The 60948-nt window shown below is 40.0% G+C and overlaps 2 protein-coding genes across 3 annotated transcripts; one reads left to right on the plus strand and one right to left on the minus strand.

The window, feature by feature from the left end:
* The first annotated feature begins 7864 nt into the window (after positions 1-7864).
* ANKRD1 (ankyrin repeat domain 1) lies at positions 7865-16715 on the plus strand. The gene is made up of 9 exons (XM_059900175.1): positions 7865-7970; positions 8630-8809; positions 9723-9860; positions 9988-10095; positions 11140-11238; positions 12771-12869; positions 13012-13110; positions 13248-13346; positions 15876-16715. Exons 1-9 carry the CDS (start codon positions 7944-7946, stop codon positions 15984-15986), a joined length of 960 nt encoding a protein of 319 aa, XP_059756158.1. The 5' UTR covers positions 7865-7943; the 3' UTR covers positions 15987-16715.
* Positions 16716-29517: 12802 nt separating this feature from the next.
* Positions 29518-59122, minus strand: RPP30 (ribonuclease P/MRP subunit p30). 2 transcript variants are annotated; one of them, XM_059899312.1, is made up of 11 exons: positions 59033-59122; positions 57482-57537; positions 56877-56933; positions 55592-55666; positions 52850-52921; positions 45880-45969; positions 37218-37334; positions 36636-36665; positions 36223-36260; positions 35757-35836; positions 29518-32252 (listed from the first exon to the last, which is right to left on the minus strand). In XM_059899312.1, exons 1-11 carry the CDS (start codon positions 59112-59114, stop codon positions 32143-32145), a joined length of 807 nt encoding a protein of 268 aa, XP_059755295.1. In that variant the 5' UTR covers positions 59115-59122; the 3' UTR covers positions 29518-32142. The 2 variants fall into 2 exon arrangements, with proteins under 2 accessions (XP_059755295.1, XP_059755296.1); XM_059899313.1 differs by lacking the exon at positions 55592-55666.
* Between the last annotated feature and the right edge of the window lie 1826 nt (positions 59123-60948).

Genomic DNA, 60948 nt, shown 5'->3' on the forward strand with positions numbered 1-60948 from the left:
GGGGTTGTAAAATTGTGAACTTTCTAATTGTATCCTTCTCTCCACAACAATTAGCTGGCATTCTTCTGTAAAGAAGAGCTTTCCCCTTTCCTTTCCTTTCCTTTCTCTATTTATTTACTTGTTTATATATTTATATTATTAATTTATTATCACTATGGACTCAATAGATTATTTGTTTTATTCAGAAGTTACCATCATCATACTTTTTGACATGATATATCCCAAATTTGGAGAGCAGGAGCCCTTACAGCCATTACAGCCGCATCTTTGGGCAAGTTCCCCATAGTCCATGAGTACCTCCTTGCTTTCCAGCACAGTGTAGTCTAAGCTCATCTTGTACCTTCCCCATTCCAGACCTGGAATCAGCTATTTCTCCAAGGAATGGGAGCCTATATATATTAAAGTGACCAAGGTATAAACCTCTGTATAGGAGGAGACAAAACATGAAATGATACAGTGTGGGCATTTAAGTACTTTGAAGGGAATAGACCACTAAATATCAGCTAGCGTGAAGAAAAATAACCAAGATACTTTTAAGCTGGGGATGGAGTACTGGCCTGGAAGTAGGGAGACCTTGATTTGGATCCCGACTCTGTGTGTGATTTGGGATGAAGTACTTAATCTCTTCTGGTGTCACTTGCTCCACTGTGTTTAATTTGGGGACTGGGCTAGACAGTACTGAAACCCTTTCTATGCTCCAAAATTTGATGTCCTGAAGAGTTTAACAATACATAGTTATAAGAAGGGTTTTGAGCCCATAGAGGGGATTGTTCCTGTAAGAGTTCAAGGGCAGAAACTTCACCTTTTAGCTTTTTCTCCTCTTGATCTAACAAAACTCATTGTAAATGTGCTCAATCAACGTTTTTGGTGGTGATGATCTTTCCTGAAGCTAGAATGAAACAAACAGACTGAACTGCCAAGATTTAGGTAAACCATAAAAAAAAAAAAAAAAAAACTATGTTAAAGTTCAAGCATTGGGATGTTTACAAAGGGAGGTTTTAATCTTTAAAGTAAGAGGGTCCTACTTGCCTTAACCTGGCCCTTCCTGATGATCAGCAAATGGACTCAATGACTGCTCAGTGCTTTTCCTGGCCCTCGAGTTCTCTTCTTCCCAAAGAACCCAAACTTAAGATGTTTTGCAGCATTTTCTCTTTTATTAGGAAACTCCAAACTACACTAAGAAAAATTTTTTTCCAACACTCCTTGAAGTCAGAAACTGTATTTTAAAAATAATTCTCCTCTGCTTTAATAAATTGGCCAAAAAGCTTAAATGGACTTTCTTTCTATGTTTGCAGTGACAGAAGCACTTATCTCTCACCCCAAGTGGATGTCCTACGTAATTGAATGTGAAGTAATTCCAAAGTTGCATCAAAATCTTTTCAGAGTGTTACTATGACAATCAGACTTCTTTTTAAAAAACCACTTCAGTGCAAACTCTCCATCATCCCACTGTCCATTCAGTACAATTTCATCGCATGAAGTAAGTTTAGCTTTTCAGAAAGCTTAGGGGCAGCAGGGGGAATCATTATGCACTCACATTAGCTGCTTCTTCCACACACCCCTTCTTCTCCGAGTGGTAAAAGGCAGTCCACTCGGGACTTCCCTGGTGGCACAGTTCTTAAGAATCCGCCTGCCAATGCAGGGGACACGGGTTCAAACCCTGGTCCGGGAAGATCCCACATGCCACGGAGTAACTAAGCCCGTGCGCCACAACTACTGAACCTGTGCTCTACAGCCCACGAGCCACAACTACTGAGCCCACGTGATGCAACTACTGAAGCCCGCACACTCTAGAGCCCGCGCTCTGCAACAAGAGAAGCCACCGCAATGAGAAGCCCGTGAACCACAATGAAGAGTAGCTCCCACTCGCCGCAACCAGAGAAAGCCCATGCACAGCAATGAAGACCCAAAGCAGCCAAAAAATAAATTAATAAAAAAAAAAAAAAAGGCAGTCCACTCATCCTTATCACCATCTCAGAATGCTGGTTGTTAAAGGCTCTGCCTTACTAAGACTGGGAATTAGTACAGAAGCCTGAAAGAGAACACACTGAGGAAACAAAGTCACTGACAGCTCTTCCTGCTTATTGATACCTTTCCTGCACGGACTCTGGCAAAAGCAAGAACCTGGGCAGAGATTCTCAGAGGGGAAGGAGGAGGGAAGGAGCCTTATCAATATCTCTAAGGCCTGGGAAACTTTGGAAAAGCATATTACCATTTCTTTCATTGGTTTGGGCCCCAGGCTGATCTTGGCATTTCTATTCATGTTAACAGAGGGTGTGAGATCTTTATGTTTATCAAGTGGGGCATGTCTTAAAAATGGTTGAAATACACTGGGCAAGTGAAGGCTTTACCGGCCATTTCCTGTTTTAGAGGTTTTGGAGAATCAACTTTGTGGTCTGCATGTGATGCTTCACATGTGAGTGTTGTTTATTTCTATCTTTTGATTCAGTGATTTGGAGACCTCAATAAAACTTTAGGGGCCCAGAAATCATTTTGTTCAAAGCTCTCCTTTGGTAACTTGAGGAGTTGAAGGGACTTGCTCAACTAGTCCCAGGGCAGAGGCAGGATTAAAAGCCAGGTTCCCTAATTCCTCATCCTACACCCTTCATCCTTTACAACTTCATATATATACAACTGCTGCCTTCCCTGACCCTCCTTGGCTTTGTGCCAGAAGAAGCATATTATATTGCCTGCAGTTTTCCTTAAATAGCTCAGTAAAACTGAAAACTCCACAAGGGCAGGAGAGTTTGTCTCTTGTGTGCACTGGTATATCTCAGCTCTAAAAAATGCCTGACACATAGTAGGGCCAAGTAAATATTGATGAGTAAATTTTATGTGTGTGTGTGTGTGTGTTTGTTTCCCATAGTCGTAGTAAAGGCAAAGCCTTTCACAATCAGAATTCTGAGACTGGGATAAGGATGGCTTGACTGCCTTCTACATCTTCAAGGATATACGTATGTGTATTTATGTACATATTCATTTAAATCTATACCCTGGAGTGGTGTTCTCAATGCTGGGTGGAAATTAGAATCAACTGGAGAGTTTTGCTTTTTTTTTTTCCAAGACAATACCTGGATATTAAAGCAAAAATTCAGATTTCATTCACCTGGGTTGAGGTCAGGGCATCAGCACCTTTTAAAAGCTTCACAGGCGATTCTAAGATACACCCAGCCTTGGAATCACACCCTAGGAAAGGGCACTTCTGAGGTGCCCTAACTGGGAGGTTACACTTGTTGTGGTTAGTTAGCATTCGAAAGATGCTAATAAGTTGCTTCCACTCCAGAGTAGGTCACCCACCTTAACTATCTTTACCTCTAATTAGTATTAGCAGTTTATTTGTTATTTAAGAAAGGAGGATTTAAGATATGTGGTTTGGCTAGAAAAGAATGTAAGACTCCTGCCAGGTGTCAACTAAATATTTAGCCTCACTATGTGTCAGGCACTTTGCTATGCCCTTTAGAGTCCTAGGCCTATATTCAGTAATAGGAATTGGTCAGATCTTGCGTTGGGTCATACACGAAAGGTTCTGTCATCTGATTAGACTAGAAAGTTAGCTGAAATCTACTGCTAGAATGGTTTCATTTGCCTCAAGTGAACTTTTTATGCCGGGCACTCTTAGGATCTAAATGGCCAGGGGCTGCTTCATTGAGTTTACAGAACAGTCATGTGGCTGTGTGTACCTGTTGGCTGACATGAATCCATATGTGCGGCAGAATTTGGCTGGAGACATAATTTACATAATTTACAACAAGGCACCTGCTGCTGTAAGGTGTGGAGGAGAGACCTACAGCCTTCACCTACATCTACCAAAGGAGGCCGCCGATATCTGCCAAAAGGCAGCTTGTACTGGGTTGCTTACAGCAATGTGCATGCACTTTCTATACAGAGCCCTGGATACAGGAGGACTTTGGTCTTGACTCTGTCCTTTGAGAGGAGATGAAGGCAGATGTCACAACCCTGCTCAAAATGTCCCCAGTATGTGCGGCTTTTCAAATGCACGTGATTCCATCCCTGGTTGGCAGGGGAGGGGAAACAACCTTGAACCTTGTTTGCTTCAGCTTTATGACCTCCCTTTGGTATTTCTGAGTGTGTAACTGAGCCTTGGCTTCCTTGTAGGGACACTTGGGTTCCTAGTTGCGCAAAGTCAGCTATTTCACTGAGCCAAGAGTGGTGAGTAGCAGCTGGGACTGGGAAGGCAATTAGGAGGGATGGCAAAATGAGTAATTAGAGGTGCAGCAGCAGAACAATGTGGCTTCCAAGTCAGAATCTGGCTACAGTCCTCCAAGTCCTTCCTTTTAGTATCAAGGTGGGTGCTCTAAGGGCAAGGAGTATTAATAACAATAACATTTTATGTGCTATAAAATACCTTGGATTGTAGCAAATAAAAGGACCATTTTGAAAAACAGCCTGAATGTCCATAAATAGGAGTATGGTTAAATAAGCAAGGGTATGTCCACACAGAGAAATCCATAGAGTTGTTGAAGATAATGAGACAGACTTATCTGTGCTGGTAGAAGATGATCTCTAAGACAAGGATCAAGTGAAACAAATCAAGTACCGAATCAACACTCAGCAAGATTGCAACTAAGCAACCTTCTCTCTGTGTTGTTTTAATTTTCAACAACATATTTATACATTACTTACACAGTCAAGAAAATATAGTAAAAATAAAAAGTCTGAGTAGAAGTATAATATCCTAAAATTTGGAAAGACAAAATTGTCCTTGGAGCTGAGCTGTGGCCCACGAACCCTCGTGGTGTCTGGGCATGTCTCTCAAACCCTGGGGGACAGCAATAGGTGCTTTAGGCCCTGCTTCTCTGCCTCTCACTTTCCTCACCTGTAGACAGGGTTATAATTCTGGTCTCACTGAAATGCATAAATCCTGAGGGGAGGGGAAAGGCTCGTCAGGTAACTCTGGCCAAGCTCAGGACCATTCCCCTGCTCATTCCGGCCATAGAGAGTTGACACTGGGTTGCTAAATCATTCTAGAACCAACTTGCAGGTCTGTTGTCTTAATTCATCTTGGTAAGGAAAGGTTACGCCTAGTTTGAGGTTATGATCAAGCCAAATATACAAATTTCAGAACTTATCCCGCTAGGGGAACTTTTATGGGAGGGAAGCTCCTGAAAAACAAGTGACAGAGAACTCTCCTCTAGTTGCAAAGTTTGGTTCTCAGTTTTGATGAATAAGAATGATTTGAAAATACAATTTTGTCTGATGTGTTGTTAGGGAGCTAAATGTATCTAGAATTTCTTTCTGAAGAGCAAAATCCTCTCACGTTTTATAATGACAAATGGGATCAACATGGGAAAGGGGAGTGGAGAGGCTGGCAGTGATTTTCCTCATCTGAAGATACCCGAGGATCTGGCCGGCAGGCTCCTTCTCTAAGTTCTGCCCATTCCATCAACCCTTCCTCAAGCGTCATCCTCTGCAAAGTTTTAATACTTCTTGGACTCTCCTGCATACAACCAGTCAGGTTTGAGGGGATGATTGATTGACCAGAGGAAGGAATGGGCTTGGGGAGCCGTCCCACCCACTTTCACTTGCATTTTTTGAGGTGATCTGAACACAGAAGAGCCCTTTAATCAGTTTTGGTTGCGCCCTGAGTGGGTCTAGGTATGAACCACCATGGGAAATCTGCTCTGGCCTCAGTGAATCTCTGCTTCTGATGGATGGAATCCAAACTCGTCAACCTAGCATCCACCAACTAGCTGTGCGTCTGCAGCCAGTGACTTACCACATTTCTGTGCCTCAGCACCCTCTCTGCAGAATGAAAGCACTGGTCTTGTTTGAACTTTGAGGGCACTAACAGCTCTGGGATTCTATATCCAAGACGCTTAAACGACACACGACCCTCCCCTCAAAGATATCTCCTAAGGCTCCCCTCAGTTTGGGTCAGGCCTGGAACAAAGAGGCATAACACAAATGGTAGGAAAAGCTTAAATGGCCACTTCTTATTTAAAGAGACCAATGAAAATGGTTATAGCTGTCTCCACCTCAAAGAAAACACCAGGAAATTTCCTTTAAGTAAAACCTTTTAGGATAGAACATTAGGAGACCAGAATAGATAACAGGAGTTATTGGGAGGGTCCCTCTTTGCCAGCACTTTGGTTTTGGGGGTGTGTGTCAATGTCTCATTCTGAAAGTTCCAGAAAAACCATCAGTTCAAGGGGGAAGAAGAGATTGGCAGCCATGTTTGTTGTGTGGGCACGTTTAAGGGAGTGATAAACACAGGTCAACATAACATCCTAATGAACACACTTGTTTCATTCAGACTCTCACTCCCCCCCTCCTTTCTTTTACTGAGAAAAATTAGGTTTTAAATGGCTTTGGAGATAGTAACCTCAGTTTCTCCTTGAACTATAAAGAGACCTAAGTATTTTCACATAATTAAACACCTCAGAGATGAGAAACCAGAAACAGAGGTCTTTTCACCCCACCCCAAAGCAAAGCTCTTTGCTCCTCTGGCAACCTGTCTCAAGCCTTCATGCATCGGAATTACCTGAGTGCTTTGAAAAATACAGATTCCTAGGACTCACCATAAATCAACTCAGAATGACTGAGGTGGGGCCCAGGGATATGTATTTTTTAATTATTATTATTATTTTTTTTACTTACTAATTAACTTTATTTTTTTTTTTCAGGAATTTAAAATTTCTTTTTTTTTTTCCCACAACTCACACACACACACTGTATTTTATTTTTACAAGAGATAAAGAAACTGACAACCAGCATTGTAAATGGATGACCACAACAAAAGCAACAATGGTTGCAATTACCAAACACGAAACACACTCACACTATGTCATAATGTTGACATTCAGTCCAGTAATCCTCCACTGTAACAGCTCCTTTACTTTGCAGTGAAAATTGATTTGTATATTTTTTGCCTCTGAGTCCTTGTGGGATTTTTTTTTTTTATTCAAACAGAAAGTCACAAAAATTATAATCATCCTCATCAGTTCACTCAGTCCCATGTAATTAAATTTTTTTTTCATCTTGATCTTTTGTTAGCACTTTTATGAATTCATCAGTTTTCCATTGACCAGCTCCCACAGGTTAGTCTTTTATCTACAGCACCTGAGCACTTTGGCTCTATGACCTAATCAAGGTTGTACTGTTACTAATAACCGGTCTCATATAACCTGTCTTGGGACATTTTGGAAACTTTTTGAATAAAAATTGCTCCAGTAAGCATGCTGTTTTAGAAGACAGTGAGCATGTCATGTGCTAATTATGGCCTGTGACACCATAAAATAAAAGTGCATTACTGAATGCTTTCAATTTCTTATAATGATGGGAAGGTGGCATGTCATGGGGCCTTTTTAGCCCCAGACATCACCCCAGAGAATTCCAAACAGATATAGACAAGGGCAATTAGGACCCGGATCCTTTCCTCTCAGGCTGTTTACCCATGGGAATAGGATGTCCTGAAGCAACACTTCCCCCAAGTGACGTGTCGATAAGTCTGGTTATCAGAAAGATATTATTGGTGGTGTGATACACAGGGCATTTACATTTTCTTGATAGGGTTAGTCATATGAAAGCTGACAAAGAAGGAAAAGGAGCAGTGGTGTGGTGCAATGTCAACAGACAGCTGTCCCCTGGCTTCCCGATAAATAGGATGACTTGCATTGCTGAGCGGTGTGGTCACCGCCAAAGGAATGGCCCTCTCACATTTCTTCCTGATTCACATATTCAGTGGGGTTACTTGTCATCCCCTCCCTCTCCTGCTTCCCAGACACTGAGTCTGGAATGAAAATTCACCTGCCTCTGAGTTGGCCCCGGGTGGGGGGGGAGGGGTGTTACTTGGGTTCCCAGGTTGGAAGATTAGCTCACCCGGCCCTAGCTATATAAGCTGATCAGAGCAGGGGGGGCTCCCCAGGGCCGACTCAACGTTTCATCCCCCAGGAGGAAAACAGACAGACGAACTTCAGGTCAACATGATGGTTCTGAAAGTAGAAGAGCTGGTATGTAAAGCACATTATTTCTACGCAGTGAAAAATGGGGCAGCCTTGATTTTTATTTGAAAATTGAAATGCCCTTTTCTTTCTCGCATAATGTGCTGGTACTCTGAAAATATCATATATGGAAAATGGTTGGTTTATGTGATGAAATAAGTGAAACTGGAAAAAGGGAGCTGGCAGTAATGAATTCTCTACATATTTCCTATCTATTATCTTCTCCTTTGCTTTTATTACTAAAGTGTGTAATCATGTATAGTTATCAAAATGCCTTAGGGGAGAAGTTCTATTGCAAGAATATATGTCTGGAAACTATAACTCAAGGCAAGGGATCATCAACCTAACACGAAAGAATTTTAAATAATCGGTGGGGATGGGGAGGACAGATTGTGATTTTCCTAGGAGAAATGTGATTAAATGGATTAAAAGTAGACTTAAACATTTCAACCTAACCTAAACCTTGATTTAACCAAGAGAGGGGGACAAGCATCTGAAGGTTATCCTGGAACACTGCAGCAACTCGTTGCTGCCTGAGATATGAGAATGTGCTGCCTGGAGGCCACTGTCAGCAGGGAGAGAGGGCCGGGGGCTGCCCGCAGCATCCTCTGTGGAGAACGACCCCAGGACAGGCCTGCTACTTCTGACCCTGCCATCTTCCCTTGTAGGTTACAGGGAAGAAGAATGGCAGTGGGGACGCTGGGGACTTCCTTCCTGAGGATTTCAGAGATGGAGAGTATGAAGCTGCTGTCACTTTAGAGAAGCAAGAGGACCTGAAAACACTTCCAGCACATTTTGTGAGCCTGCGGGAGCAACAGTGGAAAACTGATAAAGAGCGAGAGGCAGAGGTAAGACCCTTCCATGAAATTCATGAGTGGGAGGTTGGGGCAGCGGATGGAGGTGCCAGACAGGTGCCAGACAGGAAGGAGAAGAGAGAGAAACCAAACAAATGCAACCATTCCAAAGATGTTTCTTTGCCAGATTCTAACCTGAAGAGGCAACTTCTATGGGATAGGTTGCAGAAAATAATTCCTTGGCAAGACTATGACCTCTGGATTCCGAATCAATCACTGTATGTTCTGTGACTGTGTTTTGATTGAAAGACTTGGAAAGAGAAATGTGTCCAGTGAATTTCTGATGTCTTACACTGTCTAGTTAATCCCAAACAAGGGAGCCTTCTTTTTCTTAGTAATGTGGTTTGTGGTCCACGGATCATTGTTTGACTGTGGCCGCTTTCTGTGTTGACAAAATGTGTTGCTGGGTGAATTTTCATTACTTACTAACCACAGATAAAACATGCATTTGTTAGCTGTAGTCCAGGATAGTCTATTTCATGAGCCCTGCTTAGTGGGCCACCTGAAAGACACTGGCACTGAAATTTTAGAGCTTAAAACTTATTAGTGGAGTCTTTTGGGTAAAAAAAAAAATTCATGAGCATGATACAAAATTCTACAGAAATCTGGGGCTTGTTTATGGAAATAATTACAAAATCATCACTTAGAGACTAGATCCTATCTCCAGTGAAAAGCTGATGCTATGAGCAAGGAAAGTGAAGATGAAGGCAATTAGCTGAAAAATTTGACCCCTAAGTACTTGAATAAGAAATCACTAAATCCAAGTCAAAGATTTATTATAAATTTTTTATCTTTTTGTGCAAACTGCTCACATACTTAGCTCAGACCTTGTAGATTCTGTTTTGACACAACCAGAATGCTTGTCAGTAGAACTCACTGTATTTTGAAACATGGATTTCTTTTTTAGCTCAAGAAGAAAAAACTAGAACAAAGATCAAAGCTTGAAAATTTAGAAGACCTTGAAATAATCATTCAACTGAAGAAAAGGAAAAAATACAGGAAAACTAAAGTTCCAGTTGTGAAGGAACCTGAACCCGAAATCATCGTAAGGGCTGCTTGGTTTTGCAGTATTACACCTCGGCATTAGGCTACAGGGGAGTAAATATCTGTGGAGGGTTTGATTGAATGTTGGAAAACCCATGGTAACTCTCACACTGTTTTTTTGGCTTTAGACAGAACCTGTGGATGTGCCTAGTTTTCTGAAGGCTGCCCTGGAGAATAAACTGCCAGTAGTAGAAAAATTCTTGTCAGACAAGAACAATCCAGATGTCTGTGATGAGGTAAGGCTTATACAAAGCACTGCAAAATCCAGCTCATTAATTTTGTGTTTCTTATGCTTTGCTGCAGCCTTGCTAATCTGGTGCCAAAAATCAATCCACCTGAAACAGTCTCCCCAGCTGTTGCCACATATGCCAATAGCATAACAGGGGAGTGCAGTGGTCCAAAAAAAGAAAATGCTGGATTAGAGCTATGGATTGCATTATTTTTTGCACTCTAATATACTTCTGACTGCTTTTTCAGCTTGTCTTTAATTTTTAGATCTTTGAGATAGACTCTTAATATGGCAGGACCAACGAGTCACCAATGGAGAAATATATTATTAGCATTATCTTTGATTGGACTCAAATACATCAGCTCTACACAGGGAATCTGTAGACTGGAGTTCAAGTGCTAGCTCTGTCACTACTTGCCTATTTGATTTTTAGCAGCCAATCTGCATTTTCTGGACCTCAGTTTCCTTATCTGAAAATAGGGGGCATTGGAGTGAAATAATGCCTAAAAGGTGTTCCAGCACAGTCTATTAATCCATTTATATGAAGCCATTTACCAGAAATCACTAATCCTTTTTGTATCCTTTCCGCCATGAATTGAAATGGGGAATCATTTCTGAAGTTGAATGAAAAATGTCTCCCATTTTCTTAAAAATGAATTGATTGCTTTTTGATATTCAACCTATCAACCGTCCCAGATGGAAGAAAACAGCCTGAACTGCATGGCAAATACTACAGAAACCATGAAGGCACAAAATATAAGAAAGGGAAATGTCAGCATTTAGATAGTTTTGAATCTTTAAGCCCATGTGCCTCGATGTAGACCTCTAAGCACTTAGAAACGTATGTTGCAGGAGACGTAAATCTCAGTTGCAGAATAATTGTTCTAGACAACAATTTTAGTAAATTTGACATTTCTAATTCATAAAGAAGCACTCAAGTTTCTATCAACTAGGTCATCAGAGTCCCCAGCTTCATACTTCTTAGAAAGGATTTATGCTCATTTTTATATGCATTGCTCCCTCTCTCTTTCTTAAATCTCTGTTTTGACAGTATAAACGGACAGCTCTTCATAGAGCATGCTTAGAAGGACATTTGGCAATTGTGGAGAAGTTAATAGAAGCTGGAGCCCAGACTGAATTCCGTGATATGGTAAATATATTTCTTTGTCTGGAAGTGAGCCAAAGTAAGTAGACTATGTGAAACTTGAGAAAACCTACAATGGAAAAGGGGGCTGACTGTATTGAAAATTGATCTGCGAGAACTAGGCAGAAGCTCGTTTCTCCATACAAAGGGAAGTTGGGAGATGGGACTAGGTCATGTGGGAAGTATTTTTCACACATACTGAAAGGAGAGGAGTGTTCCAGGGAAAAGAAGGAAGTGAGAGCTGCTGGACAGAATTCAATATCCTCATCGAAGACTTGGGTCATTATCAAGTCAGTAGCCTTACTGAGAAGTAATGCAGTCAACACTTGCCTTTCAGCCTCCATGTCCTTCTACCATTTGTGGCCACCTGCTCCTGGCCCCTTGGCTGCCAACAACATCTCAGAATTCTCTAGCTGCACACCTTATATGATAGATGCTGATTGTCATCAGTGAGATTTGGGGCTAGACTGCATACAAAATGAATTGCATCTACGGAAAGTAGTTGCTATTCAGACCTCAGTAATTCAACCACTGTGATTTCTACACAGACCGGTACACAGCATATTTTATGACCTGAAGATTGAGCTGAGAAAATGCTTTATTTAAATACAGCTCAATTTGACTTTTCAGCAAAGTGGAAAAGGGACTGAAAAAGTCCAAAGGAACTGGCCAAAATTGAACCCAAAAGACGTACACACAGAAAAACAAGAAAAGAAACAAAATATAAAGTTTGTATAGAAAGACACAAAAATTCATGAGCATGGGATTTGGAGGGCCAGGGATATACCAAACTTACTCCTATGAGTAAGTGCAGTGACCACGAGTGATGATGGTCAAGGTACAGAGGGTGTGCTGGCACAAATGGCAGGAGAGACCCAGCAAGGGATGAGGAAAAAACAACAGGGACAAAGATAGGTGTCAGATCCAGATGAATATATCTTTTAGAAGGGACTACTTTTATTCTGCCAGAATTTTAAAATACATTTGTCTAGAACTCTTGAGTGCATATGGCAAAAGTGGTTAAAAGTTCCAGGCAGACTGTGGGTTGGAATATCTCTTCTGCCACTTACTAGCTGTGCTTCCTTGGGCAAGAAACTTGAATATTTTGGAGCCTTGTTTTTCTCATCTGCAAAACGAGCACAGAATACCCACTTCATAATGTTGCTGGGAGCATCATTGCGTCTGAAGTATGAGGCACTATGTCGGCACGAGGAAATTCCCAATAAATTGTAGTTCTTATCCTCTTTTAAAAAGATTTATTAGGTTTATTAAGAACCTCCTAATGATGCAAACACACACATAGATACATACACAGGAGCGCATACACTCACATTCACACACTTAAGAGTTTAGCCAAAACATTTGGCAAGAGCCTTCGACTACAATAGTTACAATTGGCAACCTAGACGAGGACAGCCCAGTGTCACCCACGGATGTCCTAGCAAACCTGGCGTTCCTGGGCTTTAGAAACGAAGTACTAATTCCTCTGTCTAGGTTCTTCTTTCACTAACTCCTGTCCTTTTACCTTCCCGGTACAGCTTGAATCCACAGCTATCCACTGGGCAAGCCGCGGAGGAAACCTGGATGTCTTAAAACTGTTGCTGAACAAAGGAGCAAAAATCAGTGCGCGGGATAAGGTACTTCGCCTCCTCCTGTCCCCCTCCTTCTTCCCCTCCGCCTCCCTGTCCCTCCTCCACTTCTCCCCTTCACACACGCCTTGGGGTCTGGGCAGCCTCTGTCCTCACGCCCAGGGACACAGCAGGCTCTTGCATTTTGCAGTTGCTCAGCACGGCCCTGCACGTGGCGGTGAGGACCGGCCACTACGAGTGCGCAGAGCATCTCATTGCCTGCGAGGCGGAACGCAACGCCAAAGACCGAGTGAGTAGCCCGGCAGAGTTTGGCCTCCTAAAGCTTCACTCATTTACATATTTGGAATAACTGCCCCAGCCGGGCACCCTTGCGGGACCCACTTCCTGGCCTCAGGCTCACCTTGTCTGTTCACTCTGCTTCACTAGGAAGGAGATACCCCCCTGCATGATGCCGTGAGGCTGAACCGGTACAAGATGATCAGACTCCTGATCATGTATGGCGCCGACCTCAACATCAAGAACTGTGTAAGTGCTCAAGCAAGGGGCCCTGCTTGCCAGCTTTCTAATGAACAAAAATATGGCTCACATACTTGGAAATATTCTTACAACGGTAGTGTTGATATTTCAGGGGTCTCTTGACGGTTTAAATGCCCCTGGTCATTCCCATAAGGACATTGCTGAGTTTGGCAAGGACTCAGATCACCTGGTCAGAGATGGGGAAGCCATAGTGACTGCTATGACCTCAGTGCCTAATATAGCCTGTAGTAATTCTTTAAAAATTTGGCCTTGAAGATAAAAGATGGCCAAACCGCCCACACTTACAGACATAAGCACTGTCTGCCTTGGCCATCCCTGGCTGAGCAAGGTCTGGGTAGTCAGGAATAAAGACACCCACCATTGCTGAAGTTGTCAAAAATTCCACAGTGGTCAATGCAACCAAGGGCCAAGGAACTCAAATTAATCAACATCTAATCCAAGGAATTCTGAATAGTCCTCCCCTCCTTACAACAGCATGACAGGCTACCACTTTTTCCAGGGGTAGCCATGCTTTTGCCTATATTTTTGAGATAATTTCTGTTCATTCTCCTCTTTGGTTTATCTGCACATCCCTCAAAATACTTTCCTATATTTAGGCCCTGAAAATGCTTGTATAAGTCCCCTTTATGAGTACGTATTAATTAAGCTTCATCTGTAAGCCAGGGAATGTAACCAAATTTTCCTCATGGTCCCAATTCCCAGTCAAGCATCATCTAAGCTTTAAAAATATCACTGGGAGGAATGAGTGTAAAGTACTGAAGAAGTAATTTGAAAGAAGCTTTTGGAGAATCACTTTACAAAGAAGGAAAGAAAACCCCAGTCATCTTATACTGTGAATAATTTCTTCCTCTTACTGTGTTACTATAAGACTGAGAGGAATACTTCATCATTCAAAAAAAAAAAGAAGTCTTGGTGACAGGAACAAAAAATAAATGCAATAGAGACTGCGTTAACAGTCGGGTCCCCTCATTCTTGATATTGGGATTGATCTTATCAAATAATTTAAACAAACTATCAGAAAGAGTAGATTCAATGAAATCCCCAATGCTGCAGAAAATATGATTTTTTTTCAGGCAGTGAGAGACACTACCTGCAGAGATAAATAGCGTACAGATTTGGGGAGACTGTGTAAGTAGCCAGGGAATCATGAGATAAATTTCAATACAGAGGAGTTCGAGGAATTCATGAAAGAATAGCCCCAAATATACAAATAGGGATCAGGGCTCTGAATTATCAGTAAGACCCCAGCATAAAGGTTCTGGAACTGTTAATGTCACTGACCCAATGGATGGATGTTCCCAAAAAAGACCACTAAGCTATTGGACACCATCTTGAAGGGAACTGGAAACAATACATTACTGTATTGTTGTCCAAAACTCTGTCTTCATGTTTGCTGATGAGTGTCCCTCAAGGTAGGATGCTACAAGGTGAGAAGGTCCAGAATGAAGGTTGCAGGGCCACTAACTCAAATCCGCACAGGGCCCAGGCAGACGGGATAGATGACTTACATGGTGGCTGCTGGTGCCATGCACACAACTTACTTCAAGGTAGCAGCCCTTCCCCAACTCCGTCCATTGCTGCTCCGTGAAACCACGGGAACTGTGCGGCCAGGTCTCCCAGTTTTTTCGCAGAGATCACACATTCAGTTGGGAAATCTCTTAATTTCCAACTGTTGCTAATTAATTCCAACTTTTAAAAAAAATCTAAGCTCTATTTGGGCCAAAACAGGTCTCTAGCTTTATTTGCATCTCAAAGCTGCCAGTCTGCCAGTCTCTGGGATAAAGAGAGACTTCTGAATGAATAGAGATGGAAAATTTTAGGACTTCTCAAATTTAAAGACAAGAATTGAGAGGTGACACAGTTTTAATTGTTGTAAATATCTTGAGATGTATGCTTAAGGTAAAAAAATTTTGGTCTCAAAAGTTATTTATTCATACATCATTGATATCATCTCCAAGAAAAATAAATTTCCTGGGAGAGACCAATGTAAGTTCTGAGCAGCTGTGAAAAATCTACCCCTTGGAGTGGTACCTGTGTACTTAAGCCAAGGTGTTGAAACAGCTCATTCCCCACCAGTTTTTATCAATCAGGAATCATTTTCCAAATTGATAGGAACTGGTTCTTGACCAAGAGGGATACTACTACCTCCCCACACCCATTTTGCAGGATACTGGGTAAGTATGGAGGCATTTTTTGAGTTTGAAAATGACTTGGCTTACTCTTGCTGTTTAGTGTCTAGGGACAGGGATTTTTACCACCACCTGGGATATCCCACAGGAAAGAAAACCATTGCTAATCTGAAATGCCAAAAGCATTCCCGTGAGAAACAGTGAAGGGCTGGTTTGAATATAAACTGCAAATCACTCATAGTGGAAAACATAAAACACTTCAATAACATACACCTATCCATTACCTCATTAAATACACACACACACACACACACACACACACACACACGAGATGAATTTATAGATGCCTCCCACCTGGAAGTCAAATTCCCTCCTCTATTTTGATTAGGCTGGGAAGACTCCGACAGATCTGGTGCTACAGTGGCAGAATGGAACCAAAGCAATATTTGACAACCTCAAAGAGAACTCCTACAAATCCTCTCGCATAGAGACATTCTGAGAAAAACGACGACAGAAGCTTCCATTGGCTTCTCTTCACTGCCCCAAAGAGCGACTCATCATGAAAACTAGCTTCTCTTTATCAACCTGTTGTAAAGCGGCACCTAATTATGTTTTGAGAAAGCACAGGGACGTAGGTATTGACATTTCCCTTAGTGAAACCCACTGTATTTATTTGTATTTATTACTGTTTATTTATTTATTTACTGCGATACCACCGATATTCAGATCCTTCGTGATCACCCATTTGGTGAACAAGCTTAGTTTGTATGTGATGCGTCAGAGCCTTCCCATAGGTAGTTCTTAAACCGTGTTAACCAGAAGTGCTGTCAGTGCCAACTTACGTGTCACCTCGCTCATGGAAGATGTTTCAAGGTGTTTTTGAAAGACAAAGGGGATTATTGCGGCCCTCTTTTCTCCTGAATTTTTCATGCTGAAGTGTGAGGCCGTGGAAAGCCTGTAGCGACAGGAAAGGAAACAGAATGAAAGTGATTCTGTGAGGACAGTAAAGCCGGCCATTCGACGCCTGGGCCTGGTAATTCTTACTAGGTCACACGCTGTACGTACCAAGGTAAAGAGAATGTCTTGAGTGTAAGTGGAAGGAGCGGGCCACTGGGCCGTGCAGAACTGAATGAGTTCAAAAAAGATGAAAGTAACTGCGAATTGTAAATGTGTAAATGTATATTATGCTGTATGTATATTTTATGTTCATAATAAAAGCAAATCCTAACCCTCTTTCCTCCTTTTAGTGGGAAAGAATCATGCAAAAAGGCCATTTAGATGGGGTTTTCTTTGTCTTCCAAGCTTTTCATATTAGGAATGTCCTGTAGAACCACACCTCTCAGTATTTAACGTGTACACAGATCACCTGAGGATCTTGTTAAAATGCAGATTCCGATTCCTCCAGTGTGGGTGGGGCCTGAGATTCTGCATTAACGACAAGCCCCCAGGCGATGCAGAGGTGGTGGTATGGCACAGCCACATTGAGCAGCATGGCTGTGAAAACCATAAAGATACCCAGGAGTTCAAGCTTTTTTGGCCCCAGTGATGGGGAGAAAGAGACCCCTGGTGGGCAAAATGATTACTGCAAGTTAAGGTGTTCCCTTAAGATGTTCCCCTGGGGCTTAACTAATCTGAGGTTTAACAATTATTGTGCACACCGGGCGGTAATGTCAAAGACTGCCCACGAGAAAACACACCTGGCCAATGATTGCTGACCTCCAAGGGGAGCTACTTTGCTGCCATGTGCTGGGCCAGGTGCTATGACCTGTGATGAGAAAACCAAATTGTCCCCACCCTGCCTTCCTGGAATAGATGAATATTAAAGAAATAATCACAGAAATCAATATACAGTAACAATCTGAAGTAAGTATATAAAGAAGTAAAAAGTACAGAGTGCTGAGAGTCTAAGCTGTGGAGGCCCATCATTCAATGGGGAGGCAGCGGAGGGGGTTTCTACAAAGACTTCTTTGAGGTGGAAACCTTTCAGGGGAGTCTGAAGGATAAACTGGAGTTATTCAAGCACAGTGTTCCAGGCAGCAGAGAGAACACAGAAAAGGGCAAGGTTATGGGAAAAGTATGAAGGCCAACATGAAACACTCGCACTAGTACCCCTCCCAAAAAACACCCCAGATAGGATAAAACTCATAACCTCTTCGCTATGCCTCTAACACTTTGAGAGGGCATGTAGGCACAATCCATAACCAGAAGATCCTCCAGTTAGCTGATCATGGAGTTGTGAGGATGGTTTGAAATATTTTTGTACCTTTTCTATCTAGTCTCTGAACAATCTGTAGAGTCCACCTCCTGGGGGCGTCGGGAGCTTCATTCTCTCTGTTATCTCCCTCTCAATCCCCTTCTGCCACCCCCTGCTCTCCCTTGAGGGTCCTGGCTCTAACCGGTCAGATCCTTAAGGCTTGGGGTCCTTCCATTTCTTCCAAGTAAAGCACCTACAACAGAGGCAGCATCTGCACTGCTGCAATGATGTCTCCCACAGCATAGCTTGGGTGTGTTATTATTTACGTGGCCAAGTTTATTCTTGATGTCTTCCTCAAGTTCCCCTCCCCACAAGAGCTGGAAGGTAAAGGAGAGAAGGAAGTAAGGGGTTAAAACACTTTTGTGTTGCTGCATATAAAGATCTGCACTAGTACAGAGGTAGGGGGCATGAGAATCAACATGGAATAAGTCCCATTATAACAAAGCCAACTCAGTGACCTTTGCTAACGGAAAAGATAAACACTTCAGGCAAAACCTTCAAGTTTCTGTCACACTGGCGGTCAACTTTTATAAGCTCCCTGTCTTCCCAACTAAGCCAGCTCTTTGCCCACAGTCTGCATCTTGCGTTCTTTTACCAGTGAAGGGAATGTCCCACTGGCCGATGGAGACTCTTGGAAGTTGTTCTAGACTTTCCCTTTGCCTCATCCCTCTTTCAACCAACCACCAAGACTTCTTATTAAGCATACTACCTAAGGGGTGCTGTAATCTGTCCACTTCCTCTCATCCCAGGGGCCACTCCCCTAGTTCAGATCACCATAGCAGCTCCCGGATTACTCAGATGCCCTCACCTTACTTCCCTCCAGTCTGTTCCTCAAGTTGCAGCCAGGGTGATTTTTCTAAAATGCAAATACGATCAAGTCATTCTCCACTTCAAAATTTTTCAGTGGCTGCCCATTTCTCTCAGGATGAAATAAAAGTGCCTTAACGTTTTCTAAAACTCTTGAAATCTGAATGCTGTTAACTCTTTATTCTCATCTATTTCTCATTACTTTCCTAGCTAAACAGCAAATGTCAACTCTACTGAATTTTCAGTTTCTTAAAAAATCCAGGCACTAGCTTTTGTTCTCATATACTGTGCCAACTCCCTGGAAGTCTCTTCTTCCCACCCCACTGCATAATTTCTCCTCATTCCTCCCCTTCAGGGTAGCTGTATGTCCTCCAGGAAGCCACCCGTAACTCTTACTTAGACTTTGTTAGTCTCAAGTGTGTTCCTGCTGTACTTTTTTTCTCCATGTCATAACATCTATCATACTGCCTTTACCCCCCAAATGAAAAAATCTCCTCTCCCCTTGAACAAGCAATACATGCTCATTAAGTATTAAGGCAATTATAGAAATGAAGAAAGCAAACGTCACCAATAATCCTAATTTCGTGACACTGATTATTTCTGTGCACATTACATATGGGCACTGTACATTTAGCTTTATAACTCTGTTTTCAATTGAACAACTTATTCTAGACATCTTTATAAATGGTAGTCTTATGTTTCAATGTACAATGGATCATTTAACCAATCCTATCATTATTGGGCATTCAGGTTGTTTCCATTTTCCCATTTTAGACATTGTTGCAATGAATATTCTTATCCATGCATCCTTTACACCTAACCAGTTATTTCTGAAGAAATACATTTATAGAAATACCTATAAGGTTGGTATTAAATTATCCCTTCCACAATGTTATTGCCTTTTCCCACAACCATGAAAATACTCATTTTATAAATCTTTTATTTTTTCAACCCGATCAGCAAAAGAAAGATATATTTTTGATGATTTTCCCTTGATTACTAAAAAAGTTCAGCATCTTCAGGTTTATTGAGCATTTTTCTGGGCCAATCTTCCTTGCTCAATTTTCTACTAAGGCAGGTTCCCTGGAAGCGGTGCTTGAAATAAGGATTCTTGTGGAAGTGATTTCTTGACAGTGGTCTATAAGGGACTGAGGGAAACAGGACAGGGAAGGAGAAGAAAAGAGGCAAAGACATGGTTTCAGAAGTCTCTCCTACACCTAATCCCATGGGGAGCTCAGGAGCATAAACTGCACCACAGAGGCCAGAAGGCCAGGCTGTAATGCCCTGCATCAGGCATTCACCGTGGGCCAACCTCCAGGGGAGGGTAAGGATAAACCATTAATATCCAACATGCAGCAGCTGGAGAAGGGGTACCCAGCCTGGTAAAAAGGATCTGGATGGACACTAGCAGTATTTGTCATGTTGCATATTTGTTTTTTAAAAGCAATTTCTTTAAAGAAGCTAAGGATGCTACACCTCTCTGGAATATGCCCTGTAAATGTTCCTTCCTAGTTGTTTGTACTTTTCTAACACTACATTTTTATAGACAAATTGATCAAGCTTCTATGTTTTCTGGCTTTGATGACGTTTAGGTCTTTTCCAATCCAAGCTTTTTTTTTTTTTTTTTTTAAAAATAATTACCTTTTTCTTTAGTATTTTACACTTAAAAAAAATTTAAATCTTTAATCCACCTTAATTTATTATGCGTGTGTACTGGGTATGACATAGGGAATGGACTTCTTGTTTTTCCTAAATGACAGAATAACAGCTGATATTTAGTGGGTACATTCTATATGACAGGTTCTGCTCTGGGCCTTCTACAAATTTTAATCCACTTAACCCTTGCAATAATGCCATAGGGAGAAGAGAAGAAGGAAGTGAGGCACAGAGTGGTTACATCATTTGTCCAAGGTTACGGGTAGCAAGTACTAGCAAGTTGGAGTTTTAACGCAGGCAGTGTGTCTTCAGTCTTTGCACTTAACTGTACTGTACTGTGCTGTCCTGCCTCTCCTGCCAGGTAACCAGTTGTTCCAACACCACTTACTGAATAATCCATCATTTCTCCCTATAACTGAAGTGTTCCGGACTCCCAGCTCTTTCATTCTTCTGTATGAATTTCTGTACCAATTATACAGTTTTAGTTACTAGAGTTCTGTTGTACTCTGTAATACTCACCAATATAAGTGTCTTTCATTGTTTTTCTACAAAATTCCTTAGCTATTCTCAAATTTTTTTCTTTCAAAATACCAAGCCTAAAAACAAAATCTATATACAAGCAAACAAAAATACATATGGACACTTTGTTTTGGATTTTGTTAAATTCATAGATTAAATTGGGGGAGAATTTGATGTACCATGTCTCCCTTCATGTATTCCAGTCTTTAATTTCCCACGTGACTTTTATTTAAGAGTTTTCTTCACAGAGTCCCATCATTTCTTGGTAATTTATGTCTTTGTGATTAGGGCCACCTTTTTTTTTTTTTTCCATTTTAAAATAGACTTGTTTTATTTTTTTTTAATTTTTTTATTTTTTAACATCTTTATTGGAGTATAATTGCTTTACAATGCTGTGTTAGTTTCTGCTTTATAACAAAGTGAATCAGTTATACATATACATATATCCCCATATCTCTTCCCTCTTGCATCTCCCTCCCTCCCACCCTCCCTATCCCACCCCTCTAGGTGGTCACAAAGCACCGAGCTGATCTCCCTGTGCTATGTGGCTGCTTCCCACTAGCTATCTATTTTACATTTGGTAGTGTATATATGTCCATGCCACTCTCACACTTTGTTGCAGCTTACCCTTCCCCCTCCCCATGTCCTCAAGTCCATTCTCTAGTAGGTCTGCATCTTTATTCCTGTCTTGCCCCTAGGTTCTTCATGACCATTTTTTTGTTTGTTTTTTAGATTCCATATATATGTGTTAGCATACGGTATTTGTTTTTCTGTTTCTGACTTACTTCACTCTGTATGACAGACTCTAGGTCCATCCACCTCATTACAAATGACTCAATTTCGTTTCCTTTTATGGCTGAGTAATATTCCATTGTATATATGTGCCACTTCTTCTTTATCCATTTATCTGTTGATGGACACTTAGGTTGCTTCCATGTCCTGGCTATTGTAAACAGAGCTGCAATGAACATTGTGGTACATGACTCTTTTTGAATTATGGTTTTCTCAGGGTATACGCCCAGTAGTGGGATTGCTGGGTTGTATGGTAGTTCTATTTTTAGTTTTTTAAGGAACCTCCATACTGTTCTCCATAGTGGCTCTATCAATTTACATTCCCACCAACAGTGCAAGAAGGTTCCCTTTTCTCCACACCCTCTCCAGCATTTATTGTTTGTAGATTTTTTGATGATGGCCATTATGACCGACGTGAGATGGTATCTCATTGTAGTTTTGATTTGTATTTCTTTAATGATTAGTGATGTTGAGCATTCTTTCACGTGCTTGTTGGCAATCTGTATATCATCTTTGGAGAAATGTCTATTTAGGTCTTCTGCCCATTTTTGGATTGGGTTGTTTGTTTTTTTGATATTGAGCTACAGGAGCTGGTTGTAAATTTTGGAGATGAATCCTTTGTCAGTTGCTTCATTTGCAAATATTTTCTCCCATTCTGAGGGTTGTCTTTTCTTGGTCTTGTTTATGGTTTCCTTTGCTGTGCAAAAGCTTTTAAGTTTCATTAGGTCCCATTTGTTTTTGTTTTTATTTCCATTTCTCTAGGAGGTGGGTCAAAAAGGACCTTACTGTGGTTTATGTCATAGAGTGTTCTGCCTATGTCTTCCTCTAAGAGTTTGATAGTGTCTGGCCTTACATTTAGGTCTTTAATCCATTTTGAGTTTATTTTTGTGTATGGTGTTAGGGAGTGCTCTAATTTCATTCTTTTACATGTAGCTGTCCAGTTTTCCCAGCACCACTTATTGAAGAGGCTGTCTTTTCTCCACTGTATATGCTTGCCTCCTTTATCATAGATTAGTTGACCATTGGTGTGTGGGTTTATCTCTGGGCTTTCTATGCTTTTCCATTAATCTATATTTCTGTTTTTGTGTCAGTACAATATTGTTTTGATGACTGTAGTTTTGTAGTATAGTCTGAAGTCCGGGAGCCTGATTCCTCCAGCTCCATTTTTCTTTCTCAAGATTGCTTTGGCTATTCAGGGTCTTTTGTGTTTCCATACAAATTGTGAAATTTTTTGTTCTAGTTCTGTGAAAAATGCCAGTGGTAGTTTAAGAGGGATTGCATTGAATCTGTAGATTGCTTTGGGTAGTATAGTCATTTTCACAATGTTGATTCTTCCAATCCAAGAACATGGTATATCTCTCCATTTGTTTGTATCATCTTTAATTTCTTTCATCAGTGTCTTATAATTTTCTGCATACAGGTCTTTTGTCTCCTTACAAAGGTTTATTCCTATTTTATTCTTTTTGTTGCAATGGTAAATGGGAGTGTTTTCTTAATTTCACTTTCAGATTTTTCATCATTAGTGTATAGGAATGCAAGAGATTTCTGTGCATTAATTTTGTATCCTGCACTTTACCAAATTCATTGATTAGCTCTAGTAGTTTTCCGGTAGCATCTTTAGGATTCTCTATGTATAGTATCATATCATCTACAAACAGTGACAGCTTTACTTTTTCTTTTCTGATTTGGATTCCTTTATTTCTTTTTCTCTTCTGACTGCTGTGGCTAAAACTTCCAAAACTATGTTGAATAATAGTGGTGAGAGTGGGCAACCTTGTCTTGTTCCTGATCTTAGTGGAAATGGTTTCAGTTTTTCACCATGGAGAACGACGTTGGCTGTGGGTTTGTCATATATGGCCTTTATTATGTTGAGGTAAGTTCCCTCTATGCCTACTTTCTGGAGGGTTTTTATCATAAATGGGTGTTGAATTTTGTCGAAAGCTTTCTCTGCATCTATTGAGATGATCATATGGTTTTTCTCCTTCAACTTGTTAATATGGTGTATCACATTGATTGATTTACACATATTGAAGAATCCTTGCATTCCTGGGATAAACCCCACTTGATCATGGTGTATGATCCTTTTAATGTGCTGTTGGATTCCGTTTGCTAGTATTTTGTTGAGGATTTTTACATCTATGTTCATCAGTGATACTGGCCTGTAGTTTTCTTTCTTTGTGACATCTTCGTCTGGTTTTGGTATCAGGGTGATGGTGGCCTCGTAGAGTGAGTTGGGGAGTGTTCCTCCCTCTGCTATATTTTGGAAGAGTTTGAGAAGGATAGGTGTTAGCTCTTCTCTAAATGTTTGATAGAATTCGCCTGTGAAGCCATCTGGTCCTGGGCTTTTGTTTGTTGGAAGATTTTAATCACAGTTTCAATTTCAGTGCTTGTGATTGGTCTGCTCATATTTTCTATTTCTTCCTGGTTCAGTACGGAAGGTTGTGCATTTCTAAGAATTTGTCTATTTCTTCCAGGTGGTCCATTTTATTGGCATATAGTTGCTTGTAGTAATCTCTCATGATCCTTTGTATTTCTGCAGTGTCAGTTGTTACTTCTCCTTTTTCATTTCTAATTCTATTGATTTGAGTCTTCTCCCTTTTTTTCTTGATGAGTCTGGCTAATGGTTTATCAATTTTGTTTATCTTCTCAAAGAACCAGCTTTTAGTTTTATTGGTCTTTGCTGTTGTTTCCTTCATTTCTTTTTCATTTATTTCTGACCTGAACTTTATGATTTCTTTCCTTTTGCTAACTTCCGGGTTTTGTTTTTTTTTTTGTTCTTCCTTCTCTAATTGCTTTAGGTGTAAGGTTAGGTTGTTTATTTGAGATGTTTCTTGTTTCTTAAGGTGGGATTGTATTGCTATAAACTTCCCTCTTAGAACTGCTTTTGCTGCATCCCAGAGGTTTTGGGTCATCGTGTGTTCATTGCCATTTGTTTCTAGGTACTTTTTGATTTCCTCTTTGATTTCTTCAGTGATCTCTTGGTTATTAGGTAGTGTATTGTTTAGCCTCCATGTGTTTGTATTTTTTACAGATGTTTTCCTGTAATTGGTATCTAGTCTCATAGCACTATGGTCGGAAAAGATACTTGATATGATTTCAATTTTAAATTTACCAAGGCTTGATTTGTGACCCAAGATATGATCTATCCTGGAGAATGTTCCATGAGCACTTGAGAAGAAAGTGTATTCTGTTGTTTTTGGATGGAATGTCCTATAAATATCAAACAAGTCCATCTTGTTTAATGTATCATTTAAAGCTTGTGTTTCCTTATTTTCATTTTGGATGATCTGTCCATTGGTGAAAGTGGGGTGTTAGAGTCCCCTATTATTGTGTTACTGTCGATTTCCCCTTTTATGGCTGTTAGTATTTGCCTTATGTATTGAGGTGCTCCTATGTTGGGTGCATAAGTATTTACAATTGTTGTATCTTCTTCTTGGATTGATCCCTTGATCATTATGTACTGTCCTTCTTTGTCTCTTGTAATAGTCTTTATTTTAAAGTCTGTTTTGTCTGATATAAGAATTGTTACTCCGGCTTACTTTTGATTTCCATTTGCATGGAATATCTTTTTCCATCCCCTCACTTTCAGTCTGTATGTGTCCCTAGGTCTGAAGTGGGTCTCTTGTAGACAGCATATATACGGGCCTTGTTTTTGTATCCATTCAGCCAGTCCATGTCTTTTGGTTGGAGCATTTAATCGATTTACATTTAAGGTAATTATCGATATGTACGTTCCTATTACCATTTTCTTAATTGTTTTGGGTTTGTTATTGTAGGTCTTTTCCTTCTCTTGTGTTTCCTGCCTAGAGAAGTTCCTTTAGCATTTGTTGTAAAGCTGGTTTGGTGGTGCTGAATTATCTTAGCTTTTGCTTGTCTGTAAAGGTTTTAATTTCTCCGTGAAATCTGAATGAGATCCTTGCTGGGTAGAGTAATCTTGGTTGTCGGTTTTTCTCCTTCATCACTTTAAATATGTCCTGCCACTCCTTTCTGGCTTGCAGAGTTTCTGCTGAAAGATCAGCCATTAACCTTATGGGGATTCCCTTGTGTGTTATTTGTTGTTTTTCCTTTGCTGCTTTTAATATATTTTGTTTGTATTTAATTTTTGACAGTTTGCTTATTATGTATGTGTCTTGGTGTGTTTCTCCTTGGATTTATCCTGTATGGGACTCTCTGTGCTTCCAGGACTTGATTATATATTTCCTTTCCCATATTAGGGAACTTTTCAACTATAATCTCTTCAAATATTTCCTCAGTCCCTTTCTTTTTCTCTTCTTTTTCTGGGACCCATATAATTCGAATGTTGGTGTGTTTAATGTTGTCCCAGAGGTCTCTGAGACTGTCCTCAATTCTTTTCATTCTTTTTTCTTCATTCTGCTCTGCAATAGTTATTTCCACTATTTTATCTTCCAGGTCACTTATCCGTTCTTCTGCCTCAGTTATTCTGCTACTGATCCCTTGTAGAGAATTTTTAATTTCATTTATTGGGTTGTTCATCACTGTTTGCTCTTTAGTTCTTCTAGGTCCTTGTTAAACGTTTCTTGTATTTTTTCCATTCTCTTTCCAAGATTTTGGACCATCTTTATTATCATTATTCTGAATTCTTTTTCAGGTAGACTGCCTATTTCCTCTTCATTTGTTAGGTCTGGTGGGTTTTTACCTTGCTCCTTCATCTGCCGTTTCTCTGTCTTCTCATTTTGCTTAACTTACTGTTTGGGGTCTCCTTTTCACAGGCTGCAGGTTCGTAGTTCCTGTTGTTTTTGGTGTCTGCCCCCAGTGGCTAAGGTTGGTTCAGTGGGTTGTGTAGGCTTCCTGGTGGAGGGGACTAGTGCCTGTGTTCTGGTGCATGAGGCTGGATCTTGTCTTTCTGGTGGGCAGGTCCACGTCTGGTGGTGTGTTTTGGGGTGTCTGTGACCTTATTATGATTTTAGGCAGCCTCTTTGTTAATGGGTGGGGTCGTGTTCTTGTCTTGCTACTTGTTTGGCATAGTTTGTTCAGCAGTGTAGCTTGCTGGTTGTTGAGTGGAGCTGGGTCTTGGCGTTGAGATGGAGATCTCTGGGAGATTTTCGCCATTTGATATTATGTGGAGCTGGGAGGTCTCTTGTGGACCAATGTCCTGAACTTGGCTCTCCCATCTCTAAGGCACAGCCCTGACGCCTGGCTGGAGCACCAACAGCCTGTCATCCACATGGCTCAGAATAAAAGGGAGAAAAAAGAAAGAAAGAAAGAAAGAAAGAAGAAGATAGAATAAAATAAAATAAAAAATAATTATTAAAAAAATTTTTTTTAATAAAAAAAAAAAAGAAGAGAGAGCAACCAAACCAAAAAACAAATCCACCAATGATAAGAAGCGCTAAAAACTATATTAAAAACAAAAGAAGCAAAAAAAAAAACGGACAGACAGAACCCTAGGACAAATGGTAAAAGCAAAGCTATATAGACAAAATCACACATAGAAGCATACACATACACACTTACAAAAAGAGAAAAAGGGGGGAAAAAATATATCATTGCTCCCAAAGTCCACTTCCTCAATTTGGGATGATTCATTGTCTATTCAGGTATTCCACAGATGCAGGGTACATCAAGTTGATTGTGGAGATTTACTCCGCTGCTCCTGAGGCTGTTGGGAGAAATTTCCCTTTCTCTTCTTTGTTTGCACAGCTCCCGGGGTTCAGCTTTAGATTTGGACCCACCTCTGCGTGTAGGCTGCCTGAGGGAATCTGTTCCCGCCCAGACAGGACGGGGTTAAAGGAGCAGCTGATTTGGGGGCTCTAGTTCACTCAGGCCTGGGGGAGGAAGGGGTAAGGAATGCGGGGCGAGACTGTGGCAGCAGAGGCCAGCGTGACACACCAGCCTGAGGTGCGCCATGTGGTATCCCAGGGAAGCTGTCCCTGGATCACGGGACACTGGCAGTGGCGGGCTGCACAGGCTCCCAGGAGGGGAGGTGTGGATAGTGACCTGTGCTTGCACACAGGCTTCTTGGTGGCTGCAGCCGCAGCCTTAGCGTCTCATGCCCGTCTCTGGGGTCCACACTGATAGCCGTGGCTCACGCTCGTCTCTGGAGTTCCTTTAAGCGGCACTCTGAATCCCCTCTCCTCGCGCACCCCGAAACAATGGTCTCTTGCCTCTTTGGCAGCTCCAGACTTTTTCCCAGACTCCCTCCCAGCTAGCTGTGGCGCACTAGCCCCCTTCAGGCTGTGCTCACGCAGCCAACCCCAGTCCTTTCCCTGGGATCTGACCTCCGAAGCCCAAGCCTCAGCTCCCAGCCCCCGCCCGTCCCGGCGGGTGAGCAGACAGGCCTCTCGGGCTGCTGAGTGCTGGTCGGCACCGATCCTCTGTGCGGGAATCTCTCCACTTTGCCCTCCACACCCCTGTTGCTGCGCTCTCCTCCGTGGCTCCAAAGCTTCCCCCCTCCACCACCTGCAATCTCTGGCGATGAAGGGGCTTCCCAGTGTGAAGAAACATTTTCTCCTTGACAGCTCCCTCCCACTGATGCAGGTCCCATTCCTATCCTTTTGTCTCTGTTTTTTCTTTTTTCTTTTGCCCTACCCAGGTACGTGGGGAGTTTCTTGCCTTTTGGGAGGTATGACGTCTTCTGCCAGCATTCAGTAGGTGTTCTGTAGGAGTTATTCCACATGTAGATGTATTTCTGATGTATTTGTGGGGAGGAAGGTGATCTCCATGTCTTACTCCTTCGCCATCTTGAAGCTCCTCCCTCAGGGGCATCTTTTAAAATGGTATTTTATAACATGTTATTGTTAATTAAAACTATTGGCTTTTGTATTTATAATTGACCACTTTGCTGAACTTTTATTGAAGGTACTGTCATCTTGTTGCAACTAAGTTCATGTTCTAACAAAAGCAAACTTTAAAGAAGCCCACCTGCTGCTCTTCACTGGTAACCAGCCTTCATGCCCTCCTATTTTGAACAATAGGATAAGCACCTGTTCATAAACAGAAAGCAGGCACAACTGCAAATACGTAACAAATGTATTTGAAATACAGGTGCTAAAAAGCACCTGTATTTCTAACCTTTACCCAGTTGCTTTTCTTGAATTTTTCAAGAAGACTCATATTGTGTCATTAACTTTTCCTCCTTTCTAATATAACATGAAAGATCTCAATATTATACCTGGTACAGTTGGGGCTAAAATATAGTCAGTTGGTTGAAAAAGCAGATTATGGTGGGGCATCAAAAAAAAGTTGAACATACATCCCCTTAGACATTTTAAGTTTAAAATATATAAATGTACACTCACGTGCCAATCTTTTAAAGAAAGGTCAAAGCCTATTCTTGGAAGTATGGCTCCACTGATGGGAGATCTACAGTTTGTTCTTGAGTTCCAGTTTCTTTAAAGAAGAAAGAAAAGTGATATTTCATTTAGCTTTGATTTGCATAATTAGTAATGTTGAGCATCTTTTCATGTGCCTATTGGCTATCGGTACATCTTCTTTGGAAAAATGTCCAAAGACATATTGGACATTTTTCAGATCTTCTGCCCATTTTTATTTTTATTTATTTATGTTTGGCTGTGTTGGGTCTTTGTTGCTGCACGCAGGCTTTCTCTAGTTGTGGCAAGTGGGGGCTACTCTTGGTTGCGGTGTGTGGGCTTCTCATTGCGGTGGAGCATGGGCTCTAGGCATGTGAGCTTCAGTAGTTGTGGCACATGGGTTCCGCAGTTGTGGCTTGCAGGCTCAGTAGTTGTGGCGCATGGGCTTAGTCGCTCTGCGGCATGTGGGATCTTCCCGGACCATGGCTCGAACCCATGTCCCCTGCATTGGCAGGTGGCCTCTTAACCACTGCACCACCAGGGAAGCCCCCTCTGCCCATTTTTAAATTGGGTTGTTTGGTTTTTTGTTGTTGAGTTGTATGAGTTTTTTATATATTTTGGCTATTAACCCCTCATCAGATATGTGATTTTAAAATATTTTCCCATTCAGTAAGTAGTCTTTTTTTTTAACCTGACAAAAACTTTTTTACACACACACACACACACATATATATATTTCCAGATTCTTTTCCTTTATAGGTTATTACAGAATACTGATTATAGTTCCCTGTGTTATACAGTAGGTCCTTGTTGGTTGTCTTTTCGTTTTGTTGATAGTTTTTTTGCTGTGCAGCTGTTTAGTTTTGCATTTGTTTCCCTTGCCTGAGGAGATATATGCGGAAAGATAATGCTAATACCTATGGCACGCCTGATAGCCTGTTAGAATGGCTATTATCAAAAAGGCAAGAAATAAGAAATGTTATAGAGAGAATGTCGAGAAAAGGGAACCCTCATACACTATTGGTAGGAATGTAAATTGGTCCAGTCACTAAGGAAAACACTATGGAGATTCTTCAAAAAATTAAGAATAGAACTACCATATGATCCAGCTATTCCTCTTCTGGGAATTTATCCAAAGAATATGAAAGCACAAATTCGTAAATATATACATACTCCTATGTTCACTACAGCATTATTTATATAGCCAAGATATGGAAAAAACCTAAATGTCCATCAAGAAATGAGTGGATAAAGATGTGGTGTGTGTATATACACACACACACACACACATACACACACACACACACACATATATATAAAATGGAATACTACTCAGCCATAAAGTTAGAGGAAATCTTGCCATTTGTGACACCACTGATGGACCTTGAGGGTATTATGCTAAATGAGATAAGTCAGATAGAGAAAGACAAATACTGTATGATTTCACTCTTATGTGGGGGGAAAAAAAAGAAAAAGAACAAACTAAATGAAACAAAAACAAACACATAGATAAAGAGAACAGAGTAGTTGTTACCAGCGGGGAAGGAGGGATGGGCGGGAAAGCAAAACGGGTAAGGAGTCAACTGTATGGTGATGGATGAAACTTCTGCTGGCAAGCTGTAATGTACACGAGTTGAATTATAATGTATACACTTAAAACAATGTTATAAACAATGTTACCTCAATTAAAAAAAAAAGAAGATGAAAAAAGAACTTATAAAGGCTCTGGAAAGCAATCCAAGTGCAGAATTTCCACTGGATCTCCTCTAAATCTAGTTGTCTTGCTCACACCTATTTTGACAATTCTTTTTAATGACTCATCTTTTTCAAACTTTTCAAAAGCATTAATTTTCCAGGGAATTCCTTTTTTTCCCCTCCTGGTTCATCAGTTTTTATAATTTTAAATTAACTTATATTAATTTTACAATGCTAAATACAATGGCATAAACAGACTCGTGAATAAACACACACCTAACTTTTGGTGAATCCAAGTGGGGTGAAGGCAGAAGCAAGCTGGCACTCTCAAGGAAGTGGCAGACTCTGGGTGTGAGGGTTCAGGAGCAGTGGCCATGAGTTTTATGGAGGGAGTGTAGTAGGCTAATCCATCATATTGCTTAAGAGGAAGTAAAGAATGCTTTATTTTTAGAACCATGATGCTTAATATATATACAATATATAAAGAGAAATGAACATATACATGTATGTGTGAAATATTCTTCTATTTGTATTTTGTCAAGGGTTTTTATTCTTGTTTATTTTTTTAAAATCAGGAATGGACTTTAAATTTTATCAAATGTCTTACTGGCATCTATTAAGATGATTCTGATTTTTCTCATTTGACCTATTAATATGATAAAGTATAGTACATTGAAAAGAACTGAAAAATCCTTACATTTCTAGAATAAATCTCACCCGGTTATGGTATACTCTGTTTTACCAATATCTTATTTAAGGATCTAAATTCATAAGTGAGTCTGGTGTAAAGCTTTCTCTTTTTAAAATTATCTTTTCTCTGACTCTCAGAACAGTGTTCTTAGCTTCATTTAAATGATGTTCTTAATATCAATATAGTATAAATGCAGATATTTACAAAAAAGGCTACTTCTCCTTAATATAATGATCCTGTTATTAAAAAAATTATTTCCAAAGTTGATTGAGTCCAGTGCTTTGAGATTTTTACTATAGCAATTAGGAAAATCAATATTAGGTTTTCAGGGGCTTCCAACTAAAAGGAATCCTATTTCAAGGACATCACGGAGGTAAGAAGCAGCAAAGGAAGAGGCCAAGTGTGATTTTACGTGCACTTTCCCTTTTCTTCCACAAATTTTATAGCAATTCCTTTTAGGAAGGACTTGGACTTGATGACCATAATGAAAGAGAGGCTTAAAGCAAGAGTAGATCAACTAAAAGCCAACCCCTTAACATAAGTTTTAAGAGTCCTCAAAATAACCACTTTTTGAGTAGTAAAATTAAAAAATAAGCCATGTATATCAAGTAAAGCTGAAAAGCATGAACTTTTAAATGAGCAAGAAACATTTTTAAAGAGTCTCTTGAAATATTGAAACATCTTATTCAATTATACCTTCCATTTATCACTTAACGGAAAGGATAAATGAACTGGTCTTTGCTTTTCTCTTAAAATATCTAAATTCATTATGGGGGCAGCCTTTTTTTTTTTTTTTAATGCTTTACTAGGTTTTGTTATTTTAATGGGTTAAATATAAGACTGCTTTTATACACTACGGGTATCTAGCTTCAAGTGAAAATAGTGAATCATACGGAGGTTCCGTTTCTGTTGTGGCTGATGGATTCTCAAAAGGCAGAAGGGAGTGTTGACAGAGACAGGGGGACTCGTTTCAGCTCTCACACTTGGCTTTCTTGCAGGCTGGAAGAGAATCATCATCTACTTCTAATGTCCGAGGTTTCTTCACCGTGGAAATAATTCCAAAAGCAGTTTTTCTAGTTTCTATAAGACAAACAGGGAAACCAAAGTGCCCGAAGTTAAGCCATGATTTCAAAAGAGGTGGTTTTAACAAGCATCCCCATGTTACTGTGACTTACAGCATGAGTAAATGATGAAACCATAATAAACTGCTGTGAGTGTTGATGCCATTTACAGTTCTCACCTTTCCCCACCACCAGCTTCTACAAATATCTGTATATTTTTAACATCTAGTTCATTCCAAAGGGACTACCCCAAGGGTAAAACTATAGGGCAGGTTATCTCTAATGGTCTGTCCGAGGCATCTTATGTAGCCAAAACCCAAGTTTCAGAGCTTGGTGCAGCACATGCTTAAAGTGTGGTAGAAAGACAAATGAATCAAGACGGCAACTACAACAGTCTGCTTCCCTGGTTGTGTGTGTGCTCACTTCATTTTACAGCACAGACCATTCATTATCTGTGTCCCCCACTAGATCACGATTATACCTCTGAAGAATCAATTGTGTGGTGAACATCCAACAATGCCTGGTTATTTAACAGGTGTTTAAGAAATACTTGTTAAGTGAATGAGGAATAACGCACATGGTTATTGATCTCTTATATATTGGTGACAGTGAACAAAGAAGAATGGGAATTATTAAATGTTTAGGTCAGGTTGCTAGCAGAGTTCAACTTAAATGTAGCTAACTTCTGCTAAAAATGTACTAAGGGGCCAGGCTCTGTGTCATCTACAGAGGATCTCAGGATGCCTAATAGAGTGCTTCTTCCTACCACACACTGAGATAGCACATCTGGGGCAAATATAATAGGAATGGAGGCACCACAAGAAGTAACTCTGCCTGGATGAATCTGGAAAGTATCATGAAAGAAGTGATGCTAAGAATAGGGAAGAAGGAAAAGGAAAGGAGAGGAAAGTGTTCCTTTGCAAAGGCATAGAGAGAGAGGTACGAAGAATCTAATACACTTTGGGGACGATATGGCCGGTGTAAAGGAGGAGCATGAAAAAATTAGGGGGAAACGAGGCTGGTAGCTTGTGAAGGGCCACAGTGCTGTGAAAAGAGATTTAAGCTTAGTCCTTAGGAAACAGGGAAGGACTGGGGAGGAGAGAAAGAGTGACCCTTTGGATACAAAGGAGATAAAAATCAAAAGGATTTGATAAACATAAATTTAGTTAAGAATTATTTCTTATTTCATGTACAAAAGTCAATTCTAAAAGTTAAACATTACCTTCTCATTTATCAGGATTAATTTACCAAGTCTACTAAATCTTTGCCAGTTATTTAAAAGCATTTTAATTTATAAAAGGGACAAAACTGCTCTCAAGGTCATTAAAATACCAACATAATCAGAGAACCTCAAAATAAACAGAAATTGTCCATGATTTCCAAAAAATGTTACATTTAGAGATGTTTATTTTATCACTATGATTATGAGTAAAAGTCTAAAAATCAGTGGAACGAATAAAAAGACAAAAATTAAATTGTGAAAATCAATACTCTGTAACAAAACAAAATGCATTAGTTTCAAAATTATTTTAGTTCCACCTCAGAAATATTTTTTTTTACATCACATGAACACTTACTTCTTAATCTAAGACAACGGATTATAAACCGTTGAAAAACAAGACTTTTATAATTATCAGATAAAGTAACTCTTTTAGATCTTGAACCTCTTTCCTCTGTCCCCTCCCCACAACCTCCTTAGAACTGCTATTCATTGGTTTCTAGAATCCCACAGGACCCATCTAACTGTGATGCCTTGTAGCAAGCCTTCCAATGTAGAAGCCCAGCTACTGCGTGTCCCAAGTCTTCAGTTTTCCAGGTATCCATTCCTGCACTGCTTTCAACAATTGCTCTCATGATAAGGTTTTCACACCCTCCAAGAATTAACCATCTTCTGGTAGTGCTTCAGTGCAGTGCTGTCCTATTTAAATGTGGCACTCAGGATGATACAGATGCCAGCCGGGACTTATCAGTGCAGAGGATAATGATGACACTTTGAATCTTCCTGCCTCAGAATCTTGTATTTCTTCTAATGTAACCTTAGGCTGAATTTGCAGTCCTAGTAAATTGAATTTTGAAACTGCTGTCTCAAATTCATCCCAATGTCAACTAAAGTCAGGGTAATTATAACATCCTGTAGATGTGCTGTTAATTCTGCAGGGACAGCAGGCATAAACTAGGACTGTCCCGGGCACAACTAGAATGAATGGGAATGCTAAAGTCCACAAGGCTTCTTTTAGTTTAGCTTCTGTAAAAGCCTAGCTTTATATATAACTTATTTTGAATAGCTGAGTTTTATGAAGCACAGATCTTCATATTTTTCCCTACTAAATTTTAAAAATTAATTTCCTTTCCTTGTCTCAGTCTGTTTTAGACCACTAATTGTTATCCAAATCTTGACGATTCCTTATGTTCATTTAAAGTAGACAAAAATAATGGCAGAACTACCAGTGTGAACCAACTGTTCCCTAATTTCAAGAAAATCTTGATAAAGTTTTAATTAATTTGGTCATTCCCAGAGCTTATGTGATGGGTCTAGGCTATATAATACAACAATCTCAAACTAAAAATGTTGAAAACAAAAGCAAAATCATCTAATTCATGGTAAGTTAATACACTAACCAGTTCTACGAAGTGGAAACCAGACCACTAAAATTCAGACATAATACACAAGCCCTCAATAACCTAACTATTCATATGCTAAATCACCCAGTTTATATGTAGCAACCAATTCTGAAGTTTAACATTCATCTGGGTGATATCAAGTCAATTACTTCTTGACCACTACCAGTAATGCTAAAAATTACAAAGAGAATGAAGATAAAACAGCAGATGAAAAGTGTAAATATTTTTCTTTTAAAAAGCCTCATTTTTATTCTCCAAAGTCCTAGCATGTCAAACACTTCTAGTTCAATTTTTATCATCTGATGAATAAGAAATTCAGTGCCTTCAAGTAGTGAAATTAAGGTGAGGAGGAAGATACATATAAATGAAATGTGAGTAAAAAATGTGTAGTCTGTGCATAATTGAACATGTAAACCAAAAATGAGAAAAGAATCACAAGTTGTAATAAATGTGAAAAGTTATGATCTGAGTTTGTTAGCGGGATTTTTAAAAATGTATTTGGTGCTTTTGCGTTCCTCATAACTGGCTTAACATATATTTTTCACCGTTCAGTTCTCTAAAACAGTGATTTTCAGCAGGGAAACCATGTCCCTATGGAGGAAAAAGGGAGTTTAGAAGCCTATCAAAATGTAGGCGGGGACACACGTGCAGAACTGGAGAGAACACATTCAATACTCATTTCTGGAAGGCAAACTATATTCATTCCACAAATTACAGAAAATAAAACCTGAAGTAAAGGGTGAGAAAGCACTGATGGGTATGGCTAAACAGGTTCAGAAAAGATGACCCTAAAGGAACTCTGAGGGGCAGGATAATGAAAGTAGATATGGCTCAACTGTTCACAGAAATGACTGGTTCTTAACATGACCACTCGGTGTTTTTCTTGGAAGGACTTGCTCACCTCCGTGCAGAAGCACCGCTCGGCAGTTGGTGGACACTGCGGCCTTGGCGTCACTTTCCGACAGCCCAAACAGCAACCCTCTGGGGGGTCGTTAAAGATTTCAACCCAGAGTCAGCTGAGGACAGGAGACTAACAGAAACATAACTGACAATGCCAGTTCACCAGGGAGAGGCACTGAGAGAGACACTTTAATTCTATAGTTTTTAGTCCAAATGGAACAGGCATTTGAGAAAAGACTCATTTAACTCTAAGCTTTTATAGAGTCCTTCTTTCCCCCTTTTTCTATTTCACCCTTAATCCAGAAAACAAAAGGATGAAGTTCTCACAACCTGATGTAATTTGGTTTTGAAGCTATTAATTGATAAATTCATAGTAAAAGGTTAAAAAATCTTGTTAAAGTATAACATACCAAATTCCAAATTTCCCAAAAGAAAATTTCAATGACTTCTTACTCAGAAAAGGATACAAGTTTGCCACATCGTATGGGCCTCTTATTTCTAAAGGCTAAAATAAAATGAACAAAAAATAGATATGAAAGAAGTTATTCATAACATTTCAGTGACTTCATCTGCAGTAAACAGGATGCTTAAGTATCTAAAAACAAGGAAGTCAACTGCATAAATTTAAGTCCTTATAATTTTGACAGGTTACTTACATTTTTGAAAATATAAAAGATCCTTGAAAAGCATTTTGCAACAATTTAAAGGAAAAACTATTTATATAAGCAAAATTTGAAGCCCCAAAGGAATGGAGATAAATTTTACTCTTCAGCAATTACAATGAGCAAATGCAATTAAAAATGAAAACATGCAATAAACCTTTATTACATGACTAACTTAACTTGAAAAGGGAAAATAAAGTACTTAATGCCAGACTTACCCTTTCAGCAGCACTAGATATAATTACATTCTACGAAATAGAAAGTAATCAATATTAATCTTAGATAAATGTCAAAAAAATTGAAGTCTTATAATACAAATAACCAGTAATCAAGTTTTAACATAAATACCAACTTCTTCTAAAGTTAAGGTAAATAAAGTGAAAGGCTGAAAGACCTCATACCAAACTAAAGGCAGCCTAAAATAAGAAATAGAACAAGAAGCCTTCCCAACAGATCTTAGAAAAGATGCATTAGTTTTAAAAAACTAGTTGAAAAGGTCATATAACCTTAATTCAACTCAATGATGATAACTGTATCTAGATGATTCTTTCACAGTAGGTAAACGGCCAATTCTTCACTGAAAGATAAAGACTTTCAACACTTTTCCCCCCTCATATTATTCTTCCCTAGGATATTTTTCTTTCTCTTAAAACTTGCAGAGCTCTTTGAAATGGGAGAATCTGTTGCTGTGCCTTGAGAACTTTCTGCTTTAAGGAAATGGGGTCAGCTTGATAACCCCAGTATATTAATAATAATAAACTGCTAGGTTTGAAAAATATCCTAAAATTATGGAACCATACCTTTCCTTTGCAGACCTGCATCAAATTGAGGGCGTTGGAAATTGTGTACCTTCTCATTGTGGAGTCTTTGATAGCGGGGCTATAGACAAGTTCAAAGCCCACACCTCGGTCAATTGCCTTCACAGGAAATAAAGAAAATAAACTGTCAAAGCTAAACACACACTGTCTTACTTTATTTTCACTGAACTTCCCCCTCACCTCCCTCCTCACACCCCTCTCCCCGCACTGCCCACCTCCTGCATGTCCAGGTACAGCCTTGAATAAAGGCGGATTTGTGCCCGAATGGCACCATCTACGGGAGAAGAAAACAGATCTTTGGCCCTGTCTCAACAGAGTTTATTTTAGCTGTGGGGAAGCTGACTTTATATAAACAGGAATCATCAAGAGGCTGAGGAGAGCAACGTCCCAGTGGGGTGGCAGAAGGGCTACTACTCCATGAACTATCAAAAGGAAACTGGAGATGTGTTCCCTACATGCAGGATAAACTGTTTGCAAACATAGTAAACCAAGTAATTTGACCCAAGAATGAAGAGACAAAGAAATGAGCTGAAAAATGTCCAAAGAACAGGAGTGGAACCCCTCTCAGGTAAGTCATTTATTATGCATATGTTGAAGGAAGAAACTAACAGCCACAGTTGAGTGCCATGCGCTAGGCACTGTGCTAAGAGTCTTATGTATTTACTTAACCCCTACAATACCTTTAGAAGGCACTGCGGCAGAGACAGCTAACTGCCCCGCTATCTCTTCTCTTCTCCCCTTTTTCTTTACTAACAGAGCCCCTGATCTTAAACGGGGCTCATGGATGCCCAGCAAAAAAGATGAAAGCAACCTGGGCCCTTGACAATTCTGCCCAGCTTACCATACCAGCTTGGCCTTTTACATGAGATAAAGAAACTTCTTTCTTATTTAAGATGTTCTTAATAGGTAGGCATCCACAGGTAAGAAAACAGCCTGGAAGAAGTGGCAATTGGATCTACTACACTATGCAGCTTCCCTGATGAGTGATTCAAATCTTCATCCATTCACAACAGATAGGTTTTTAAGCCAGCTGTGCGGGGGAATGGGTGAGCAAAAGCTGACATGGTCCCTCTCTTGTAAGAGCTTCCAGTTTAGTGGGGGAGACCATCAAATAATTAATTACACAAAAACACAAAACTTCCACTGTGCTAAGTGCCATCAAGAAGTCTGGGAGTGGGTGAGGAAGGACTTAATCAATTGACTAGCAGAGAGAGGAGCGTTTGCAGAGGGAGGGGGCAGTATGTGAAGAGGCTCTAGGGTTGGAGGAAGCATGGGAGCATGCAGAGAAAGTCAAAGGCTGGGGAGGAGAGAATGAGGAGAGCCCTGTGGTGGGAGAGCGGGGGCTGAAGAGGATGGGAAGTGCCAAACGGAGACAGAATTAATCTTAACAGCCACACGAAGCATCTAAGGATTTTAGCATGGAAGTGATAATCAGAGTCAGGACGGCGAAGTCGCTTGGTTGCAGCGGTCTTTCAAAGGAGCAAAGGGGGAAAAGCAGGCAAAGACCAGGCAGTATGGTCCAAGTCTCTGCCTGGCAAACGATTTTCTATTTATTACCCAGAGGATGAGCTGGGACTGGTCCAGCTGTGACTGCTGGAGGTCTACTCCTGAGTGTTACAAGGACTGGAAAAACCTGTCTTCTTCAGATCTGGCAGTCCACCCACCTTGATTTAATTCACATGTGCCTGTCAGATTCCTTCCACTTGCCCTTCCTGAACACAGACTTCTTTTCTTCTGCCCACCCCCCAATCTTCCCTTTCCTTAACTTTTCTGCCTGCCTTGAGGTGCCCAGATTTTATTTTAGATTTCCCTATATATCTGATATTAGTTTAATTAGCATTTACATGCTATTTTCCACACTGCAACCTCCCCCTCTCCCCTTTTTAGACAACTTTTTCCTGCCTCCAATTCTTTGGCTTGTGTTAATTATATCTGCGAATGATGTCTGTTATGATACTCTTTGTGCCATAAATATATACCTCATTCTCCCTGCCTAACTTGTACACTTGAGAGCTGGTATCATGATACTTCTTTGTAACACAGAACTGTCTTTTATACAAAAAACATTTAATATATTTATATTCTGAGTGAATAAATAGTAGCTTATGGAAAAGAGGTCATGTGATAATGCTGTTCACTACGGATTATCCATCACAAAAGAAACCAGGGTTAACTTGGCAACCTGAAATTCACAGATAAACCAAAACATGTCCTTTAACCGTAGTCTCAACTATCCCCCTGGCTATTTCTCTTACTAAAACTACTAATTAGCCAAAGAGGCTTACTTACAGGTATTTCTCTTCCTCATCCCTCTAGCTGCTGAACTAAAACACAAGTCGGTAGGATGGAGAAGAGGGGACATAAAAGATGTGATGACACACAGAACTAGGTGACCAGGTCCCAAAGGATTCTGGAAAATTTGCTGCCCCCCACACTTGGGGACCAGATCAAAATAAAAACTCCTTTTTGTGGGGGTGGAGAGGGTTAAATGGACATAATTATCCGCTTAATTATTTTTTAAGAAAAAAGTTCTGATTCTGATCTTAGTACATTAATCAAATTCACTTTCAAGCTGAAAACTCTCAGAGAAACTGAAGATAATGTGCTACTGAAGGTTGTGAACATTTCTTTCATAACACCTTATTTAAAATTTTTAGATAGATGAAATACAGACTCATTACCTGAGCTCCTGCTTCTAAGACCATTTTAATGTAAATTGCCTTAAGCTCATCAACTGATTGTTCATAACAGCCTTTTCATAAAGAATGCCAGTGCCCGCCTGATTAGCTTTTGTTTGCATCTCTGACCAAAGGTTCTGGAATAGGCAGATGATTTCTTTACTAATGAGAAATAACAGTCATAACGATGCTACATACCAAGAACAGGTGTGTGATATTTGAAAAGAGATGGTGATGGTAAAATTCCAAGAACTAAGCAAAGCTTAAGAGAAAGAAGAGAGAAAGGAAATAGGGGGTTGATTACTGGGACAATATACAGATTCCCTGTTAATTTCATAAAAATTAGTTCTTTATTGAATTCGAAAGGATGATACTCTTGGTGTCATTCCTGGTATCATTCTTTGAGACAGGTAACTTGTTCACATGATTCACAAATCAAGTAACATAAGAAAGCAATAAAAAGTCTTCACTGTATCTCTGCTCCCACTTGCCCCACCCACACCTCCCATAATCACTTTCACTAACTTCTTGTGTCTTTTTCCAGAGTTTCTTCATACAAATACAAGCAAACATGAATATATATTATTATTTTTCCTCTTTCTTACCCCACAGGTAGCCTACTACATTCTGGTTCTGACTTGAAGGGTTTTCCACGTCAGCTCCTAACTTCAGCATTGCTTTACAGCTGCAGAGTACGCCACTGCAGCGGTATGGCATTTACCCAAGCCTCTACTGATAGATTTTGGGTCGTTCCAGTCTATCTGTAGAATAAACACTAAAGTGGGATTGCTGGATATTATGGGTTCAATTGTTTCCCCCCATAAAAGGTTATGCTGGGGTCCTAATCCTCAGTACCTTAGGATGTAACCTTAATTGGAAACAGCATCATTGTAGATGTAATTAGTTAAGATGAGGTCACACTGGGATAGGGCAGACCCCTAATCCAGTAGGACTGGTGTCCTTATAAGATGATGGCCATGTGAAGACAGGGAGAAAGAACATGTTGTAAAGACAGAGGTAGAGATGGGAGTTATGCAGTTGCAAGCCAAGGACCACCAAAGATTGCCAGCAAACCATCAAAAGCTAGGAAGAGACAAAGAAGGATTCCCCTAAGGTTTCAGAGGGAGCATAACCCCAGTAATGTCTTGATTTCAGACTCCCAGTCTCCAGAACTGTGAGCCAATACATTTCTGTTAGTTTAAGCCACCCCATTTGTGGTCCTTTGTTATGGTAGCCCCAGGAAACTAATACACTAGGTCAGAGGGTAAAGCATTTATAATTTTGATAGTTGTTGCCAAATTACCCACTGCCCCATAAGCATTGTTCCAATTACACTGCTACAATCAAAGTATGAGAATGCCTACTTTCCCACAGCCTCACAAAAGTGTATCATCAAACTTCTGGGTTTGTGCCAATCAGAGAGGTGATTTTAATGTGAATTTCTCTTAGCATGATGAATTTAAGCATCTTTTCATTTGTTAAAAGGCCATTTGTATTTCCTTTCCTGTGAAATGTCTTTTCCATATTCTTAATCCATTTTTTTGGATTGATCATCTCTCTTTTTTTTTTTTTTTTTAACAGTATCAACTTCTAGGAGCTCTTTATATATTACAGAGATTAGTCACCTGTCTATGATATAAGTGAAACTATTTCTACCAGTCTGTCATTAGTCCTTCTAACTTTGTTTCTGATAGTTTTTTTTTTTTTTTTTTTTTTTGGCCACACAGACATTTTTTTGATCCTGACAGGTTTGCTGGCACTGCTCCAAGTACTGGATCGATAAGGTACTTAACATAGTTAGGTTCACAATATGTGTGATGAAAAACAAAGTTTATAGAGCACTCACACCCAACTCAAGGATATATGGCAAGACTCCTGGAACAACCTCACTGCTTCAGATACTATTTACTGGATTTCTCCTAGTGGAGACTAACTGGACCATGAAGACAGAAATGGATTAGGGTTAAAGGAAATGCTGAGGGGAAAACATCGGAAAGAGAGCATAAAACATACAATCACTGGAAATGGCTCAATAAACTTGAAGTTATTGTTGAATGGCACTAACACTGTAAAAAAAAAAAAATCAAAGGGAAGGTGAAGATACGTGCTGCTTAAAAAAATTCTTCTCAAAACCTGAATTCATAAAGATCACGTTTTAAAATATGGAATTATTCTGTGCTTAACAAAGAGCTCTGCTGTAAAGTAATTTTAAATAGCATTTCCCAGTGGGAAATGACAGCAGATTTAGGATCAAAGCTTAAGTACAAATCCCAAGTCAACCTTTGAGAGAGACAAGTATCTGTTGTGAGCCACAAACTACCTGAGTCTCAATTCCATCACCTGCATCAAGGAGGTAATTCACATCTACCCCACCCTAAAGCTGCAGGGCTAGAGCAGGTATGAAAGTGCTTAAGCCTTAAAATGCTAAATAATTAGAAGCCATCTGGCTATCCAAGAAGAGGAGTTGAATTTAACTTTTTTGAAACCCAACTATTACATGATAAAATGATTCCCATACAACTTACTTAAGACTCCAGAGGAGGTTTGTAGGAGATTTTAGCAGGAATTAACATAACTGAAATTATGGTGCCCTAAGCATGTGGTGAAAATAACAAAAGGATTGGGAGCTGAAAGTTATACATAAGGAGTGCTTTGGTATGTTTTAGCTCCTGGGCCCTCCTTTATAATCCCAACCTCCTTCTTTTTTTTTTTAACTTTATTGAGGGATCATTGACAAATAGAATGCATATATTTAAAGTCTACAAAGTGATGATTTGATATACATATACTCTACATTGTAGAATGATTACTGAGATCAAGATAATTAACACATCCACCACCTGACATAGTTAACCATTTTTTTTGTTTTTTTGTTTTTTTGTGTGTGTGGTGATTGTGGTGAGAGTGCCTAGGATCCTCTCTCAACCACTTCTGAGTTACAATACTGGACTACTAACTACAGTCACCCAAGCTGTACATTAGAGCCTCAGAACTTGTTCTTTTTTTAAGTGAAAATCTATACCCTTTGACCTAAAATCCCAACCTTCTGAGCTGATAATTCTCACATGGCTTATGGCCTCTAGGCTAAAGGCTAATGAATTAAATATCTTAATGCTCCTATTTTTCACCACCCCATCCAAATTAAGATCTGTGCTCAATACAGTGATCCTTATAAAGCCAACCTATCCACTTTTCATGGCCAAAGACAAGTTCATTCTCAGGGCCAAAAGAGCATGCAAGGACCAAGACTTAAGACTGAACTGTTCCCCACATTCACTACATCTTCTATACTTTCATGATGAATATATTTCCATACTTTAATCATACAGCTCCATAACCAGAATAGATATTATTAGGTACAAATAATATACACATACCTATACAACTACTATTATTTACCCTGAACAATAAGGTGGACACCTTTTATTGTATGTTTCTAGCTTTTAATTTAATTTTAATTAATTTAACTTTTAATTCCAGTTTCTCTTAAATAAAAAAGAGGTGAATGAATTAATAGGGACTCTTCTGCTTCCTGACCAATTCACACCGCAGCCTACTTCTACACTAGACGAGGGCTAAAAATAATCCTGCACAGCCTTCCCTCTACTCCATCATCTAGGTTTTATTAAACAACATATGTAAAATGTTCATACCAGATTTTTAAAAAAGCAGACACTGTGTTAAATACTGCCTATCCCTCTCACTTGTCAAATTTTTACTTTTCAGAATTCTTAAATTGAAAAATGTGGGAATGAAGCCAAAAATATCCATCAAAAAATAGCACCTTCAGGAACTTACAGATGGAATCAGGAGGTGGGCTGTCCTAGCGCTGCCGCCTCCAGTGCACCTCCTCCTCGCGCCGCCCCAAAACCCCATTCCCCCCACGGTGGATGCTGCCTGCCAAGCCCCGACAGCCAGCTGAGGACTAACGGTTCACAGGATTTGGCTGTGTTCCCCAAGCTGTACCCAGACATACAAAATTAGATATATACTCGTTCAATTGACAGATTTTAGGGAAGACCTCTTACAGGCAAGGTATCTGGGTAATTAAAAAAGGACCATGACACAGCTGGTGCTCTCTAGAAGCTCACAATCTGGGTTGGACAGCAGGGCATGTTCCTAAGAAACCAATCAAAAGACGAAGCCATAACAGCCACTGGGCAGCTTATCACTGTTGTGGGACATGAGGAGTTACGTGCTGTGCACGGCCGTCCATGCCATGGACTCGGCCTTAGCATCCCATGCCACCATCTCCGCCCAGCCAAGGACACAGTATCGTATGTGGGTTTACTCAGGCAAAGCCGTCTAGAAAACGGCCTTCCTAGTTCGTTAAGGTGAAGAGAAAAGTAAAAAAGTTGTAAGTTTAAGAGCAACTTACGGAGGGTGCCATCTACATGGAAAATGGATTGGCAGTGTGAAGTTGGTAAAAAGCCTTGGCAACCTTCTAGAGACAGAGTGTACTAGCTCTGGGGAGGAACAACATGTGAGGCCAGTAAGACTGTCATCACCTTGTGTGCTGTGTTAGTTTGAGCCTTTTATCATGGTCGCTGGGGCACAGCGGAGATCTCATCTGATGGGGAGTCAACCAGGTCTGTCCCAACCCTGTGTCTGAAGAGCTGAACAGCTTCTCCTTCTTCATTTTACCACTTTTAACAACATAGATCTCCAGTTCTAAAATGTGATGATTAAGGGTCTTTTTTTTTTTTAGTGTTTACTTATTTAAGTACCAGCAAGAATGTGGGGAAACAATGATTTGAGCTTAACCAATATTGTTATATGTTCAGTAGTACTCTCATTATTGGTCAGAAAAGAGCTGTTTTATAGTTTGCCCTTTAAATATATAACTTTAAAATTCTGAATACTTTTCAAGTACAGCTTTAGTAGCATACACTTAGGGGTAGAACACAAGCCATCTTAAATTTTTCCACATTGGATTCAATTTTTCCATACCATACAGATCATTTTCTCCTCTCACTGTCTCCCTACTCTCAGCATCAAGCTAATTCCTTAGCAGTGGAGAGGGAAACAAAAATGGAAGAACTTGTGATTCTACAGAGACAAAAGAATAGGAGAGTTATCTATCCTGAAAAAAATCCATAAATTTTTAATTTTCCAATTCTGACAGGATTGGGGATGTAATCTAGGCTGCCTGTCAAACCATCTTTCTCCTTCAACAGCACTTCTTGAGAATGGGAGAGAGCTTCGGAAGCCTCTATTCTAAAAAAGCATCCTAACTCCTCCCAGGATCTGGTTGCCAATGCAAATAGTTGACAGCTGTGCCAACCTTACAGCTCCCATTGTGAAACAATATCACTTTTATGATGGAGTAAGACATAAAAAGGTGTGACAAGTGGAAGATAAGGAGTAGAGGAAAACAAGAGAAATTATGTAGAAAGGTAACGAGAAAAATTCTATAGCAGAGGAAGGAGCACAAGATCTGTTGAATGCATGGCCCCCCCTCTTAGGTTATCATAAAAGTAACCCTGGGCTTTTGTGTGAGCCAGCACATTTCAATGCAAATTTTAATTCTGCAGAGACCACGCTTACTGTGCTTTCCAGGCCCCGCTCCCTTCAGTCCCTGCCACCCCACCTTTCCAGTTTGCTGGTGCCTTGGGGACCCTCTCTCTATTTTGTCCTACTCTTTTCTTGGCTGCTCTGTCCCCTTAATGTTCAACGTTCAGACTGTAAGTGTCCATCATTATTAGCTATCCTCTTAGGAAATTTCCTTCACAAATTTGAGCTTCTAAGGCCTTTCAAACACATCTTGGTAATTCACTGGATATTTTTTATTCTAAGCTTTCTTTCTACCTTTAGTCAGTTTAGAAAAAAAAAAATCCTCTTTTTAAATTGCCTATTTATTACTAGCCTTTGTTTTTTCCCCTCTAAGAACAGCAGTTTCTTCTGCCCCTTTTCCAGTGTGTTAATGCACATGTAGAGATTCATATAGAATGGAAAGTGTGACTTACCACATTAATAGGGGGTCTTTTGAAGTAAAATGGTAGCTTCTCTGCTACAGTTATGCAGACTAAATCCACATCTAAATGTGTACAAGCAACCTGTCAAGAAGAAAAAACCAGGTAAAACCAAAAGGAAAATTGGCACATGTTAAGAATGGGGTAGGGTCAAACGTGATACAAAGAAATGTAAATAGATATGGCTCACTCCACAGGCATTACATGGTTCTGTGTTCAAATACATCTGTCCCTTTACAAAGTCAATGGTTAGCCATTCCTTCACATTTGGTTTGAATGGTTTAGCTGTAATCTAGCTGAAGCAGTGATATGTCTATAGACCATCTCAACAGATAGGGTCTAGAGACCCTCTAATTCATGGTCAGCTACATAAGGAGAGGTTGCTAAGAGAGGCTCAGTTTCTGGAAGGTTACTTCAGATTGTTCTAGAAAAAGGAAACTAACTGCTCTGAAATCCAAGAAAAAATAAATAAATAAGCCAAAAGGAATGTATGCATGTTCTACTTACTCCAGAAATTATTTATTTTTGTGCCAGTAATTGGCCCACGCCTGTGGTTCCTATCAGTCTATTGACTGGCCAAAGAAATACATGGCACTACCAATGGCATTTTGTTCAAATGCTAATAGAAAGAGAGCATCTCCATAAACGGTCAAAGCAGAGCTGTTATAAATCAAATGGCATTGAATGCATTTTTTTCAACTTTGAACTTCCCTTTCCTTTGTTCTCATTTTTGCTATTTGTTGATACTCTGCATTTACTTCCAAAAGAGATTTGAAGCTGCTTATAAAAAAAGACATTCAACATAAAATAAATAGATAAGGAAATCAGGATAAAAGGAAAATCAGGGAAGGAACATAAAGCCAGGGAAAGGTTACTAGCATAACAGTGCAGGCCAAAAGACAGGGCTAGAAGCTGCATACGCGGCTCTCGTTTTGCCATTATTTGATTTACAGCAATAAAAGGAATTGGCTGTTTTGTACCATGACAAAAATAAGCCTTACTATCAATGCTGGTGTAATCAGGCTTGACAAACAAATCCAAGCTGCCAGGGTGGCTGTGCTGGCAAACTAACATCCGTGGCACGGACCAAGAGAAAGGGGTCAAGAGGGGGTGACAATGCCCCATAGGGTCAGCTCGACCTTCAGCAGTGACAGGAATGTCACATCTTATCCTTTCTCTTCAGAATCCCCACTTCAGTCGTTCCTACCCCCACCCCAGGGCTCCAGGAAGCAGGTAGTGATCAGAGGCTGCCTGGCTTTAAGACAGTCGTAGTAACTTAGTAAGCCTGGGAAGTAATGCTGGTTTGGCAGAAACACTTGGCTCATAAAGAATCTGCCCCATCCCAACTCTACAGCTGTCCAACTCATAAAAGAGTCATTGAAAATTTGATAAGAATGGATGAAGTAAAGGTCTGAATAGCAGATGAAACATAAAACACGCTCGGCTTCTGTTTGCCATTTTTAAACTACCAGATAGGCAAAGATGAAAAAGTTTAGTAATATACAGGTGACACAAAAATAAACAGGGACTCACAGCGTCTTTAAATCAGTACAGGGTCTTGAAAAGCATTTCAGCAATAGGTATCAAAATTTTATAAGCACACACCAGCAAATTCCTATAAGTATAGGAATGTATCCTATAGAGACTAGAAATGCATTCTATAGCCATATACCTTACAAATGCTTGAGGATATTGGTGAAAGGACGGTCGCTGCAACACCAATCACAAAAGACTAGACACACTAAACATCTCTCAACTTTACTTAACAAAAATTATGGCCCCTTTATGCAATGGAATATGCTGACTCCTTAAACGGAATGAGGTACCTCTCTAGTGGATATTATAGAACCATCTCTGAGATATACTGTCAGGTGAAAAAACCATGGTATTAGGAAGGAAGGAAGGAAGGAAGGAAGGAGAGGAAGAGGAGAATGAAGAAAGGAAGGACGGACTAGGTAAAAATACTTCTGAAAAGAAACACAAGAACTGCTAGCAGTGGTTGCCTCTGGAGAAAAGGCAGAGGGCGTTTTGGGTGGGAGGAAGGTGTACTTTTCAGTGCATACCTCTTTGCACTGTTTCAATTCATTATTACAAACACAAATTATTTTTCATTTCAAAAAGCTGATTCATTTCTTAAAAGCCTGTTAAACATTCTTCCCCAGAGTAAAGCTAAATTAGGTTACCTTTTTACTTATGTATTGCTCCTTTCTTCCCTCTTTTATATAAGAGTAGTTAATTAAAAAATATCCCTTGTGTTGGTTTAAGTACATGCATTATAATAAACTCTCAGTTACAAAGGATGGCTTCACTTGGCTCCCTCTGACACCTCAGACTTAAAATGTTTCAAACCGAATTCTTTTGTTATTTAGCTTTCTATTAATCCAAATGTTCAACTGATACATTTAGATAACTATAAAATAAGAGCTTATGTTCACACTATAATGAAATGCTTTCTAAATCATTAAAAAGATTAAATTATGTCCAAATATATTTGTGGTTAAGAATGTGATTATAGTGGTTTTGGCAGGTTGTATATGAATTCATATCAACTGTTCTTAACCTTTTCTTTGGCCAAGGATTCCTATGAGGATTTAAGGAAGGTATTCCCCAAACTGCACATATACACACATACATTTATCTTTGATTTTATGGAACAAGCGGAATAAGAGAAGGGGGTTCAGTCTCCCCCAGCTCCCCTTCATGGATGTCAGGTTAGTACATTCTGATATTTTATTCAAGGGAGAGCCAGGCTTGCCCAGGGAAAAAAGAGATGCCCATAAATGGGGCCTCCCAACCTAAACTGTTTAAAAAAAAAAAAAAAAACCTCCCTGAAGAATTTATTTAAAATGGAGATTACCAGGCCCTACTCTCAGCAGTAAATTCAGTAAGCAGGGTCTAATAACCTGCGTTTTAAAAAAATTTTCCTGGCAAATCTGACACCAGCAGAGCCAGAGCACACCTTAAGAAGAACTGCCTTGAAAGATACGCCCTTTCAGTAGCCTCAGGTATTAGCAGCATATACTACAATAATGCTCTGCAAAGAGTAAGGCATGGATTTGGAAGCAGGAAGAAAACAGAACTTCTATTTTCATTTATTTTTAATTCCTTCCCTTAAAATGTTTTGTTCAGTGTGTGTATATTATTTCATAAAGCACACTGATATAATGGAGCATGCAAATAATTTTTTTTTTATCGGAGTATAATTGCTTTACAATGGTGTGTTAGTTTCTGCTTTATAACAAAGTGAATCAGTTATACATATACATATATCCCCATATCTCCTCTCCCTTTCATCTCCCTCCCACCTTCCCTATCCCACCCTCCTAGCTGGTCACAAAGCATCGAGCTGATCTCCCTGTGCTATGCAGCTGCTTCCCACTAGCTTTCTATCTTACATTTGGTAGTGTATATATGTCCATATATACACTACCACTCTCTCACTTTGTCCCAGCTTACCCTTCCCCCTCCCCATGTCCTCAAGTCCATTCTCTAGTAGGTCTGCGTCTTTATCCCCGTCTTGCCCCTAGGTTCTTCATGACTTTTTTTTTTTTTTTTTTAGATTCCATATATATGTGTTAGCATACGGTATTTGTTTTTCTGTTTCTGACTTACTTCACTCTGTATGACAGATTCTAGGTCCATCCACCTTACTACAAATAACTCAATTTCGTTTCCTTTTATGGCTGAGTAATATTCCATTGTATATATGTGCCACATCTTCTTTATCCATTCATCTGTTGATGGGCACTTAGGTTGCTTCCATGTCCTGGCTATTGTAAATAGAGCTGCAATGAACATTGTGGTACATGACTCTTTGAATTATGGTTTTCTCAGGGTATATGCCCAGTAGTGGGATTGTTGGGTCATATGGTAGTTCTATTTTTAGTTTTTTAAGGAACCTCCATACTGTTCTCCATAGTGGCTCTATCAATATACATTCCCACCAACAGTGCAAGAGGGTTCCCCTTTCTCCACACCCTCTCCAGCATTTATTGTTTGTAGATTTTTTGATGATGGCCATTCTGACCTGTGTGAGGTGATACCTCATTGTAGTTTTGATTTGCATTTCTCTAATGATTAATGATGTTGAGCATTCTTTCATGTGTTTGTTGGCAATCTGTGTATCTTCTTTGGAGAAATGTCTATTTAGGTCTTCTGCCCATTTTTGGATTGGGTTGTTTGTTTTTTTGATATTGAGCTGCATGAGCTGCTTGTAAATTTTGGAGATGAATCCTCTGTCAGTTTTTTCATTTGCAAATATTTTCTCCCATTCTGAGGGTTGTCTTTTTGTCTTGTTTATGGTTTCCTTTGCTGTGCAAAAGCCCCCATCCTAAGAAGCCCCAGCCAATGGACTCTGCTTACAGCCTTTCATCTTTGCCTTATCCCCTGGGGTAACTATGGAGAAAAAGGATTTATCTATGAGATATCTTCCAGATACTCTGAGTGGAAAAGAGTATGTTATTTCCCATGGAAACAACTCTATTTAAGGTGGTTAGATTTTATACTACTAATTGTTAACATATGTGTATAGGAATGCTTTTATAACTCATTTTAGAGACCTTAGTTACAGAATATCATATCTACAGGGATACTTGTTTACATTCTAGATAATCAACTTACAAACCAAACAAATGAAGTCACTTAACAGAACACAACCTGTTAAGCAACAAACTGCTTGCATTTGACCCAATTCCAAACCATGATATGCTTACAAAAGTTTTATAATTAAAAGAAAAATGTCTTTTTAAATTGATTTTCTATATAAAACAGGGAGAATGCCAACTTCAACTGAATCTTAAAGGATGGCTAAGATTTGGAAAGATAAGATGTTCTGATTTTAAAAACTGTTTTCTCTGCAGTCAATTCCAAACAAATACGCTGTCAATTATTTACAGCTTTCTTCCATCTTCCAGAATATTTCTGACTGTTCCACCCATCATCATGAATTATGTGTTCACAGTTTTGAATTAAAACTTGTGAATAATCTGAGAAAAACAAGTAATAAGATAAATTCACTAAAACAAATTATAATGTATTCTAAGACTCCAAAGTCCTATCTCTATGACATAACTACTTTAAGTTTAGAGCAAATCATTGAGCCTAAGTCTCAATTTTCTTTTCTACAAAATGGGGATAATAATAAGCCTTTGTCCCAATTATCCCCAGGATTGTTGTTTTCTCTAATCACCAGTAAATGGCTATGGAAATTTTAAGTTGTATGCTCTTCAAAATTCATTCAAAAAACAAGTGTACAATAAAAAACTGGGTACACTACCAACTTTCAGTCTACAGTATAACTGAGTTGTTAATATTTAATAACAAAACTAAATTGCTGTTTAACAAATTTGGAGATATCCATGGTCCATCTTAGGGTTTCGGCACTGAATCAGAATCCCCTGTGGAACTTAAAAAAAAGATACCCAAACTCAACCCCAAACCTACTGGGTCAGAATCTCCAACAGTGGAGATCTGAATGTGCCTGATTTTAAAAGGTTCCACAGGGGTCTCTGATGACTAAGAACTACTCAATCCTACTCCCCTTTTTTCTGAAATGAAATTCTTGAGAATTACTATAACTGAGCATTTTAGAAAAGGAGTCACCAAAAAACGGGAATTCATAGATAACTTGTACTGTTTCTCTGCATTAATACAGTAAGTCCCCTATATATAAACCTTAAAATTACGAACTTTCAAAGATGCAAACGTGCCCCTGTATGCCAGCTGTTGTACTGTACTTTTCAAGGTACTGTACTGTAAGATTAAAAATGTTTTTATTTTTTGTGTTTGTTAGTTCTTTATGTATTATTTGTGTGAAAAGTATTATAAATCTATTACAGTACAGTACTATATAGCCAATTGTGTTAGTTGGGTACCTAGGCTAACTTTGTTGGACTTACAAATTGGACTTACGAATGAGCTCCTGGAATGGAGCTCATTCGTATATAGGGTACTTACTGTATAAACAATTAAGAATTGTTAATGTGCCTTGAAAATGAAATTTGCCACACACCAGTCTCCTTAGTCAACAACTCCATCTACTGGATAAACTTAGGGAAAATCTTGTAATTTCAGAACAGACTTTGCTTAAAAACAAATTATGCTGTAAAATTAAAACATCAAAGACCAGTGCTTTTCTTTCCCCCCATAATATCCCTTTGGTGCATACACTTTCGGTAGATGGCTACTTTTCTGAACCTAAATAAAGACAACATTCCGAACTTCCTAAAAGTAGCTATACCTCACTTTACACAGTAAAACATATTCCTGAAAACTATATTACAGTTGATTTTTTCTTTTCTGTGATCACTTACAATGCCCAGTGTGTTCTGTCTCAAGTTGACAAAATGACCATACACATTAAACAACTTTCCCTCCTGAAAAGTCATAGAAATGGCCATTTGAAAAGGACAAAAGAAATTAAATTCATAAAGGTTCTCTTATACAAAAAGGAATAGTATCAGCAGATGGTTGATTTTGAAGGATTTCTAGAAGACCAAAGGCTGACATGATCATGCTGGCATATGGACCACACCTCAGAGCACACAAATGAGAAAGCTAAAACAGAGAAGGGATCTTTTATGCCACAGTAGAACCTTGCTCCCTTCTTCTGTCACAGGCAGCAGCGAATAGTAAGAAGGGCAGAAACTGAAGTGCTTTTAGAGCTAGAAAGAGATGGACCATCATTTACCTAAGAGAAGTTTCAAATGAATGAATGAAGCAGAGATAAAGAAACAGAAGAAAACTTGATGGACTCTTTTAATCTCAGCCCACCAAATATCTAGCAGAATAAATAAAACAAAATATGTCACCCAAATACACCCTTGTGCAATTCCAGAACAACAACTATAAATGAAAAATCCTCAAAGTTTCCAGATGAGATGATACAGGTCACCTACAAAGGTATAATATCAGACTTCTTATATAAAATAATGAGTACTATTTTCTTTTACTATCTATTACTTACATGGAAAAGTTTTTCTGTCTTTGGAAAAACTGCAACGATATCATACAGCCGGACTCTTGAGGAAGTTGCTCTCTAGTAATATAAAAAGAGTGTTACCATACAGTATCAACAACAACAAATGCATATGGAATTCTGACTAGTGTTCTGGCTGCACTTATATTTCAATTGTGTAACACTTCTAATATGCCACTGACATTTCTGCTTTGCTTTGTATGTTGTCAGAAAAGACTTTCTCAGCACATGAGACTCCAGATACCAACATCCATCCCACTAAGGAGGAAGGAATCATCCTCCTTCCTTCCTTCCCACATTGTTATGCTTTAACTGTGTACCAAACATTTTGTTTGAGATACAAAAATCAAATTAGATAGCTGCTGCTCTTACAAGCTAGTGGAGGAGCTTGCCAGAAATTTACTGAGCACCTGCTGTGTGTGGGGCACTGGGGATACAAAATCATTTAAGGCATATGTCTGCTCTCAGTGGAACTCACCATTTTTTGGTGAGACAAGAAATACACATGACTAAGTGTGATGTGATTAGGTTCACAATGAGAATACTGTTAAAAACAAATTAAACTGCTAAGCATGCAAGAAAATACCCGAGAGTCCTAAGACAGAAAAAGAGGAATTTATCCGTTAAAGATCGTTTATAAAAGAAAGTCTCAAACTTGTATCATATGTGTATGCATGTGAAAAGGCTGGAAAAATATATATTCAAGAGTACAATCTCTGAGTGATGAGATATGTGATATTTCTTCTTTGCCTGTTGGCACCTTTAAAATTTTTTACCTCTTATTCTGTAAAAAGAAAAGGCATGATAAAAATTAGAGGAGGAAAGAGATAGGTTGGAGAGAAGCAGCAGGTACTGTGCTTGAGCAGGTAAGAAAACCTGCTGGGCAGATGTGTGCTGAGACAGGGCAGGCTCCAGGTCTCAGAAAAAGTCAGGATCCAGGACTCTTTGTCCTCTGCTTGCCCACTCCCACCTGGGATGTGGACAAATAGGGGCCACCAGGATGTTCAGGATAACAAGAGAAAATCAGACTCTTCATGACCATAAAAAGTCAGCTCCATTTATGTCTCCCTGGGCTTAGAGAACCAGAATGCTGCCTGCAGTTGTATACTATCCCAAAATTCGGCTTTCCGTAATTCCTTTAGCAATGCTGATGTTAGAAAGGAAGCCAGCCCTTCCTTGACTACGCCTGTTCTGTGAGAGAGGAGGCCATTCCAGCTAAAGATGAAGCAGCTCACCTGCTCAGAGATCTCACTTTCTCTCTCCCTCACTGGATCCGTCCCATCAGCACCAGGCATTCTCAAGTCTCCATCTAACAAACAAAATCTAGACAGCAGGTTCTTAGCCACCAGCCTCCCTATGCCTTCTGTTCCTCCACAGAATCAAGTTTCTCAAGCAAAGTCAGCAGCACACACTGGCTGCATGTTCTCACGTCCCTATCATGTCTGTGGAAATGGCTTTTACTAAGGCAACTGATGACCTCCACGTCATTAGGAGACTTGCCCATCCGACACACGTTTTAGCCCTTCTCTGACTTGACTACTCAGGCACATTGATGCTGCTGAGCCTTCTCACGTTCCTCGCTGTCCACTGACTTCTCAGACAGCCCCACCTCCGTCTCTAATCCTAGCTCATCCCTCATCCTTTACTCCACCATTAAATACCGAACTTCCTCAGGGCTCTGTCCTAGACCTTCTCTTCCCACATCATATTTTTACCAAGGAGTCTCATCCAGTCTCATGATTTCAATTACTCTCTACAGGGTGACCACTTCCAAATCAGTATCTTTAATTAGGGTCCCTCTTCTGAGGGCCACACCTTTTTTTCCAACCCCGCATTTGACAAGCTCCATTGGAACTCTCACAATAACCCATCATGTCTGAAACATGATGATCTAAACTCACTTCTCTTTCTATGTCCCATCTCAGGAAATGGTACCATCTACTGACCTGGCTGCTGAGGCCAAGGCAGGGAGTCATCACCTTCTATCCAATCAACAAATCCATCCAAATCCTGTCAATCCTCCCCTCTCCCCCCAGCCCCAATGCCTCTTAAATCCCCTCCTTTATCCCCTCTAATCTATCCTCTATAATGCAAACTTCATAACTGTACTCCCTTGGTTAAAACCTTCAAAGGCTTCTTCTAATTGCTCACCCAGACCCACCTCCCTAACCTCATCCCAGGACAGACAGCTCAACAGGCTCAACTCAACTGGTGTTTCATCTTCCAGAATGCACCATGTTTCTTCTTGGATTCAGGACCTTGCATAATCCATCCTGTCTGTGGAAACATTCTCTCCCCCACTTGGCACCTGTGACACTGATTCTTCTGGCCCCTTTTTGAACATCAGCTTCCTTGGGGGGCCTCCTGTTGCACATTCCTAGGACATCCCTTATTTGTTACCTCCCACTTTTTAAACATTCCTCCGATTTTTAAAAGGATTGTGTCCGTATTATTCATAGCAATATCCCTAGTACCCACCTATGTCTACTTCATGTAAGTTCAATGAATACCACTTGCCAAAAGATTCTTTAATTGTGGTATTCTTATACATGTGCCGTGAGTAGAAGAGATTCTGTTATACTGTGTGAATTCTGAGCTAAGGAGAGCAGTCAAGTGTCACACGGGGGGTCAGGGGAGATGTAAGAATGGGAGGAGTTGGAAAAACAACAGTATTCAGCAGAAATCAATACAACTTACAGGGCCAAGAGAGAAGAAAAACAACTAACCTACCAAAACATTGCAGTGAGATGGATCCGAAACGATAATTGTCAGTCTAGTTAAAATCTTAATTGGTTTTGACTTTCCCTGTAATCAAAAAAGCACAAAATAGAAATGACTGATTTTCCTCCTTACCAGTGGAAAGTACTCATTAAAAGGTACTAACAATAAAGGATAGTGAAGATCAGTAAAACCTAGTCCTCACTCTCAAGGAATTTATAAAACAGGCGTACCTAGTTTTATTGTGTTTTGCTTTGTTGTGCTTCACTGATATTGCATTTTTTACAAATCGAAGGTTGGTGGCAACCCTGTATTGAGCAAGTCTATTGGCGCCATTTTCCAACAGCATTTGCTCACTTCCTGTCTCTGTGTCATATTTTGGTAATTCTCCCAGTATTTCACACTTTTTCATTATTATCATATTTGTTATGGTGATCTATGATCAAGGTGAACCTGGGCCCTCGCAGTGGAAGTGCCTAGTGCTAACCACTGGACTGCCAGGGAATTCCCTGATCACTGATCTTTGATGATACTATTGTAATTGTTTTCAGTGCCAAAAACCATACCCATATAAGACATCGAACTTAATCAGCTGTTGAAATGACAACAAAGGATTTAGAATATTATATAAACTTAGTTGATAAAGCAGTGGCAGGGTATGAGAAGACTAACTCCAATTCTGAAAGATCTGCTGTGGGTAAAATACTATCAAACAGCGTTGCATGCTACAGAGAAATCATAGTGAAAGGAAGAGTCAATTCATGCAGCAAACTCACTGTTGTCTTATTTTAAGAAACAGCCACAGCCACCCCAACCTTCAGAAACCACCACCCTGATCAGTCAGCAGCCTTCAGCATTGAGGCAAGACCCTCCACAGGCAAAAAGATTACAACTTGCTGAAGACTGAGACGATGGTGAGCATTTTTAAGCAATAAAATACTTTAAAATTAAGGTATATACATTGATTTTTTTTTTGTTTTAGACATAATGCTACTTCACACTTATTGAACTACAGTACAACGTAAGCGTAAATTTAATATGCACCAGGAAACCAAAACATTCGTGTGACTCGCTTTATTGTGGTGGTCTGGAACCAGACCCGCAATATCTCTGAGGTATACCTGTACAGCCAGAGAAAAAGAGATGTACATAATGTTTCGTGGAAGAGCTGAGTCTTCATGGAAAGGTAAGACTGGTAGACAGAGGAAGGGGCAGTACAGATTAGAGAACCATATATATGACTGGGCATGTCTGAACTGGATGAATAAGTACTATGTTTCTTAAACAAAACACCTACCTGTACAATTGGGAAAGTTGTAAAGAGTTCAGAAACAGCTACTGGTTTTTCAATTTCCTACAACAAAGAAGAATATTTTTTTTAAAAAGCTAATTTCTGGCACTCAGAAACACTAAATAAGTTGTGTGTATGTGCATGTGTGTGTTTTTTAATGAAGAAAGCTGAAGCAGAGAAGCAGCTGAGAACATCAATGGATAGGAGGGATGAACAATAGTTTTTAGAATGAAACAATCTGTAAGGAACAGTTGTTGGCCTAAAGGGAGATATACATATTTACTAGTATGTTTGGGAGGGAAATCAATTAGTAATGAGTCCATGACTACAATAAAAAAGATTAAATATTGTAATTACAAGTTTAATCAATAACAGTGCACTTTTAAGAAGTTATTGAAAGTTACTTAACATCAAATCAACTTTAAGAATCCTTACACCATGCCCTAGCACTTCACAAAAAACTATCATTTGTACAAATACGCATCAGCTCAACTATTAACATTAAAATAAGATAATGCACAAAGAGTGCTCGTCTGTAGCTTCAATATTACCAATATACACAAAATAACTATAAATGCTGGTTATTATTAACTTCAGAAATTGTATTTTACCTGTTTCTTTTCCTTAAATTCAACAACATGATTGATGGCAACAACTGAATAGCCCACTGAAAAGAAAAATTGAACATTCTTGTTAAATACAACAACCTTTTTTACACATAAACTCATCCCAATTCATGTCAAGACTAGAAGGTAGTAAGAAGAATGGTTATGGGCTCTGGAGTCAGACGGCCCATTTTCAAATCTAAGCATTACTACTTAGAAGTTACTTAAGTTTCAAGTTCTTCGTCTGCCAAATGGTGATAATAACAGAACTCACCTTATATGACTGGCAGAATCCAATGAGATAACACACAAAGGATGTTTTAGAACAGTGGCTGGCACAGAGTCAGGGCTTTGTTTGACTTTGGTGGTGCATTATTAGCATTATACCAAAGACACTTAACTTTGCACAACTCCTTTAAACCATCATTCTCCTTCGTGTCCCTTTGTTCACTTTCATCCCATCAAGTGTATACTTTTTCCCCTTCGTTCTTACTCGTTTCTTTTGCTATTTACCCTTTCTACTTCAAAGGCCCTTTTGCTAAGGAGAAATGGAGTAACGACTCCCTCACACCACTGTCCACACACGCCTTTGAGCTACCCACCAAGAGACTGGGAACTATTTGAAGCCAGGGCCTTGCTTTATCAGCCTCAACACAGCCCTGTTTTGGACATGTGGACTAACAAAAACATGCCTAAATCATGACTCCAATCTTTAAGTTATTTAAACACCAATGGGACAACAGGATATTAATATTAAAAGATAATGCATATTAATGCCAAAATAGTGGTCCCCCCTCTCATTAGTTTGTCCAGTTTCCTTCTTTTCTTCCTCCCTCAATTATTTACTGAGCAACCATTACTTAACAGGCCCTGCAGAAACCTCTTTATTTTTAACCCCCTCTATCCCCACGTAGACATTTCACAGTCTAACGAAAGAGACAGCAGTCGCGATTAACTCCAGTAATTAAAATGGGGTCTTACCTCTCAGAGCTTTTGCTTCCCTTGGATTCAAATATGAGTAACATGCTAGCATTTTGGCCATGCTGCTCCCCTCTCACCCTCCTAGTATGTCCTCCGCCCCCACCAACCCTCCCTCTACATGATATTATTCAAACACTCGCGACCCCATGTCCCTCCCCCACTTCTCGGACCCATAGGTGCACCAGCTTCCTGCATGTGAGTGTCAGAACACTGTCGTGAGACGCAGGAAGGGGCGATATTAAAAGCACTGGTGTAGGAGACTACACTTGGAAGCCCAGGCTTCTGCCATCCATCAGCTGTGGGGCCCTATGCAGATCCCCCGCCCTGTCAGGGCCTCAGTTTCCTCAATTTGCAAGAAATAAGGAGCTAGACTGGGTAACAGCTCCCCAGTGCTTTCGAGTTTCCCGCGCCCGGGATCAGAGCAACACCGCAGGGGCCTCAGCTTCCAGGGACAGCCGGGAGACCCCACGAGACCGGAACGAGGCCCGCCCGGGTCCCTCCCGAGCGTGGTCCGACAGTATGGGGGGACAGCGAGACTGGGCAGGCACCGCGGCCCGCGAAGCCGGGGAGACTCACGGTGAGCGGCATTCTCCACGAGCCCGCGCAGCGCCTTCAGGTCGGAACCCGCCCGTAGGTCCAAGTCCGCAAACACCGCCATGCCGAAATCACGTGACGGCCGCGCGCCTATCTGCGCAGCCGCCGGGCCCGCCCCCTCGGGCATGCCGGGAATTGCAGTTTACCTGCGCGGTCTGCCCCTCCCTACCGTGGACTAAGGTTCGCAGGTTCCTCGCTCGCCTTCAAGTACCGGCAGAAATTAGTGTGTGGGCATCTACAGCCTCACTTCAGTCTTACTTCGTCTTCTTCCGAATGAGAATGTTTGGTTTCTCCCGGAGGAGTTCACATCTTCCACCGTTCCTTCTATGAAGTAATGTAGAAAGTGATTCTTTCAAAATGTACGTATACAGCGTTTATTGAGCGCCTACCGTGAACCAAACCCTTTTGCTAAGGGCTGGATACGCTTAAAAAGTAGTAGGGAGCCCGTTTTTCTTTCCCTCCCCTAAAGTCCATTCCGTTGTTTATAAAATGGACTTAACGGGGAAATGGAGAAACTGACCTAAAAGAGGACTGCCCGAGAAAAAGGTCTTTTTGCCCAATCACAACTGGCGGTGCCATAGCACGCTACCCTTCCTTACAGTCAACGTCCTCAGCCACGAGATGACAGGCTTCTCTCTAGGATGAGCGGTTAGCTCCAACACTGGTTTAGCCAAAAACCGGTTAGACAAGGAGGGGCAAAATTAAAATGTTTTACAGTTTTCCATCTAAGAAATGTACAATCAAATCCCACGCATTTGATGTTTCTACATTTTTGAACTTCGTGTAAACTCTTCTTAAAGATTGATAAATCAGTGATCCGAGAACATAAAACTGTGGAACTATAGTTTACATCAGTGCTTCTTAAAGGTCTGTGATGAAGGGCCAGGTCGCCGCCGCCCGCCGCCCCCCGCCCCCCCCCCCCCATTCTTCTAGGACCAGTACGTGGTCCATTGTGCATTACCAATAGGCAGATCTGGCCTCAAAAGACTAATCTAACATCGAACTGCTCTGTACTCAGCTGAATAAGAAGAGTCCACTAACTGGGGCCTTGGGCATCCAGACAATGCCTAATGGCTGTGAAAGTTTCTAAACATTTCCAATTTCTGTGCTAACTTATCACAAACAATACACAGTCTCTGGGCTATAGGGTCACATCTTGATTTGTACTCCTCTTCATGATTTCTTTCTTGGTCTCAGAAGAGAATTTTAAGAGGGATCTGTCCCATGTAGTAGCATGTAATTCTCCTTTTGGTTTAATTTAATAAAGAAGAAATCTTTTGCTTTCCCAATACTTTGTATTTCCTGAGCAAGAACAGAAGAAAAATGTACTGCAAATAGAACAAAGTCATATAAAGCAAACCCTTTGCTTTTCATCAGAAAATCTGGTGTTAATTTCACAGGTCTTCACCTATGACCACAAAATCTAGATTGGTCAGAAATATGTGTGGTGAAGGTGCATAAGATGACTCATTATTTGATGCCAGCATTAGACTACAGAGAGCTTCTTTCTTTGAAAGTCATGGTGCTGTTGCTGTGAACTGTACCTTTTAGACTTCTTTTCTCATCTTCACCGTGGGCTTAGGTGACAAGGAAGAAAAAGGGCAAGAAGGAAAATGGATGGATAACACTTGAGCACTTTACTGAGGGCAAGCCTATTTGCTAAGTAATTACCTACATATCTATTTAATTTTCAAAGCAACTGTGAGTTAAGTCCTGCTTTTTAGCAACATCTGCATTTTACATCTGAGTCATCTAAGGCTTAGTTAATCGTGGTAGACCTACATTTGGATCCAGGTAGCTTGGTTCAGTTCTCACTTGGTGTACTGTCTCCTGGGCAAAGCAAGCAGGGAGGAGAGTTGGAGGATGGGAAGGGAGGAGGGAGAGAAGAAGAGGGAAAG

Source organism: Balaenoptera ricei, chromosome 16 (genome assembly GCF_028023285.1).
Source record: "Balaenoptera ricei isolate mBalRic1 chromosome 16, mBalRic1.hap2, whole genome shotgun sequence".
Lineage (NCBI taxonomy): Eukaryota > Metazoa > Chordata > Mammalia > Artiodactyla > Balaenopteridae > Balaenoptera > Balaenoptera ricei.

Coding starts and splice junctions, on each gene's coding strand:
- ANKRD1 (XM_059900175.1), top strand. CDS start 7,944: ATGATGGTTCTGAAAGTAGAAGAGCTG. Junction 8,810..9,722: donor ATAAAGAGCGAGAGGCAGAG/GTAAGACCCTTC, acceptor TTTCTTTTTTAG/CTCAAGAAGAAAAAACTAGA. Junction 9,861..9,987: donor AACCTGAACCCGAAATCATC/GTAAGGGCTGCT, acceptor TTTTGGCTTTAG/ACAGAACCTGTGGATGTGCC.
- RPP30 (XM_059899312.1), bottom strand. CDS start 59,114: ATGGCGGTGTTTGCGGACTTGGACCTACGGGCGGGTTCCGACCTGAAG. Junction 56,934..57,481: donor AATTTAAGGAAAAGAAACAG/GTAAAATACAAT, acceptor TCTTTGTTGTAG/GAAATTGAAAAACCAGTAGC. Junction 35,837..36,222: donor CCATACGATGTGGCAAACTT/GTATCCTTTTCT, acceptor ACGACCCCCCAG/AGGGTTGCTGTTTGGGCTGT.